The sequence below is a fragment of the Drosophila willistoni genome, unplaced genomic scaffold (assembly GCF_018902025.1).
Source record: "Drosophila willistoni isolate 14030-0811.24 unplaced genomic scaffold, UCI_dwil_1.1 Seg145, whole genome shotgun sequence".
NCBI lineage: Eukaryota > Metazoa > Arthropoda > Insecta > Diptera > Drosophilidae > Drosophila > Drosophila willistoni.
Window position 1 is genome coordinate 1,401 of NW_025814103.1, and position 72,089 is coordinate 73,489.

Genomic DNA, 72,089 nt, shown 5'->3' on the forward strand with positions numbered 1-72,089 from the left:
GTTGGGCGCCAGTTATTTAAGTTGGATATTTAATTATTGTTCTCTTTATTAGCGGCTAACTTGCCGACTCGAAATATATTTAGAAACTAAACTTATAATATCTTATAAAGACCCAAAGAAGCCCACAGCCAACCAAGAATTGCTGAATCAGCGCCTCGTGCCTCGCTGGTGGCCGCGGTCAATGCGCCTCAGCTGGAGGATCATATTTCGGACGACCGTGAGACCGACTAAATAGCTGACACAGCTACTGTGACTATGTTGCAATTGCTTCCGCTCACTATTTTGCTTGGCTCGTCATAACTTATAGGTATATAAAAAAATTAATCCAGAATTCATTGTGCTGCATTAAAAGAATCAAACCAATGTGTCTTCAATGTTCGGAGAGTCCTAGTTGCTCTTTCAAAGATATGAACCGTATTGCTGGCAACGGTTTTGTCAATATGTCGGCCAATTGTTTATCTGTGGAAATATACTTTAGACATATAAATTTCTGTTCAATTTGTTCTCTAGTAAAATGGTACTTAATATCAATGTGCTTTGTTCTCTTGTGGCATGTAGGATTATTAGCAATGCTAATACAACCTTGAATATCTTCATAAATATCAATTGGACCTTTTAATTCTAGTTTGATTTCATGAAGTAACGATTTCAGCGATAATGCTTCTCTAACACCTTCAAATAAGGTCATGTATTCCGCTTCAGTAGATGAAGCAGCAACAGATTTTTGTTTCATTGTATTCCATGAGACTGAACAATTTCCAAACATTTTAAATACAAATCCAGTTGTACTTCTTCTATCTGTCTCATTTCCAGCCCAATCAGAATCAATATACCCCTTTAGAATACTATCAAGATATCTTAGAACACGTTTAAGACATTGACATAATTCCTTGTTGTTGTTATTTGTGTATCGTCTTAAAATGCTTATTGATATACTTAAATCGGGACGCGTACACAGCATGATATACATCAAACATCCAATCAAGTTCCTACAAGGTGCATCATATGATTCCTCCGATTGTAAAGCCTCGTAATTAAGTTTACTTGGCAGAGGCATACTTACTGCATTACAATCTTCCATGTTAAACTTTTTTAACACATCGTTAATGTATGCCGATTGACTCAGATTTAGCAGACAATTTTTCCTGTCAATTTTTATACCAATAAAGAAACGTATTTCTTGTGAGTCAGTCATTTGAAATTTACTCAGTAAGTAGGATTTTAAATAAGACATTGTATGTGATTCATGAGTAGCAATAACTACGTCATCGACATATAGTAATATATAAATATTTTTAGCAATGTCTCCTTTATTCAAAATGTAAATACAACTGTCAACTCCTAAATTCTCAGAAGTTGGATCTTCTTTTAACACATGCTCAATACTTCGAACCAACATCTTGCAGCTTGCTTAAGACCATAAATGGCCTTATTCAGCTTGCATACTTTTTTTCATTTTCATGATTCAAACCTTTCGGAACCGTCATGTAAATTTCCTCTTTTAAAGTTCCATTTAAAAATGCAGTTTTGAAGTCCATGTGATGCACTTGTAAATCAAATTGATTTGAGATGGCTAAGAGGAACCTAAAGCTTGGGATTCGTGCAACTGGTGCAAACGTCTCCTCATAATCGGTCATATATTCTTGAGTAAAGCCTCGTGGTACAAGTCTTGCTTTATATTTTACTAACAATAAGTTACCAAACTCTTCTTGTTTGATACTAAAAACCCATTTACAATCTACAATGTTTTTGTTTTTAGGTTTTAGAACTGTGCACCAGTATTATTTTGAAATGAGATTTCAGCTCCTCTTCTATGGCATTTTCCCATTGAATTCGATCTTCACGAAATTCAATCTCATCAAAGGTATTTGGTATCTTGTTAAAACAAATTTGGGTATTCATGAGACATCTTTCTAAAAATCAGTATGATAGCTTTGGTTTATCTTTAATTCTTTCACTGCGTCTTATTTCTTTTTCAACTGTGTCCCTTTTTAATATATCACCAGTCTCAACTGGATCGGCATTTTCGAGATTTGTGGATTTTTCAAAAGGTCGTTCCTCAGATATTGAAGAAACACCTTGCTCTTCCATTAAGGATCTTCCATCTTCTACAATTGAAGATTCCTTACTTTGATTAACACAATCAAGTTCAATTTAAGAGTCTTTACCATGTACAGTATTACTTTTTTCGAGAGGTTGTTCCTCAGATATTTAAGGAAACCTTCACCTTCCATTAAGGAAGCACCCATCTCTCCATCTTCTACCATTGATTTATTTTGATTTACATCAAGTTCAATTTGAGAGGGTCTATCATGTACATCATTATATTCAAGCAAACTTGCTTCATCCACCACAACATCCCTTGCTATCATAAACTTTCTTGACTCCATATTCCACAATTTATATCCATTTGGCTCATAACCGACCAGTATACCTTTAATTGACTTATCGTCAAATTCTTTCAGTGCTCTACTTGGAGATCTGTTAATCAGATATGTTGCTGTTAAAGCAGCTTCTCCCCAAAACTGTTTACTCAGTTTTGCACAATTTATCATTGAACGAGCCTTTTCGGTGATTGTTCTAATCACCCGTTCTGAAACACCATTCAATTGTGGAGTATGAGGAACTGTTAAGTGATAACTGATGCCTTTTTCGACACAAAACTCACTTATTTCGTTAAAAAGATACTCTCGACCATTGTCGATATACAAATTAACTATTTTAAGGTTGAAATGAGCCTCACTTTTGGCTATAAAATCTTTGAAACAAAAGAATACATCACCCTTGTATGTTATTAAATATGTCACACAGTAATGTGTGAACTGGTCAATAAAAACAACATAATAATTTTTATTATCAATTGTTGTGGGTGTGATCGGACCACAAACATCAGAATGAACCACAAACAGTGGTCTCTGAACTTGTTGTTTATTTTTACATTTTTCAAATTTCAGTCTTGACTGTTTTCCTTTTATACAAGCCTCATAACTCATCGTTTAGTTCAATGCAATTTCAAATATTTATGTCTTCAAATAAACGATTTCGTTTTATTTTTAAAAACTTTCCAGCACTTATATAGCCCAATCTTTCATGCCACAAGCGATACTCTGCACTTTTTAATTTCTTTAAACTGAATAATTTACTTCTCATATTAAATTTTATGATTGGTACATTATACTCACGTTTCCTTCAAATACCATGTTACCATCTTTGGTGACTTTTATGCCTCCAGGATTAAATTCGATTGTCAATCCGGCATCCTGCATCTTCTTCACAGACAGCAAGTGGAATTTCCTTGCTGTACAGCACGTCCTTCAGCGATATTTCATTGCCAGAGCAGCTGAGATGTACTACTCCTTTAGCCGTAGCATGAATACTTTGGTTTTGCGATTTCTATTGAATCCTTTAAACGCAATGTTGATATGGCAATTCTGTGCTGTGTCTGTCAGATGTACATGTGGCAACCCTAGTTAAGCTTATGTTGAATAAAATTGAGCTCACTCTCACCTAAGCAACCAAACGTTGTAGTTCTACACTTTTCACAAACCAACAGGTTATGGGCCTCAGTGTTAAGTGTATTCACTAAAAAATAGTGTGAAAGTATTGAGTGGTCAAGATTCGTGTATTTTTCTCGGCATAACGGACATTGCAAGAAAAATGAGTTCGATGTACAATATTGAAAAGTTGACGATGCTTGTGCGAAGCGTGTTGGTACATCAAGATTTGTGGTCAGTGGTTTCAGGAGAACTTGTGGAACCCAAAACTGATGAAGCGTTTGAAACATGGAAGCGTCAAAACGACAAAGCCATGGCGGTGCTGTTTTTGTCAATAAGTGCGCCGCAATTGAACTTCATAAAAAAGTGCGAAAGAGCTAGCGAGATATGGAAAGAACTAGAAAAGTTCCATCGACCAACAGGTCCAGTGAGAAAAGTGACCCTGTTTAAGCAGTTATTAAACAAAAGAATGGCTAAAGGTGACAGCGTGCAAAAACACATATTGGAATTTTCAAACATTATTGAAAATTTGTCGGCGATCAGTGTAAGTTTGCCAGAAGAGTTTACCGTAATTTTGTTGCTTGCGAGTTTGCCCATGTCTTATGAGAACTTTGTCGTGGCCTTGGAAGCTCGTGATGAGTTGCCGAGTTTCAGTACCATAAAATGCAAGCTAGCCGAAGAAAATGAACGACGAAAGACGAACAATCAAAACGATGTTGTACAAGCATTCACAGCATGCTCTATCGTCGGTGAGAGGGGTAAGCGACGAGACAACAAGTCAGAGGCAGACAGGCGCCGATGCTTTAAATGTGGCCAACCAGGGCATTTCGCGGCAAAATGCGCGATGACAGAAGAGAATGAAAACAACGCCAATGTGAGAGGCGGGAAAAACAGCGGAAGATGCGAATATTGGAAGAATAAAGAGGGGCAACGATCATTTGCCGGCGTTGCCACTAACAATCGGATGGATATCGATGATTGGGTTATCGATAGTGGCGCCACATCACACATGTGTGCGCACCGTGAGTTATTTAATCAACTTGAACTAAATAATGAAATTATTGAGTTGGCAGGAAATTATTCTATGACGTCAAAAGGCAGAGGAATAGGGATTGTAAAGAGCAAACTTGGGTACACAATAACGCTCAGAGACGTTTTATTTGTACCAGGCTTGCAATGCAATTTTATATCGGTGGGAAAAGCGGTTTCAAATGGATGCACCGTACTGTTCAAGTCGGGAACTGCCAGAGTTAATGACGATAAGGGCATCAATATATTAATGGCCAAAAACGTCTGTGGATTGTTTCTGTGTAAAACTAAAAATCAAGAGAGACTGTGTGTTTCTAAAGCCTCCGATGAGCTCGAAAAATGGCATATGCGATATGGTCATTTAAATGTGCAAAGTTTGCGTGAGCTGCAGAACAAAGGAATGGTTCGAGGTTTGACATCAAGCATTACTGGAGAAAATCTAGACTGCATAGATTGCATGAAAAAATGGAGAAAATCTAGACTGCATAGATTGCATGAAAAAATGGAGAAAATCTAGACTGCATAGATTGCATGAAAAACAAGTGTCATGTAAAGCCGTTTGAAAAATCGCAAACTAGAGCTACGAAGTTGCTGGAATTGGTTCATAGTGACGTATGTGGGCCTATGAACAAGGAATCCAATGGTGGGGCCAAATATTTTATGACAATGATCGATGATTTGAGTCGATATATTCATGTCTATCCTATGAAGTATAAGTCAGAGGTGGCCAAAATAATTAAAGAGCACGTTACCATGGTGGAGCGTCAGAGAGGCCGGAAAGTGAAATCCATAAGGAGTGATAATGGAACGGAGTATGTCAATAAAGAGTTAGATGAATATCTGAAGTCCAATGGCATAAAGAGACAGCTCACAGTCCCCTACACTCCACAGCAAAATGGGGTAGCAGAACACTGCAACCGAACACTCGTCGAAATGGCAAGAGTAATGCTGACTAGTGCAGGTTTAAAAGAAAGCTTCTGGGCAGAGGCAATAGTTTGTGCTGCATATCTAAGAAATAGATCGCTAACAAAATCAGTTGAAGGCAAGACGCCGTTTGAAGTGTTTACTGGACACAAGCCTGTGGTTAAGCACTTAAAAGTATTTGGATGCGTCGCAGTTGCACTAGAAAAGGGACCAAGGAAAGAGTTCCAAGAAAAGGGAAGAGAGTATATTATGGTCGGATACTCGGAATCTTCAAAAGCGTATCGTCTATACGATAAGAAAACTGGCGATGTCAAAATAAGCAGAGATGTATATTTCATTGAGAACTGTCAGACAAGGATTAGAGAAAACTCTGAAGTTACAATGGTACTGGATGAAGTAATAGATGAACCCAACAATGTCGTGGAAGGTCATTCAACAGAAGACATTAGTTCTGAGGATACAGGTAATGGTAATCTGACAAATTGTGTAGGCGATGAGGCTGCAGATAATGATGTGGAGGTCTATGGGGAACCCAAAAGGGGACCAGGCAGACCAAAAATAGTCAGAACGGGTCTACGAGGACGACCAACCAAAAAATATAATGTTCTGAATGTAATGTTGGCAACTAACGTAGAAATACCAGAAACAGTGCAACAGGCACTAACGGGTCAACAAGCAGAGAAATGGAAGACAGCAATGCAAGATAAATATTAAGCCTTACTGCGAAACAATACATGGGAAGAAGTTAAATTACCAGCTGGTGTGAAGCCCATTGGAGGCAAATGGATATTTACTCTGAAAGAGAATGCAACTGGAGAAATCGAACGATACAAGGCAAGGCTCGTGGCGAAAGGGTGCAGCCAGAAATATGGAATAGATTATAAAGAGACTTATTCATCGGTGGTGCGCTACGCTACAATACGGATGATCCTTGCAATGGCAGCGGAATATGAACTATACGTTCATCAAATTGATGTATCGACGGCATACCTGAATGGAGATCTTGGAGAAGAGGTCTATATGCAGCAACCGGAGTTTTACGATGACAAATCTGGCGGTGTGCTGAAGCTAAAAAAGTCGTTGTACGGTCTAAAACAAGCTGGCCGAGTCTGGAACACAACGTTGGATGCTGTTCTGAGAAAGTTGGGATATGAGACATGTGAAAGTGAGCCATGCCTATACACAAGATGTGCACTAGATAAGACGATTGACGTAATCGCCGTATATGTTGATGACTTGCTGCTACTAAACGGGCTATCTCTTCTGAATTTCAGGTTGTCGACAAAGGACCGATTACACACTTTCTGGGTCTCGAAATCCAACGTGATGGTGACAAAGGGGCTATACGTCTCAGCCAGAGTATGCATATCAGGAGCCTGATGAAGGAACTGGGCATGGAGATTTGCCGCACGGTATCCACCCCGTTAGAAGCTAATTCCCAGGTTAAGTGCGACAACAAGTCGTGCAAACGTATCGATGCTACGGAGTATCAATCCGTAATAGGCTCTTTGATGTATACTGCGCTATGCTCACGACCAGACATTTTGCACTCGGTGTGCAAATTATCACAGAGGAATAAAGATCCCCATGGCGAGCATCTCGCAGCAGCGAAACAAGTGCTGAGATATCTGAACCAGACGGCAGATATGGCAATAACGTACAAGAAGACCGGCGCTGCGATCACAGGCTATGCAGATGCAGATTGGGCAGGTGACTCAACTGATAAAAAGTCCTACACTGGATACGCATTCATGTGGGGCGGCTCAGCAATCTCATGGACATCAAGGAAACAAAAATCTGTGGCTCTAAGCAGTACCGAGGCAGAATATATGGCGCTTTCCGATGCTGCAAAAGAGGCTATTTATATAAGAAAACTGATAAATGAGATGAAATTGTATTTTAAGCTTGATTATATAACCTTACATGGCGATAATGTTGTGGCGATAATGCTTTAAATCTTGTAAAAAACCCTGTTTATCATGCTAGAAGCAAACATATTGATGTAAAGTACCACCATATAAGAAACTCATTTGAAGAGAATTTGATTAAGCTAGAATACTGTCCAACAACCGAAATGATTGCTGATATTCTTACTAAGAATCTATGTAAAGTTAATCATTTAAAATGTACGGCGTTGCTTGGACTAAATAGGTATTAGAACCCTGAATTGAGGGGAAGTGTTGATATGGCAATTCTGTGCTGTGTCTGTCAGCTGTACATGTGGCAACCCTAGTTAAGCTTATGTTGAATAAAATTGAGCTCACTCTCATCTAAGCAACCAAACGTTGTAGTTCTACACTTTTCACAAACCAACAAGCAAAGACATTTTTGGTGATTTTGAAACGTCTCATTATTATTGGAGAATAGAATTTCAACAACGTAGCTCACCGCACTCGCATGGGATGTATTGGTTAAAAGGAGCTCTAAAAATGGAGAATACTAATGGATCGTTGAACACAGAAGATGTTATTAGATTCATTGATACGTTCATTACTACTAACGGAGATAATGAGGAGCTTCAAGATGTTCTTAGGTATCAATACCATAACCACAGTGCCACATGCAAAAGAGAAATTCGTAGAGAAAGCAAATGTTGGTTTAACATTTCCTATCCGCCAATGCCAGAAACTAGAATTCTTAATCCCTTTGGTGAGGAGGAAACTGTACAAGAACAATATAAACAATACTGGAATCGTATTCAATTGCTCATGGAAGAAAAAAGAAACCTCCCAAATAATGAACAAATAGAGTTAAATAATTTTGAAAATTTTCTTAGTCGTTTGGACCTTGAATATGCGGATTATATTCAAGCCATTCGAACAAGCCTAAAGAAGCCTCAAATATTCCTTCGACGAAAATATTTTTCCAAAAATGTCAGTTTTAAAAAACAAAAAATATAGAAACATATTAAGGCATTAAATTTGCGGTATTATGCTTTTAGAGCCTGAGGATAACAAGGTTTTGCATTGGCATTACTCCGGTCAAAGTAAGAGCGGACCGGTCTATAATAAGCAATTTTGTTGAAATCGGTTGAAATTTATTATTTGTTTACGCAGACTACAGTAGCTATAAAGCTTTAGATATAACATGATGGCGCATGTAATAATAAGGAAACAATCACGTCAAATGTGTTCAACTCTTGGCCAGGATATTACTTTTAGTAATGAAGAAAAGAGATAATTTTAGGCAGTAATAAGGAAACACTCATATAAAATATGTTAGCTACTTGGCCAGGAAAATCTCTTAAGTCGCCGGTTTAAATTAATAACTTCGAAAGAACATTACTTGAATAGTTAAGTTCGGATCTAAAATTTAAAGGAAACAAATTTTAAAAGCCGTATTTAGTAGGTCCTAATGTAATGTAGTGGGCCTCGACCGTTTGTTTAAGCATTAAAGTGTTTAGGAAATGAACAAAAAAGAAGGAAAAATAGGTTTACGGTAGAACGAGTAAAAACGAATGAGGCTTCTTCGCAAAGCGACAGCTATTTATAGGGTTTTGGCTGAACTAGTTCTATGTTCTAGCTCATAATTATGAACCACAATAGTTCACTTTGCTCATTTATGAGTCGCTGGTTCGATACACCAAGAGGTTTACTTCGATAAACTAGTTTTTTCGATAAAAAAGTTAAATATTTACTTAAGCTAACGAGATTTCAATGTTGAAAAGTAAAAAACTCGCCTAAAGCTAGATTTCAGTATTGGCAAACGCTATTTTTTATTTGACGCGTTGTTTGACCGCCCTGGCAGCCAAATATTTTACTCTGAATTATAAAATTAACGAATATTCCGCTGCTCTGGCAGCCGAATATTGTATTCTAAACTATATTCGTTCTGTCAAATCAAGAAATAATGTAAACTCAACAATATTTTCATTTGTTAAGAACAGTGCGAACACAAGTTTTAAAAAGCCCGCGTATTTAAATATCCGAAGTTTGGCATCTGGCAACACTATCTCAAAATTTGTCAGCTTCTTTTAGCCGGAAATTGCTACTTTTAGCTATAATCCCGCTAAAATCATAATTTTTCTTTTGTTAATTACAGAAAAACTACATAATAAATCGCCAAGGCGCACCTGAGATCGTACTTGTGGAATTTTTCTCGTTCGTTTAATACCAAATTTATGTAGTTTAAGGCTGTTTTAGGCTCGAGTAACGTAAGTAAATACTTACCATAAAAAAATTAACAATGAATAGAAGACAAAAAGAAACCAAATTCAAATACATTTTTCAACGGTCAAACATTTTATGTCGATTTGGCTGAAATTTTCCATTTCATCCAACGAAAGACTATATAGTAATATATCCGCCACTCCATTTCGCACTCCAATCACCCACATAACTTGACCCCCCTAAAATTCATAACGTTAAAGTAAACATCCGTTTTTATAAACAATTGTCCCCCTCAAAACCAAAGCGTATGAACGCTAATCCATAAAATTAACATAAACAATTAAACACTTGAAACAATAATTGTCCCCTACCAACCAAAAGCGTGAGAACGCTAACTCAGCAATTAAATTCGGACCAATCAAATCATCCAAATATCAATCACGCCACCAAAGGGCTCCCAAATTTAGCTTATAAATATAACCATAAGACATTTTTATAACCAGTTCTAAGTTTTCATTCAAATAATAAAGTACGTTGCTTTTAACTCACAAAACACATCTTTATACCCTTGCAAAAAGGGTATATTAATTTTGGTCAGAAGTGTGCAACGCATAGAAGGAAGCATCTCCGACCATATAAAGTATATATATTCTTGATCAGCATGACGAGACGAGTTCAAATACCGATGTCCGTCCGTCCGTCCGTCTGGATCAACGCAAACTCCTCCTAGACCGTAAGAGCTACAGAGCTGAAATTTTGCATGTAGGCTTGCATATACTGCAGGCGTTGTATATCTCGGATTCAGCCGGATCGGATCACTATATCATATAGCTCCCATACATATGGCAAAGTGACGAACAGTGACTTTTCTTAATAACTTCGTTATTTTTTGAGCTATTGTCGTGAAATTTAATATTGGTGAGTTAATTACACATATAAACGACTATGCCAAATTTGATCAGGGATCGGGTGACTATATCATATAGCTCCCATAGGAACGATCTTTCGAAAACAGTGACTTTTGTCAATTACTTCGTTACTTTTGAAGCAATTGTCATAAAAATTTATATTTCTAAGTTTAGCATAATGACTGTGCCAAATTTGATTAACCCTTTATATGGCACCCGGTCGGATTTTGATGTAGTTTCTTTCATTAGATAGAAAAATGGAAATAAAAAATACAACTTCTTTCTTTTTTTTGAAATTTTCCTTTTTTTCATATTTATTTAAGGATAAAGGGATTGTTGCATATATGCAACAGATAGGCTTGTGGTGAAAATAATTAAGGGATTTCATAGTGTTTTTCAAAGTTAATTTAAAATTATAAAAATAGTATAAAAAGTCGAGTTACTTTAAAGTAAATGAAAATTTTTGAAACAATTATTTCTTTTGTTAAAGCAGAGTGCTACGCCACATTTTTCGCACATTGTCTGTGAAAAACCAGTGCAGTTTGGATATTTGCATCTTGTTCTGTTGTCAGTCCACGTTGGCCAATGCTCAATCTGATCTTGACGCACCATCTGATTCGGTACATGTTGAGTTGGACCTCTCTGCTTTTTTTTCTGCAATTCATTTTTAACAGAATAACTTCGCTTTCCAGTTTTAGTTTTTGTGTCTACTTTTCTCAAAACTTCAGCGATGTCTAGCCGAAACTCTGATGAGCTTAAACGTTTTTTTGTCGATGCATTTTCTTTATGCACTCGTTTATACAACAACCAAGCGTTGCTGACTGTCAAGTCCAGCAGGTGATAAAAAACACGAACTTGCCAGCGTCTGCTTCTTATCCAAATTTTATACCTTCCAATTATGCTATCTATGAGATCAACGCCACCCATATAGCTATTATATTGTGCTATTGCAAATGGACGGTCAATATGAATATAATCCTTTTGGACTTTGTTGTAACGTCGGGCTGTGTCTTTGGGACTTATTCCAGCGTAATTGGATGCCAAAGTAACAATTTTGTTATCCACCCATGAAGTTAGCGAAATGTCCACTCCAGCGTAGTCGGCAACATGTTCCACTGATGTACTGATGATGTACACATACGACAAACCCAAGACAATTTCTATGACACATAACAACATATAACCATATGTATAAACTCATAACAACATATAATATAACCACAAATACTCTATGTTGCATATATACAACAAAATAAATCCTTCAAAATATAACTTCGAATACTTGTTTGTTGTATATCTGCAACATACCGATTTTTCAAATCTACACACAATACACAACAAGAAACATCAAAACTTGATAGCACATGCATTTCAAATATATTTACCTTTGGTTTTTTCAAGTTTTTTGTATAGAAATATCTATAATTTCAATAAAATTTTGCAGCACAATATTTTTGGGGCACACAACTTGTGCTTCTCGCAAAATTGGTGGGAAAGTGAACATATATTTCACAAAACATCTAGAAGTGTGCCCGAACCAAATTATATATAAAATACGTATGTTTCAGATGTATAACAAATAGCCACATTCGATTTTTTCGATTTGCATTGCGAAATAATACCTTTTAAAGGGTATGTTGCAGATATGCAACACGGCCATATAAAGGGTTAAGATCGGGCGACTATATCATATAGCTCCCATAGGAACAATCGGTGGTGAACAGTGACTTTGATCAATATGTTCGTTATTTCCTAAGCCGTTCTTTCGCAAATATTATACCTTTTACACAAAAAACTTGCAAGGGTATACAAACTTTGACGCGGTCAAAGTTAGCCCCGGCCCTCTGGTTTACTATATGCATTTGTTTTCGCTTTAGACTTTGAGTAAAATTTTTGCTTTTAATAGTTTTTCTTTCCAAATAAAAAAAAAAATTAAATGCCATTTTTCTCATTAGCACGTAACCTGTTGAGCCTGTGAAATAAATACTTCGTAAACGATTGAAATTTTACTCGAAGCATCTCGAGAAGTGGTGTCCGAAAAATCTCTGCGAGTAATATTTTGCCCTTAAAAAGGAAATTTGTCCTATATTATCGCAATAGTTTTTTCATTTTCTCTAATTGTGTACAAATAAGGAATCGGTTAAGTCGGCTGCATTTTTTTTTGCACCCGCAGTAGGGGAATTTAAATTCGCATTCTCATCCTTGGAAAAATTAGTTTACATTTACTACCCATCTACATACAACAAATCTTCTGTCGATTTATAGATGATCAAAAATCTACATTTCTAGCCTCGCGTCAAGTTTTTTTTTAAAATGAAGCCTGGATAAAAAATTCGGATTATAATGATCGAACCATGGAGAAACGCAGCTTTGCACCATGGCAAGCGATTCAACCAAAACACCAAAGGAAAATATTTTGGATAATTTTATTCATCCAAACTCCAAAAAGACACTTGCACCGGACTAAAATAAACGCCTCTTACCGTTCGATACTAAGAAAACAAAAATTGTAAAAAAAAAGAAGAAAAAGAAGAACAAATAGCTTCCAAATACCCCCTTGCAGAGGGTATTATAAAATTGGTCAGATGTTTGTAACGCACAGAAGGAGACGTTTCCGACCCCATAAAGTATATATATTCTTGATCAGCATGAGAAGCTGAGTTGATATAGCCATGTCCGTCTGTCCGTCCGTCTGTGCGTGTGCGTTTTACTTTGCCGTCTTAGGAGCTATCGGGCCGAAATTTTTTTTCGGGGCTTTTTATTACCCGGGAAAAATAAAGTATAAAAACCATCAGGATCGGACCACTATATCATATAGCTCTAGAAGAACTAGAAGAAACATTTTCATAAAAATTGGAGTATCGCTATGAAACTTACATATGTGATAATATTGGATATAAAACATCAGATCCCACAATTTCAATCCAATCGGATAAATATAAGACAAGTTACAGTCAACATAATAATCGGCTCTGCTCCCAGCTCTGCCGGCAGCGCTGCTTGCTGTCTACTACGTCTTTCGTCATCAACAGAGTACATGCATACACACACAGACGCAACGCTACATAAAGTGTATGTGTATGCGTGCGTTGCTTTGCTTTGGGAATGAGGGAAGAAGAAAAACAAATTGTAAAATAGAGAGTAAAATTGTTTTCTTTGTATATTGATGAATTGAGTTGCAGAAAACAAACATGTAAAATTATTATTACCTAGGACTGCGAGGGTATATAAACTTCGGCATAGCCGATGTTAGCTTCTTTGATATTTACTATTACTTTTTGCAATTGTTTACGTGGTCTTTGGCCAGCTTCCAAATTTTCCATTGATTAGCTTCAAATCGAAGCTATTAGTTCTGATGTAATTTAAAGAAAGTCGACTATTAACTTTTGATTCCGCATCCACCAATACACCTTAAGCCCTTACGCTCCGCCTCGCTTTTTTTCGTTGTGCCATTATAATAATTTGCCTTGTTTTTATAACTTTCTTTAAAATTAGCCTTTTTTAAGACACTTTTTCTTTGAGAGTCACTTAGACTTACCGAATTTTAACATCACAGATCTACGAACAATATGGTACAAGACTGACCTTTTAAGTTTCATCAACATATATACATATAAACATGTACATATTTTTTTCTGTTCTCGTCGAGGCAACCATTTGAGTAATTGTCAGAACAATCATTAACTGCGAAAAAGCAATTCTGGAATTTCTGTGTAATTCGTCAGCTAAGCAAATTTCTACGAAAAATTAAGTAAATCGGCCATGAACAGATGCCCCCACTGCTCTGGTACTGGTTACCAGCCTAAACGCCCCAAGAGTGCTGTACGCAAGCGCCCGCAATTTCACCTGAATTCTTATATATATGTGGACCCCAATGATGAAACCAATTCTGTGGAAGCCGAAGCAGATGGCAATAATAAACAGATAGTCCATCCAAATGCCAACAGGCCTGAGTGCATTTGTCATCGTCCAAAGCACGGCTATGTATGCGACCGATGTCATCAATATTTCCATGGACGTTTGGCTGAAATTTGTCCACGTCACAAATCTGTAGGTAGGATAAGGCGAAAACATTTACAGCAAATTTGAAATGTTTTCCGTTTTAGGAAATATATTTAATGGACTTTCAGCGTTGCCCATATTGCGCGGCTCCAAACAGCATGATTCAAATTGCCAAATTTACTTCGAAGGAAATCTGTAAATTTGAAAATGCTGAACTACCCGGCGGAGATGAAGGCTTGTAGAATCCCCCTTGAAATGTAATACCTGTCTGTGCTACACCCAAATTCAGTTTTCTCATTCTGTGATTTATGCAAAATGATGTGAAAAGAAATCGTATATAAATATTATCCTTTTTTGAAGCTTCGATACACTAGAAATGTTTTTTCTAACAATTTAATTTCCTTCTTGATTTATGTACACTTCTTTTGCTTAAAAGACTTGAAAGACTTAACTTTAAAGATGAATATATCAAGTAGATAACCAAATTATTTGTTGGTTGCGAAATGATCTCGTGTAAGCTTAGCATGTAATTTTCTCGTTAACATTGTAAAAAATTAGCAATATCGATGGCCAATAAATTGTTCGCTATAATCTAAGTTCTGAGGATTCTGAACTCAATAAGAGCAACCTCTTAGGTAAATATAGTCCTGGCGCGAATGATTAATAATATATATTCATGTATGCATAGGTATCCGATTGTAAAGGAAGCAAAGCAGTTATCTGGCTAAAATTATTTTTAGGAGTTATTTGATAATATTTCACATAATCATGCTTAAAGTATGTAAAAGTTTAAGTTCAAAATTTAACTACTGTAGCTTTCTCGGATTAGGTGTTTCTCACCAGTGTTGGAAAATTTCAAAATAGTGTGCCACAATGTGCTTTAATGTTTTGTCTATAAATCCGCATAAAAATATTTCAATTTTATACCCTCTTAAAATTGACAAATGTGGTCATAAAAGGGCTGTTCACCCCACAGTGCAGTGATAGGACGAGGGTGAGAAATTTCGCCTGTGTGTGTGCATGTGTGTGTGTGTGTGTCAACGTTCTATGTACCGGAGCTTAATTGGTATTTCCTTGGTTTCGTTGCTATATTTAGTTGAGCTAGTTTTGCACTTACCCCCAAAAATAACTCAAGTACCATTCGCGTGTTTCATGCATTAAAGGTCCTAGTGGGAGCTAGAAACTGTTATTGTAGTTGATAACAGGATCACAAGAGCAGGAGGAATAGAAGCATCAGAACTGAACAGAACAGAACAGAAAACGTAATAGACACAGTCATTCAAGAGCAAGAAGCGAAGCTAGATGAGATGAAAGCACCGAAGCGAATCTCTTGCTCTATTCTCTCCTTATCAGTGCCACAGTAAAAATTTTAAATGGTCTAAATTGTATTTGTCTTTTGCCGAAAACTAAAAAATTGGCCAATATGTTAGTTAAAAACACTATTTATTCTATTTGATTTATCCTTTAATAATATAACCTACATACATATGTACTTACATGTTTTCTTAGAAAATTTCAAATTTAAATATTCCGAAAATAATTAAAAATGTAATATGTTTATGCTTTTCGGGCCATTTTAACTTTTTGTTGATATATTTTTATACCCTTGCAAAAAGGGTATATTAATTTTGGTCAGAAGTGTGCAACGCATAGATGGAAGCACGACGAAACGAGTTCAAATAGCCATGTCCGTCCGTCCGTCCGTCTGGATCAACGCAAACTCCTCCTAGACCGTTAAAGCTACAGAGCTGAAATTTTGCATGTAGGCTTGTATATACTGCAGGGGTTGTATATCTCGGATTCAGCCGGATCGGGCCACTATATCATATAGCTCCCATACATAAGGCAAAGTGACGAACAGTGACTTTTCTTAATAACTTCGTTATTTTCTGAGCTATTGTCAATTTGAAATTTAATATTGGTGAGTTAATTACACATATAAACGACTATGCCAAATTTGATCAAGATCGGGTCTATATCATATAGCTCCCATAGGAACGATCTTTCGAAAACAGTGACTTTTGTCAATAACTTCGTCACTTTTGACGCGATTGCTTTCAAATTAAACATTTGTTAGTATTGTTAGTATATAATATATCTGTTAATGACTGTGCCGACTTTGATAAAGATCGGGTTACTATATCATGTAGCTTCCATAAGAACGATCGGTGGAAAACAGTGACTTTGATCAATATCTTAGTTTTTTCCTATGCAAAATTGTTGGCCATTCTTTCGCAAACATTAGCCTTTTTAGCTTGAACATTTTTTCACTTTGATGGCTATAGGTAAGGAAAGAGTTATCATAAAACTTTGACGCGGTCGAAGTTAGCCCCGGCCCTCTGGTTTTATGTTAAATTTACTTTAAAAAATACAAAACAAATTTTTTTGTATTCTTTGGATTGGCGTTTTGATAATAAACCATTCAGTTATAAAATAAATATAATTTTGCAACGACAGACACAAAAGAAAACAAATTTTTCTCGCAACACTGTATGTTTTTCGCAATTGAAAATATTTCTTCACCTGGTGCATGGTATACCGAAGTCGAACCTTTTTCTAAGTTGGAAACTCATATATTTTGCAAGGCATGAAATTTAAACTTCAATTTTTGGTTAATCTGTCTTTTTTGAGATGGTTTTCTTTGCCAATTTCTAACCGATTAATGTGACATCTTAAGGAGAATGTAGGGTTTTTTTGACGAAGCGTTTTACTTTTGTTCAGATGATCCTGGAACCCAGCATTGTGCTCACCGTAAACATTTTTTCGCATAAAGCCCTGCCACGATCGAAATAAATTTATATTCATATATTTAAATAGAATTCAAAATTTGACCATTGATACTTCGATTGTCAATAAACAAGATGTAATAGAGTTTACCTCAACAATTTAATTTAATCATTTTCTTGCTACTAAATACTAATGTTGTTTTTGAAAAAGTATTCTTCAAATCGTCAAATTGCTGAACTTTTCTCGTGGTAACGTTGAAAACGGTGTTGCAAATTATAAAAAACATGGCACTTTTGAAAATATGCCTCGCCGGAAGCCGACAAAAACAAGCGCAATGGATGATAGCATGAGTGGATCCGTTTTCAAGTTCATTTCAAATCAGGGCTCAAATAGAGCGGAGTAAGTGTGTCTTCTGGTCTAAGAAGACGACGTATGTAGCGACGAATCAAAGTTCAATGTGTTGAATTGATGCAAGGTACACCAAGAAGACGGTAAAACACGGGGACTCTTCCGTTATCGTTTGGGCTGGTTTCACGTCATCTGGAGTTGATCATTTGGTAATAAATACGCCGACAGTTTACCGCTTGCATGGGGTTTCCAGCATGATAATGGATCCGAAGCCAATAGAAAATATGTTGGTGATATTTAAGCCAGCAAACAAAAAAAATTTGTGAGAATTCTTTAAGAATGCTGTAAAATCACTCCAAATTAGCGTAGACGTCTTGTGGCCACAATGCCAAAAAGTTACCTCTCTTGATTTTAAAGTAAGTTCTTAAAAGGAAAGAAAAGTTCCGACGAAATATTGATTTCATTTTATTTCATGTTCTGAATTATGTGAGCAGGACATTTATGAAATACTTAAACATTTCCAGGTTTTTTTTTTTATATTTTATTTTTGTGATTCATTAATGGTAACGGGTTGCTTATGACACTTTAAAAAAAAATTAAACATGAACGATAAAATGAAAATTATTCATAATATGCGTACAAGTACCGCCCCACTTAATTAAATAACAATTTAACATACTTTAAAATGGCATTAAACACTTCCATCTTTGAAGTTTTTGAAAAAATTGACCATACCAATTTCGAACTTAAGATTTTAATGCCGACTGAAAAATACTAACTTGATAATCAAAACATACATTTTTCAAATTGTTTATTAAATTCTGGTCAATTTAGTTTTAATGCGAAGCAAATAAAGCCGAAACATTTTCAAAAACTTTGAAAATTGACCATATACTTTTGGGCTCTTAAGGAAAAATCTAAGGTCTACTGAAACTAATTATAAGACATACTTTGGGATTATTAGAGAGAATAATATAATTAGAAGAAGCATATATAAAGACCAGTCACAGTGGCTCTGCAACGCTCTCAGTAAATATAAGTTAACTCATGACCATCTTTCTGATCGGAAACAGAGTCCGACGATCCCAATTCGAGGTGGCATTCTTTTTTATGTTTATTATTTTATAGAACTATTAAGGACGAAAAACGGTTTGAATGGACTTATGAATAGAGATTTATAAATGAACCTTCAATTAGTGGCCATCACCAGGTAGACACTCAGTTCCTAGCGTCGACGATCTGAACTTATGGAGACAGACTTCAGAGCCAAAGGAAACGTCTTTGGCCGTATTTATATACTCAGTAGATTGTTTACCGTTTTAAAAAAATGTACAATCATTAATTTACGTTTGCTATCGAATTCATCCTGGTAATTACGATTTCTGCAATTGGTTCTAACAACTCTATGTATCCAACGATACTGGTAAGTCCTATGATGCAAAAGAAATGCGTAAAAATTCTCTCATTGGACTGAATCAAAATGGTTTAAGTTATTTGAGGAACCTGAAGCGAAGTCAATTTACTTTGATAGCTAAGGAGGAAAAGTCTACCGAAAAACTCCGACGTAATGGCAGGGTACTCTACGCTGCACTAAACCCAAACTGCAAAATGGCCTATCCGGAAGTGTATTATTATGAAAGTAGGTACATACAGTTACCTCCAGACTCTGAATTTGATGATGATGAGAGTGACAATAATGAGATCATTCAAGCCAAAACCTGGTATCCCTTACAAGGACTATTCTTCCGAAAATCTAGTCCATGAGATTGCCAACAAAACTGAATTCTTGGCTGGAAAAGAAGAATTTAAGATGACTGCAAAGACTGTAATTGTCGACGATCTGAACTTATGGAGACAGACTTCAGAGCCAAAAGAAACGTCTTTGGCAGTATTTATATACTCAGTACATTGTTTACCGTTTTAAAAAAATTTACAATCATTAATTTACGTTTGCCATCGATTTCATCCTGGTAATTACGATTTCTGCAATTGGTTCTAACAACTCTATGTATCCAACGATACTGGTAAGTCCTATGATGCAAAAGAAATGCGTAAAATTCTCTCATTGAACTGAATCAAAATGGTTTAAGTTATTTGAGGAACCTGAAGCGAAGTCAATTTACTTTGATAGCTAAGGAGGAAAAGTCTACCGAAAAACTCCGACGTAATGGCAGGGTACTCTACGCTGCACTAAACCCAAACTGCAAAATGGCCTATCCGGAAGTGTATTATTATGAAAGTAGGTACATACAGTTACCTCCAGACTCTGAAGTTGATGATGATGAAGAGAGTGACAATAATGAGATCATTCAAAAGCCAAAACCTGGTATCCCTTACAGGGACTATTCTCCCGAAAATCTAGTCCATGAGATTGCCAACAAAACTGAATTCTTGGCTGGAAAAGAAGAATTTAAGATGACTGCAAAGATCGATTAATTTTCTGGCAGAAGAGCCATTTTTCGCACGCAAGAGATGCAAATTCTTCATTTACGCAAATATCAAAGGGAAATAGTCTTTAATAATGGTCATTCTAAATTATACGACAACCCAATGTAATAGTCTTCACACAATTCATACATTTCCAAATTGATCTTCGTAATATTTTCAAAAATTCCAACGAAAAGTCTTTTACTATGTGAATCTGTGTGGAATATTTTTTAGTTTACTTTTTTTTCAACTCTGCACAAGTTGAAGAGCTGACGTCAATTAAATGGCAATAAAGCAGATAACCACTAAAAATGTTCAAATGGACTGCCGATGCCGAGACGCTTACAATCTGTAATTGTCGACGATCTGAACTTAAGGAGACAGACTTCAGAGCCAAAGGAAACGTCTTTGGCCGTATTTATATACTCAGTACATTGTTTACCGTTTTAAAAAAAATAACAATCATTAGCACTAATGGAAATGACGAATCTGCAATCATATTACCATTTAACATGGATGCTTGTGAAATAGGTCGTATTTAAAGCGGCTACTTCATTTTATTTTTGTTAGGCGCTTATACCGCAAATAGAAATTAAAATGGTATTTAAAATGAGAGAATATCATCCTATGAGTGCATGGATTAAAAAGAAGAATTATAATAATTTAGCTGTTGCTCCAACAAGAAAATGTTACTAAATGCGGAAACCGATGAGTCGGCCCTGTATTTATACAATTTTCCAGCAAATTTAGTGATGGGTCTTGATAAGAGTTAACATGGATTTGCTATCGATAACAAATACCCGAATACTATCGCACATATGACACAGCGTCATATGAAGCACATCACTTTAAAGTTTAAACTAGCGGCCGGCACACATACAATCACAAATGAGGCTTTTGCATTTGTGTCTGTAGCAACTAGAGATGGGCATGGGCCGTGCCGTGCTTATTTCAAAAAATTACGTGCTGGGCCGTTGGGCCCCTTACGAAAAATTACCGTGTTTTACCGTGCCAAAGTTTAGATGCACGGTAGGTACGCAAAGCACGGTACAGAAAGAACCAATGTCAAGATTTTCAATTGAAATATGCCGTCCACTTGGCTTATTTTTGAATCAAGTGCCGCAACAAGGGAACGATTTTTTATTACGAACTCGCGCGAGCAGCAGCAATTTAGATAAAATATTATTTTTACATAAAAAATATGCGCCCACTTTAATGAGAAATGTTTAAATTTATAAAATACTTAACTTGTTTAAATTTATTGAATACATCAAAAAATTGGGTTACATTTTTATACCCTTGCAGAGGGTATTATAGAATTGGTCAGATGTTTGTAACGCACAGAAGGAGACGTTTCCGACCCCATAAAACATATATATTCTTGATCAGCATGAGAAGCTGAGTTGATATAGCCATGTCCGTCTGTCCGTCCGTGCGTATGCGTTTTACTCAGCCATCTTAAGAGCTATCAGGCTGACATTTTTTCTGTGCTTTTTATTATCTGGAGCAGATCAAGTATGGAAATTATTAAGATCGGACCACTATATCATATAGCTCTAGAGGAAACATTTTCATAAAAATTTATAAAAATTGGAGTATCTCCATGAAATTATGTGACTAATGTGATAGTATTGGATATAAAACATCAGATCCCAAAATTTCAATCCGATCGGATAAATAGAACACAATTTACAGTCAATATAAATCGGTTCAAACGCTGCCGGCAGCGCTGCTTGCTGCCTACAACGGCATCATCAAATCAACAGAGCACATGCATACACACACAGACGCAACGCTACATAAGCTGTATGTATGTGTGGCGTGCTTTGCTTAAAAAATGAGTGTTTTGTTTATGTATTAATGAATTGAGTTGCAGGAAAAGAAATTTCAAAATGTAAAAATATTATTGCCAAGGACTGCAAGGGTATATAAATATATATACCCTATATACCCTTGCTGATATTTTTTATACCCTTGCAAAAAGGGTATATTAATTTTGGTCAGAAGTGTGCAACGCATAGATGGAAGCATCTCCGACCATATAAAGTATATATATTCTTGATCAGCACGACGAGACGAGTTCATGTAGCCATGTCCGTCCGTCCGTCTGTCCGTCCGTCTGGATCAACGCAAACTCCTCCTAGACCGTTAGAGCTACAGAGAAATTTTGCATGTAGGCTTGTATATACTGCAGGGGTTGTATATCTCGGATTCAGCTGGATCGGATCACTATATCATATAGCTCCCATACATATGGCAAAGTCACGAACAGTGACTTTTCTTAATAACTTCGTTATTTTTTGAGCTATTGTCATGAAATTTAATATTGGTGAGTTAATTACACATATAAACGACTATGCCAAATTTGATCAAGATCGGGTGTCCATATCATATAGCTCCCATGGGAACGATCTTTCGAAAACAGTGACTTTTGTCAATAACTTCGTCACTTTTGACGCTATTGCTTTCAAATTAAACATTTGTTAGTATTGTTAGTATATAATATATCTGTTAATGACTGTGCCGACTTTGATAAAGATCGGGTTACTATATCATATAGCTTCCATAAGAACGATCGGTGGAAAACTTTGATCAATATCTTAGTTTTTTCCTATGCAAAAATTGTTGGCCATTCTTTCGCAAACATTAGCCTTTTTAGCTTGAACATTTTTTCACTTTGATGGCTATAGGTAAGAAAGGAGTTACCAAAAAAGTTGCAAGGGTATACAAACTTTGACGCGGTCGAAGTTAACCCCGGCCCTCTGGTTTTTGACTTGGTTTCATATTTGGTAAATTTAAATCTTCTACTTTTATTATCTCAACTTATAATCTCTGAAGTATTCCTTATCGATTGAATGTATCATTTATGCCAAACGCGATCATAAAAAAATTGCTTTTAAAATAATGTATATAAATGTATAAAAAAACACACAACACAACAGACAAGACAACACAAGTTCCGTACAGAAACACATTCCAAACCTTATCATTATTCATTAGCTGATTGTCGATGACAACTTTTTGAGAACCAATTATAGGTCTTATAGATCAAATACTCGAGATCTTCTGGCATAAACTGCTTGCACGTATAGTTGACTGCCAACTGCACTGAGTGGCAAACGCATTTAATGAGTAGTAGATCAGGTGAATGATTTTTGAGCTTCACGTGTACGCTCTTGTGGGTGCCAACCATCCCACTGGCATTGTCGGTTCCTACGCCTATTACATTTTTTGCATCTAGTTCCCATTTATTCAATTCGTTCAGCAAGGCAGGAAATTTTGTTTCTCTGTTCAAAACTCTTACCATTGGAAACATGTTTTGTTGTTGTTCCATGTTTTTGCAAATGACACAGTTTGGCCTTTATCGTGCCCTTGCAATAAAAACAGAACAATTCAGTGAGATCTGTGGTTACTTTTCTCACCCAGTCTTTGAATTCTGACTTCGTAAGCCATGCGTCTCGGCATTTTTGAAATGACCCTTGCAAAAAGATATTTACTTTTTGAGTGATCGCTATCGATATAGATATCGAGGGAATATATCGGCATCTCCGACCATATAAAGTATATATATTCTTGATCAGCACGACGAGACGAGTTCAAATAGCCATGTCCGTCCGTCTGTCCGTCTGGATCAGCGCAAACTCCTCCTAGACCGTAAGAGCTACAGCTCTGCTCTCTGGTCGCTGCAATTAACTTTGTTTATCACTCATACGCAGTGAACTTTGGGATGTACAGACCTTTTGATAAGCATTTAATTATAAAATTCTCTTTTTAGCAATCATTTTTACTATTACTTTTTGCAATTGTTTAAGTGGTCTTTGGCCAGCTTCCAAATTTTCCATTGATTAGCTTCAAATCGAAGCTATTAGTTCTGATGTAATTTAAAGAAAGTCGACTATTAACTTTTGATTCCGCATCCAATACACCTTAAGCCCTTATGCTCCGCCTCTTTTTTTTTATACCATACACCCATAGGGTGAAATGGTATATTAAGGTCGCCGAAATGTATGTAACAGGCAGAAGGAAGCATCTCCGACCCCACAAAGTATTTATATTCTTGATCAGGATCAACAACCGAGTCGATCTAGCCATGTCCGTCTGTCCGTCCGTCCTTCCGTCCGTCCGTATGAACACCTAGATCTAGACGGACTATAAGAGCTAGAGCCACCAAATTTTGTATGTATATTCGCTTAGTAAATGCACATATTTTGTATGTATAAAAATTTTGCCACGCCCTTTTTTGCCCCCTAATTTGAAAAACTTGATTATCTCCCGTATTTTTTTACCTTATGCAATCAAATTTGGCACAATTAAATTTAATACTAATATCTAGCAAAATACCAAATTTGATCAAAATCGGACAAAAAACAGTCGAGTTATGCATATAAACGTCTTTCCATAAGGCCGGAGTTGGCCGTTGGCTGGTGGGGGCGCTAGGGTGCTCGTATGATTGAGTGAGCGAGATACTAAGATATGCTTGTAAGAAGCATGTGAAAATGCATTTGTTTAATAAAGTTGAAATATTTGCTTTACTGGTGCATGGTATACCAAAGTCGGCGAGACGACTACTTACTTCATTTTGTTGTTCCATTATAATAATTTGCCTTGTTTTTATAACTTTCTTTAAACTTAGCCTTTTTTAAGACACTTTTTCTTTGAGAGTCACTTAGACTTACCGAATTTTAACATCACAGATCTACGAACAATATGGTACAAGACTGAGCTATTAAGTTTCATCAACATATATACATATAAACATGTACATATTTTTTTCTGTTCTCGTCGAGGCAACCATTTGAGTAATTGTCAGAACAATCATTAACTGCGAAAAAGCAATTCTGGAATTTCTGTGTAATTCGTCAGCTAAGCAAATTTCTACGAAAAATTAAGTAAATCGGCCATGAACAGATGCCCCCACTGCTCTGGTACTGGTTACCAGCCTAAACGCCCCAAGAGTGCTGTACGCAAGAGCCCGCAATTTCACCTGAATTCTTATATATATGTGGACGCCAATGATGAAACCAATTCTGTGGAAGCCGAAGCAGATGGCAATAATAAACAGATAGTCCATCCAAATGCCAACAGGCCTGAGTGCATTTGTCATCGTCCAAAGCACGGCTATGTATGCGACCGATGTCATCAATATTTCCATGGACGTTTGGCTGAAATTTGTCCACGTCACAAATCTGTAGGTAGGATAAGGCGAAAACATTTACAGTAAATTTGAAATGTTTTCCGTTTTAGGAAATATATTTAATGGACTTTCAGCGTTGCCCATATTGCGCGGCTCCAAACAGCATGATTCAAATTGCCAAATTTACTTCGAAGGAAATCTGTAAATTTGAAAATGCTGAACTACCCGGCGGAGATGAAGGCTTGTAGAATCCCCCCTTGAAATGTAATACCTGTCTGTGCTACACCCAAATTCAGTTTTCTCATTCTGTGATTTATGCAAAATGATGTGAAAAGAAATCGTATATAAATATTATCCTTTTTTGAAGCTTCGATACACTAGAAATGTTTTTTCTAACAATTTAATTTCCTTCTTGATTTATGTACACTTCTTTTGCTTAAAAGACTTGAAAGACTTAACTTTAAAGATGAATATATCAAGTAGATAACCAAATTATTTGTTGGTTGCGAAATGATCTCGTGTAAGCTTAGCATGTAATTTTCTCGTTAACATTGTAAAAAATTAGCAATATCGATGGCCAATAAATTGTTCGCTATAATCTAAGTTCTGAGGATTCTGAACTCAATAAGAGCAACCTCTTAGGTAAATATAGTCCTGGCGCGAATGATTAATAATATATATTCATGTATGCATAGGTATCCGATTGTAAAGGAAGCAAAGCAGTTATCTGGCTAAAATTATTTTTAGGAGTTATTTGATAATATTTCACATAATCATGCTTAAAGTATGTAAAAGTTTAAGTTCAAAATTTAACTACTGTAGCTTTCTCGGATTAGGAAGTGTTTCTCACCAGTGTTGGAAAATTTCAAAATAGTGTGCCACAATGTGCTTTAATGTTTTGTCTATAAATCCGCATTAAAATATTTCAATTTTATACCCTCTTAAAAATGACAAATGTGGTCATAAAAGGGCTGTTCACCCCACAGTGCAGTGATAGGACGAGGGTGAGAAATTTCGCCTGTGTGTGTGCATGTGTGTGTGTGTGTGTCAACGTTCTATGTACCGGAGCTTAATTGGTATTTCCTTGGTTTCGTTGCTATATTTAGTTGAGCTAGTTTTGCACTTACCCCCAAAAATAACTCAAGTACCATTCGCGTGTTTCATGCATTAAAGGTCCTAGTGGGAGCTAGAAACTGTTATTGTAGTTGATAACAGGATCACAAGAGCAGGAGGAATAGAAGCATCAGAACTGAACAGAACAGAACAGAAAACGTAATAGACACAGTCATTCAAGAGCAAGAAGCGAAGCTAGATGAGATGAAAGCACCGAAGCGAATCTCTTGCTCTATTCTCTCCTTATCAGTGCCACAGTAAAAATTTTAAATGGTCTAAATTGTATTTGTCTTTTGCCGAAAACTAAAAAATTGGCCAATATGTTAGTTAAAAACACTATTTATTCTATTTGATTTATCCTTTAATAATATAACCTACATACATATGTACTTACATGTTTTCTTAGAAAATTTCAATATTAAATATTCCGAAAATAATTAAAAATGTAATATGTTTATGCTTTTCGGGCCATTTTAACTTTTTGTTGATATATTTTTATACCCTTGCAAAAAAGGTATATTAATTTTGGTCAGAAGTGTGCAACGCATAGATGGAAGCATCTCCGACCATATAAAGTATATATATTCTTGATCAGCACGACGAGACGAGTTCATGTAGCCATGTCCGTCCGTCCGTCTGTCCGTCCGTCTGGATCAACGCAAACTCCTCCTAGACCGTTAGAGCTACAGAGAAATTTTGCATGTAGGCTTGTATATACTGCAGGGGTTGTATATCTCGGATTCAGCTGGATCGGATCACTATATCATATAGCTCCCATACATATGGCAAAGTCACGAACAGTGACTTTTCTTAATAACTTTGTTATTTTCTTAGCTATTGTCGTGAAATTATTGGTGAATGAAATATTGGTGAGTTAATTGCGCCTATAAGCAACTGCGCCAAATTTGATAAAGATCGGGTGACTATATCATATAGCTCCCATAGTAACAATCGCTCGAAAACAGTGACTTTGATCATTAACTTCGTTATTTCCTATGATAAGATTGTTGGCCGTTCTTTCGCAAACATTAGCCTTTTTAGATAAAACGTTTTTCCACTTTGATGGCTATAGGTAAGGAAAAAGTTACCAAAAAAGTTGCAAGGGTATACAAACTTTGACGCGGTCGAAGTTAGCCCCGGCCCTCTGGTTTTTTTTTTTGTTTTAAATTCATTAAATTGTTCAAATTTTTTTAATTTTACTTTTAAATAATAGTATATACATTTTCATTTTAATTCGCTTTAAAATTGCATTTAAATGAAAAATTTAAGTTTTAATTCAATTCAAAATTGATTCTTTTCTTGATTAATTTCATGTATAGGTATATAAAAAAATTAATCCAGAATTCATTGTGCTGCATTAAAAGAATCAAACCAATGTGTCTTCAATGTTCGGAGAGTCCTAGTTGCTCTCTCAAAGATATGAACCGTATTGCTGGCAACGGTTTTGTCAATATGTCGGCCAATTGTTTATCTGTGGAAATATGCCTTAGACATATAAATTTCTGTTCAATTTGTTCTCTAGTAAAATGGTACTTAATATCAATGTGCTTTGTTCTCTTGTGGCATGTAGGATTATTAGCAATGCTAATACAACCTTGAATATCTTCATAAATATCAATTGGACCTTTTAATTCTAGTTTGATTTCATGAAGTAACGATTTCAGCGATAATGCTTCTCTAACACCTTCAAATAAGGTCATGTATTCCGCTTCAGTAGATGAAGCAGCAACAGATTTTTGTTTCATTGTATTCCATGAGACTGAACAATTTCCAAACATTTTAAATACAAATCCAGTTGTACTTCTTCTATCTGTCTCATTTCCAGCCCAATCAGAATCAATATACCCCTTTAGAATACTATCAAGATATCTTAGAACACGTTTAAGACATTGACATAATTCCTTGTTGTTGTTATTTGTGTATCGTCTTAAAATGCTTATTGATATACTTAAATCGGGACGCGTACACAGCATGATATACATCAAACATCCAATCAAGTTCCTACAAGGTGCATCATATGATTCCTCCGATTGTAAAGCCTCGTAATTAAGTTTACTTGGCAGAGGCATACTTACTGCATTACAATCTTCCATGTTAAACTTTTTTAACACATCGTTAATGTATGCCGATTGACTCAGATTTAGCAGACAATTTTTCCTGTCAATTTTTATACCAATAAAGAAACGTATTTCTTGTGAGTCAGTCATTTGAAATTTACTCAGTAAGTAGGATTTTAAATAAGACATTGTATGTGATTCATGAGTAGCAATAACTACGTCATCGACATATAGTAATATATAAATATTTTTAGCAATGTCTCCTTTATTCAAAATGTAAATACAACTGTCAACTCCTAAATTCTCAGAAGTTGGATCTTCTTTTAACACATGCTCAAATACTTCGAACCAACATCTTGCAGCTTGCTTAAGACCATAAATGGCCTTATTCAGCTTGCATACTTTTTTTCATTTTCATGATTCAAACCTTTCGGAACCGTCATGTAAATTTCCTCTTTTAAAGTTCCATTTAAAAATGCAGTTTTGAAGTCCATGTGATGCACTTGTAAATCAAATTGATTTGAGATGGCTAAGAGGAACCTAAAGCTTGGGATTCGTGCAACTGGTGCAAACGTCTCCTCATAATCGGTCATATATTCTTGAGTAAAGCCTCGTGGTACAAGTCTTGCTTTATATTTTACTAACAATAAGTTACCAAACTCTTCTTGTTTGATACTAAAAACCCATTTACAATCTACAATGTTTTTGTTTTTAGGTTTTAGAACTGTGCACCAGTATTATTTTGAAAATGAGATTTCAGCTCCTCTTCTATGGCATTTTCCCATTGAATTCGATCTTCACGAAATTCAATCTCATCAAAGGTATTTGGTATCTTGTTAAAACAAATTTGGGTATTCATGAGACATCTTTCTAAAAATCAGTATGATAGCTTTGGTTTATCTTTAATTCTTTCACTGCGTCTTATTTCTTTTTCAACTGTGTCCCTTTTTAATATATCACCAGTCTCAACTGGATCGGCATTTTCGAGATTTGTGGATTTTTCAAAAGGTCGTTCCTCAGATATTGAAGAAACACCTTGCTCTTCCATTAAGGATCTTCCATCTTCTACAATTGAAGATTCCTTACTTTGATTAACACAATCAAGTTCAATTTAAGAGTCTTTACCATGTACAGTATTACTTTTTTCGAGAGGTTGTTCCTCAGATATTTAAGGAAAACCTTCACCTTCCATTAAGGAAGCACCCATCTCTCCATCTTCTACCATTGATTTATTTTGATTTACATCAAGTTCAATTTGAGAGGGTCTATCATGTACATCATTATATTCAAGCAAACTTGCTTCATCCACCACAACATCCCTTGCTATCATAAACTTTCTTGACTCCATATTCCACAATTTATATCCATTTGGCTCATAACCGACCAGTATACCTTTAATTGACTTATCGTCAAATTCTTTCAGTGCTCTACTTGGAGATCTGTTAATCAGATATGTTGCTGTTAAAGCAGCTTCTCCCCAAAACTGTTTACTCAGTTTTGCACAATTTATCATTGAACGAGCCTTTTCGGTGATTGTTCTAATCACCCGTTCTGAAACACCATTCAATTGTGGAGTATGAGGAACTGTTAAGTGATAACTGATGCCTTTTTCGACACAAAACTCACTTATTTCGTTAAAAAGATACTCTCGACCATTGTCGATATACAAATTAACTATTTTAAGGTTGAAATGAGCCTCACTTTTGGCTATAAAATCTTTGAAACAAAAGAATACATCACCCTTGTATGTTATTAAATATGTCACACAGTAATGTGTGAACTGGTCAATAAAAACAACATAATAATTTTTATTATCAATTGTTGTGGGTGTGATCGGACCACAAACATCAGAATGAACCACAAACAGTGGTCTCTGAACTTGTTGTTTATTTTTACATTTTTCAAATTTCAGTCTTGACTGTTTTCCTTTTATACAAGCCTCATAACTCATCGTTTAGTTCAATGCAATTTCAAATATTTATGTCTTCAAATAAACGATTTCGTTTTATTTTTAAAAACTTTCCAGCACTTATATGGCCCAATCTTTCATGCCACAAGCGATACTCTGCACTTTTTAATTTCTTTAAACTGAATAATTTACTTCTCATATTAAATTTTATGATTGGTACATTATACTCACGTTTCCTTCAAATACCATGTTACCATCTTTGGTGACTTTTATGCCTCCAGGATTAAATTCGATTGTCAATCCGGCATCCTGCATCTTCTTCACAGACAGCAAGTGGAATTTCCTTGCTGTACAGCACGTCCTTCAGCGATATTTCATTGCCAGAGCAGCTGAGATGTACTACTCCTTTAGCCGTAGCATGAATACTTTGGTTTTGCGATTTCTATTGAATCCTTTAAACGCAATGTTGATATGGCAATTCTGTGCTGTGTCTGTCAGATGTACATGTGGCAACCCTAGTTAAGCTTATGTTGAATAAAATTGAGCTCACTCTCACCTAAGCAACCAAACGTTGTAGTTCTACACTTTTCACAAACCAACAGGTTATGGGCCTCAGTGTTAAGTGTATTCACTAAAAAATAGTGTGAAAGTATTGAGTGGTCAAGATTCGTGTATTTTTCTCGGCATAACGGACATTGCAAGAAAAATGAGTTCGATGTACAATATTGAAAAGTTGACGACGCCACCTACATATGACACGTGGTGCGTGCTTGTGCGAAGCGTGTTGGTACATCAAGATTTGTGGTCAGTGGTTTCAGGAGAACTTGTGGAACCCAAAACTGATGAAGCGTTTGAAACATGGAAGCGTCAAAACGACAAAGCCATGGCGGTGCTGTTTTTGTCAATAAGTGCGCCGCAATTGAACTTCATAAAAAAGTGCGAAAGAGCTAGCGAGATATGGAAAGAACTAGAAAAGTTCCATCGACCAACAGGTCCAGTGAGAAAAGTGACCCTGTTTAAGCAGTTATTAAACAAAAGAATGGCTAAAGGTGACAGCGTGCAAAAACACATATTGGAATTTTCAAACATTATTGAAAATTTGTCGGCGATCGGTGTAAGTTTGCCAGAAGAGTTTACCGTAATTTTGTTGCTTGCGAGTTTGCCCATGTCTTATGAGAACTTTGTCGTGGCCTTGGAAGCTCGTGATGAGTTGCCGAGTTTCAGTACCATAAAATGCAAGCTAGCCGAAGAAAATGAACGACGAAAGACGAACAATCAAAACGATGTTGTACAAGCATTCACAGCATGCTCTATCGTCGGTGAGAGGGGTAAGCGACGAGACAACAAGTCAGAGGCAGACAGGCGCCGATGCTTTAAATGTGGCCAACCAGGGCATTTCGCGGCAAAATGCGCGATGACAGAAGAGAATGAAAACAACGCCAATGTGAGAGGCGGGAAAAACAGCGGAAGATGCGAATATTGGAAGAATAAAGAGGGGCAACGATCATTTGCCGGCGTTGCCACTAACAATCGGATGGATATCGATGATTGGGTTATCGATAGTGGCGCCACATCACACATGTGTGCGCACCGTGAGTTATTTAATCAACTTGAACTAAATAATGAAATTATTGAGTTGGCAGGAAATTATTCTATGACGTCAAAAGGCAGAGGAACAGTGATTGTAAAGAGCAAACTTGGGTACACAATAACGCTCAGAGACGTTTTATTTGTACCAGGCTTGCAATGCAATTTTATATCGGTGGGAAAAGCGGTTTCAAATGGATGCACCGTACTGTTCAAGTCGGGAACTGCCAGAGTTAATGACGATAAGGGCATCAATATATTAATGGCCAAAAACGTCTGTGGATTGTTTCTGTGTAAAACTAAAAATCAAGAGAGACTGTGTGTTTCTAAAGCCTCCGATGAGCTCGAAAAATGGCATATGCGATATGGTCATTTAAATGTGCAAAGTTTGCGTGAGCTGCAGAACAAAGGAATGGTTCGAGGTTTGACATCAAGCATTACTGGAGAAAATCTAGACTGCATAGATTGCATGAAAAAATGGAGAAAATCTAGACTGCATAGATTGCATGAAAAAATGGAGAAAATCTAGACTGCATAGATTGCATGAAAAACAAGTGTCATGTAAAGCCGTTTGAAAATTCGCAAACTAGAGCTACGAAGTTGCTGGAATTGGTTCATAGTGACGTATGTGGGCCTATGAACAAGGAATCCAATGGTGGGGCCAAATATTTTATGACAATGATCGATGATTTGAGTCGATATATTCATGTCTATCCTATGAAGTATAAGTCAGAGGTGGCCAAAATAATTAAAGAGCACGTTACCATGGTGGAGCGTCAGAGAGGCCGGAAAGTGAAATCCATAAGGAGTGATAATGGAACGGAGTATGTCAATAAAGAGTTAGATGAATATCTGAAGTCCAATGGCATAAAGAGACAGCTCACAGTCCCCTACACTCCACAGCAAAATGGGGTAGCAGAACACTGCAACCGAACACTCGTCGAAATGGCAAGAGTAATGCTGACTAGTGCAGGTTTAAAAGAAAGCTTCTGGGCAGAGGCAATAGTTTGTGCTGCATATCTAAGAAATAGATCGCTAACAAAATCAGTTGAAGGCAAGACGCCGTTTGAAGTGTTTACTGGACACAAGCCTGTGGTTAAGCACTTAAAAGTATTTGGATGCGTCGCAGTTGCACTAGAAAAGGGACCAAGGAAAGAGTTCCAAGAAAAGGGAAGAGAGTATATTATGGTCGGATACTCGGAATCTTCAAAAGCGTATCGTCTATACGATAAGAAAACTGGCGATGTCAAAATAAGCAGAGATGTATATTTCATTGAGAACTGTCAGACAAGGATTAGAGAAAACTCTGAAGTTACAATGGTACTGGATGAAGTAATAGATGAACCCAACAATGTCGTGGAAGGTCATTCAACAGAAGACATTAGTTCTGAGGATACAGGTAATGGTAATCTGACAAATTGTGTAGGCGATGAGGCTGCAGATAATGATGTGGAGGTCTATGGGGAACCCAAAAGGGGACCAGGCAGACCAAAAATAGTCAGAACGGGTCTACGAGGACGACCAACCAAAAAATATAATGTTCTGAATGTAATGTTGGCAACTAACGTAGAAATACCAGAAACAGTGCAACAGGCACTAACGGGTCAACAAGCAGAGAAATGGAAGACAGCAATGCAAGATAAATATTAAGCCTTACTGCGAAACAATACATGGGAAGAAGTTAAATTACCAGCTGGTGTGAAGCCCAGAGGCAAATGGATATTTACTCTGAAAGAGAATGCAACTGGAGAAATCGAACGATACAAGGCAAGGCTCGTGGCGAAAGGGTGCAGCCAGAAATATGGAATAGATTATAAAGAGACTTATTCATCGGTGGTGCGCTACGCTACAATACGGATGATCCTTGCAATGGCAGCGGAATATGAACTATACGTTCATCAAATTGATGTATCGACGGCATACCTGAATGGAGATCTTGGAGAAGAGGTCTATATGCAGCAACCGGAGTTTTACGATGACAAATCTGGCGGTGTGCTGAAGCTAAAAAAGTCGTTGTACGGTCTAAAACAAGCTGGCCGAGTCTGGAACACAACGTTGGATGCTGTTCTGAGAAAGTTGGGATATGAGACATGTGAAAGTGAGCCATGCCTATACACAAGATGTGCACTAGATAAGACGATTGACGTAATCGCCGTATATGTTGATGACTTGCTGCTACTAAACGGGCTATCTCTTCTGAATTTCAGGTTGTCGACAAAGGACCGATTACACACTTTCTGGGTCTCGAAATCCAACGTGATGGTGACAAAGGGGCTATACGTCTCAGCCAGAGTATGCATATCAGGAGCCTGATGAAGGAACTGGGCATGGAGATTTGCCGCACGGTATCCACCCCGTTAGAAGCTAATTCCCAGGTTAAGTGCGACAACAAGTCGTGCAAACGTATCGATGCTACGGAGTATCAATCCGTAATAGGCTCTTTGATGTATACTGCGCTATGCTCACGACCAGACATTTTGCACTCGGTGTGCAAATTATCACAGAGGAATAAAGATCCCCATGGCGAGCATCTCGCAGCAGCGAAACAAGTGCTGAGATATCTGAACCAGACGGCAGATATGGCAATAACGTACAAGAAGACCGGCGCTGCGATCACAGGCTATGCAGATGCAGATTGGGCAGGTGACTCAACTGATAAAAAGTCCTACACTGGATACGCATTCATGTGGGGCGGCTCAGCAATCTCATGGACATCAAGGAAACAAAAATCTGTGGCTCTAAGCAGTACCGAGGCAGAATATATGGCGCTTTCCGATGCTGCAAAAGAGGCTATTTATATAAGAAAACTGATAAATGAGATGAAATTGTATTTTAAGCTTGATTATATAACCTTACATGGCGATAATGTTGTGGCGATAATGCTTTAAATCTTGTAAAAAACCCTGTTTATCATGCTAGAAGCAAACATATTGATGTAAAGTACCACCATATAAGAAACTCATTTGAAGAGAATTTGATTAAGCTAGAATACTGTCCAACAACCGAAATGATTGCTGATATTCTTACTAAGAATCTATGTAAAGTTAATCATTTAAAATGTACGGCGTTGCTTGGACTAAATAGGTATTAGAACCCTGAATTGAGGGGAAGTGTTGATATGGCAATTCTGTGCTGTGTCTGTCAGCTGTACATGTGGCAACCCTAGTTAAGCTTATGTTGAATAAAATTGAGCTCACTCTCATCTAAGCAACCAAACGTTGTAGTTCTACACTTTTCACAAACCAACAAGCAAAGACATTTTTGGTGATTTTGAAACGTCTCATTATTATTGGAGAATAGAATTTCAACAACGTAGCTCACCGCACTCGCATGGGATGTATTGGTTAAAACGAGCTCTAAAAATGGAGAATACTAATGGATCGTTGAACACAGAAGATGTTATTAGATTCATTGATACGTTCATTACTACTAACGGAGATAATGAGGAGCTTCAAGATGTTCTTAGGTATCAATACCATAACCACAGTGCCACATGCAAAAGAGAAATTCGTAGAGAAAGCAAATGTTGGTTTAACATTTCCTATCCGCCAATGCCAGAAACTAGAATTCTTAATCCCTTTGGTGAGGAGGAAACTGTACAAGAACAATATAAACAATACTGGAATCGTATTCAATTGCTCATGGAAGAAAAAAGAAACCTCCCAAATAATGAACAAATAGAGTTAAATAATTTTGAAAATTTTCTTAGTCGTTTGGACCTTGAATATGCGGATTATATTCAAGCCATTCGAACAAGCCTAAAGAAGCCTCAAATATTCCTTCGACGAAAATATTTTTCCAAAAATGTCAGTTTTAAAAAACAAAAAATATAGAAACATATTAAGGCATTAAATTTGCGGTATTATGCTTTTAGAGCCTGAGGATAACAAGGTTTTGCATTGGCATTACTCCGGTCAAAGTAAAAGCGGACCGGTCTATAATAAGCAATTTTGTTGAAATCGGTTGAAATTTATTATTTGTTTACGCAGACTACAGTAGCTATAAAGCTTTAGATATAACATGATGGCGCATGTAATAATAAGGAAACAATCACGTCAAATGTGTTCAACTCTTGGCCAGGATATTACTTTTAGTAATGAAGAAAAGAGATAATTTTAGGCAGTAATAAGGAAACACTCATATAAAATATGTTAGCTACTTGGCCAGGAAAATCTCTTAAGTCGCCGGTTTAAATTAATAACTTCGAAAGAACATTACTTGAATAGTTAAGTTCGGATCTAAAATTTAAAGGAAACAAATTTTAAAAGCCGTATTTAGTAGGTCCTAATGTAATGTAGTGGGCCTCGACCGTTTGTTTAAGCATTAAAGTGTTTAGGAAATGAACAAAAAAGAAGGAAAAATAGGTTTACGGTAGAACGAGTAAAAACGAATGTGGCTTCTTCGCAAAGCGACAGCTATTTATAGGGTTTTGGCTGAACTAGTTCTATGTTCTAGCTCATAATTATGAACCACAATAGTTCACTTTGCTCATTTATGAGTCGCTGGTTCGATACACCAAGAGGTTTACTTCGATAAACTAGTTTTTTCGATAAAAAAGTTAAATATTTACTTAAGCTAACGAGATTTCAATGTTGAAAAGTAAAAAACTCGCCTAAAGCTAGATTTCAGTATTGGCAAACGCTATTTTTTATTTGACGCGTTGTTTGACCGCCCTGGCAGCCAAATATTTTACTCTGAATTATAAAATTAACGAATATTCCGCTGCTCTGGCAGCCGAATATTGTATTCTAAACTATATTCGTTCTGTCAAATCAAGAAATAATGTAAACTCAACAATATTTTCATTTGTTAAGAACAGTGCGAACACAAGTTTTAAAAAGCCCGCGTATTTAAATATCCGAAGTTTGGCATCTGGCAACACTATCTCAAAATTTGTCAGCTTCTTTTAGCCGGAAATTGCTACTTTTAGCTATAATCCCGCTAAAATCATAATTTTTCTTTTGTTAATTACAGAAAAACTACATAATAAATCGCCAAGGCGCACCTGAGATCGTACTTGTGGAATTTTTCTCGTTCGTTTAATACCAAATTTATGTAGTTTAAGGCTGTTTTAGGCTCGAGTAACGTAAGTAAATACTTACCATAAAAAAATTAACAATGAATAGAAGACAAAAAGAAACCAAATTCAAATACATTTTTCAACGGTCAAACATTTTATGTCGATTTGGCTGAAATTTTCCATTTCATCCAACGAAAGACTATATAGTAATATATCCGCCACTCCATTTCGCACTCCAATCACCCACATAACTTGACCCCCCTAAAATTCATAACGTTAAAGTAAACATCCGTTTTTATAAACAATTGTCCCCCTCAAAACCAAAGCGTATGAACGCTAATCCATAAAATTAACATAAACAATTAAACACTTGAAACAATAATTGTCCCCCTACCAACCAAAAGCGTGAGAACGCTAACTCAGCAATTAAATTCGGACCAATCAAATCATCCAAATATCAATCACGCCACCAAAGGGCTCCCAAATTTAGCTTATAAATATAACCATAAGACATTTTTATAACCAGTTCTAAGTTTTCATTCAAATAATAAAGTACGTTGCTTTTAACTCACAAAACACATCTTTATACCCTTGCAAAAAGGGTATATTAATTTTGGTCAGAAGTGTGCAACGCATAGAAGGAAGCATCTCCGACCATATAAAGTATATATATTCTTGATCAGCATGACGAGACGAGTTCAAATACCGATGTCCGTCCGTCCGTCCGTCTGGATCAACGCAAACTCCTCCTAGACCGTAAGAGCTACAGAGCTGAAATTTTGCATGTAGGCTTGTATATACTGCAGGCGTTGTATATCTCGGATTCAGCCGGATCGGATCACTATATCATATAGCTCCCATACATATGGCAAAGTGACGAACAGTGACTTTTCTTAATAACTTCGTTATTTTTTGAGCTATTGTCGTGAAATTTAATATTGGTGAGTTAATTACACATATAAACGACTATGCCAAATTTGATCAGGGATCGGGTGACTATATCATATAGCTCCCATAGGAACGATCTTTCGAAAACAGTGACTTTTGTCAATTACTTCGTTACTTTTGAAGCAATTGTCATAAAAATTTATATTTCTAAGTTTAGCATAATGACTGTGCCAAATTTGATTAACCCTTTATATGGCACCCGGTCGGATTTTGATGTAGTTTCTTTCATTAGATAGAAAAATGGAAATAAAAAATACAACTTCTTTCTTTTTTTTGAAATTTTCCTTTTTTTCATATTTATTTAAGGATAAAGGGATTGTTGCATATATGCAACAGATAGGCTTGTGGTGAAAATAATTAAGGGATTTCATAGTGTTTTTCAAAGTTAATTTAAAATTATAAAAATAGTATAAAAAGTCGAGTTACTTTAAAGTAAATGAAAATTTTTGAAACAATTATTTCTTTTGTTAAAGCAGAGTGCTACGCCACATTTTTCGCACATTGTCTGTGAAAAACCAGTGCAGTTTGGATATTTGCATCTTGTTCTGTTGTCAGTCCACGTTGGCCAATGCTCAATCTGATCTTGACGCACCATCTGATTCGGTACATGTTGAGTTGGACCTCTCTGCTTTTTTTTCTGCAATTCATTTTTAACAGAATAACTTCGCTTTCCAGTTTTAGTTTTTGTGTCTACTTTTCTCAAAACTTCAGCGATGTCTAGCCGAAACTCTGATGAGCTTAAACGTTTTTTTGTCGATGCATTTTCTTTATGCACTCGTTTATACAACAACCAAGCGTTGCTGACTGTCAAGTCCAGCAGGTGATAAAAAACACGAACTTGCCAGCGTCTGCTTCTTATCCAAATTTTATACCTTCCAATTATGCTATCTATGAGATCAACGCCACCCATATAGCTATTATATTGTGCTATTGCAAATGGACGGTCAATATGAATATAATCCTTTTGGACTTTGTTGTAACGTCGGGCTGTGTCTTTGGGACTTATTCCAGCGTAATTGGATGCCAAAGTAACAATTTTGTTATCCACCCATGAAGTTAGCGAAATGTCCACTCCAGCGTAGTCGGCAACATGTTCCACTGATGTACTGATGATGTACACATACGACAAACCCAAGACAATTTCTATGACACATAACAACATATAACCATATGTATAAACTCATAACAACATATAATATAACCACAAATACTCTATGTTGCATATATACAACAAAATAAATCCTTCAAAATATAACTTCGAATACTTGTTTGTTGTATATCTGCAACATACCGATTTTTCAAATCTACACACAATACACAACAAGAAACATCAAAACTTGATAGCACATGCATTTCAAATATATTTACCTTTGGTTTTTTCAAGTTTTTTGTATAGAAATATCTATAATTTCAATAAAATTTTGCAGCACAATATTTTTGGGGCACACAACTTGTGCTTCTCGCAAAATTGGTGGGAAAGTGAACATATATTTCACAAAACATCTAGAAGTGTGCCCGAACCAAATTATATATAAAATACGTATGTTTCAGATGTATAACAAATAGCCACATTCGATTTTTTCGATTTGCATTGCGAAATAATACCTTTTAAAGGGTATGTTGCAGATATGCAACACGGCCATATAAAGGGTTAAGATCGGGCGACTATATCATATAGCTCCCATAGGAACAATCGGTGGTGAACAGTGACTTTGATCAATATGTTCGTTATTTCCTAAGCCGTTCTTTCGCAAATATTATACCTTTTACACAAAAAACTTGCAAGGGTATACAAACTTTGACGCGGTCAAAGTTAGCCCCGGCCCTCTGGTTTACTATATGCATTTGTTTTCGCTTTAGACTTTGAGTAAAATTTTTGCTTTTAATAGTTTTTCTTTCCAAATAAAAAAAAAAATTAAATGCCATTTTTCTCATTAGCACGTAACCTGTTGAGCCTGTGAAATAAATACTTCGTAAACGATTGAAATTTTACTCGAAGCATCTCGAGAAGTGGTGTCCGAAAAATCTCTGCGAGTAATATTTTGCCCTTAAAAAGGAAATTTGTCCTATATTATCGCAATAGTTTTTTCATTTTCTCTAATTGTGTACAAATAAGGAATCGGTTAAGTCGGCTGCATTTTTTTTTGCACCCGCAGTAGGGGAATTTAAATTCGCATTCTCATCCTTGGAAAAATTAGTTTACATTTACTACCCATCTACATACAACAAATCTTCTGTCGATTTATAGATGATCAAAAATCTACATTTCTAGCCTCGCGTCAAGTTTTTTTTTAAAATGAAGCCTGGATAAAAAATTCGGATTATAATGATCGAACCATGGAGAAACGCAGCTTTGCACCATGGCAAGCGATTCAACCAAAACACCAAAGGAAAATATTTTGGATAATTTTATTCATCCAAACTCCAAAAAGACACTTGCACCGGACTAAAATAAACGCCTCTTACCGTTCGATACTAAGAAAACAAAAATTGTAAAAAAAAAGAAGAAAAAGAAGAACAAATAGCTTCCAAATACCCCCTTGCAGAGGGTATTATAAAATTGGTCAGATGTTTGTAACGCACAGAAGGAGACGTTTCCGACCCCATAAAGTATATATATTCTTGATCAGCATGAGAAGCTGAGTTGATATAGCCATGTCCGTCTGTCCGTCCGTCTGTGCGTGTGCGTTTTACTTTGCCGTCTTAGGAGCTATCTTTTTTTTTCGGGGCTTTTTATTACCCGGGAAAAATAAAGTATAAAAACCATCAGGATCGGACCACTATATCATATAGCTCTAGAAGAACTAGAAGAAACATTTTCATAAAAATTGGAGTATCGCTATGAAACTTACATATGTGATAATATTGGATATAAAACATCAGATCCCACAATTTCAATCCAATCGGATAAATATAAGACAAGTTACAGTCAACATAATAATCGGCTCTGCTCCCAGCTCTGCCGGCAGCGCTGCTTGCTGTCTACTACGTCTTTCGTCATCAACAGAGTACATGCATACACACACAGACGCAACGCTACATAAAGTGTATGTGTATGCGTGCGTTGCTTTGCTTTGGGAATGAGGGAAGAAGAAAAACAAATTGTAAAATAGAGAGTAAAATTGTTTTCTTTGTATATTGATGAATTGAGTTGCAGAAAACAAACATGTAAAATTATTATTACCTAGGACTGCGAGGGTATATAAACTTCGGCATAGCCGATGTTAGCTTCTTTGATATTTACTATTACTTTTTGCAATTGTTTACGTGGTCTTTGGCCAGCTTCCAAATTTTCCATTGATTAGCTTCAAATCGAAGCTATTAGTTCTGATGTAATTTAAAGAAAGTCGACTATTAACTTTTGATTCCGCATCCACCAATACACCTTAAGCCCTTAAGCTCCGCCTCGCTTTTTTTCGTTATGCCATTATAATAATTTGCCTTGTTTTTATAACTTTCTTTAAAATTAGCCTTTTTTAAGACACTTTTTCTTTGAGAGTCACTTAGACTTACCGAATTTTAACATCACAGATCTACGAACAATATGGTACAAGACTGACCTTTTAAGTTTCATCAACATATATACATATAAACATGTACATATTTTTTTCTGTTCTCGTCGAGGCAACCATTTGAGTAATTGTCAGAACAATCATTAACTGCGAAAAAGCAATTCTGGAATTTCTGTGTAATTCGTCAGCTAAGCAAATTTCTACGAAAAATTAAGTAAATCGGCCATGAACAGATGCCCCCACTGCTCTGGTACTGGTTACCAGCCTAAACGCCCCAAGAGTGCTGTACGCAAGCGCCCGCAATTTCACCTGAATTCTTATATATATGTGGACCCCAATGATGAAACCAATTCTGTGGAAGCCGAAGCAGATGGCAATAATAAACAGATAGTCCATCCAAATGCCAACAGGCCTGAGTGCATTTGTCATCGTCCAAAGCACGGCTATGTATGCGACCGATGTCATCAATATTTCCATGGACGTTTGGCTGAAATTTGTCCACGTCACAAATCTGTAGGTAGGATAAGGCGAAAACATTTACAGCAAATTTGAAATGTTTTCCGTTTTAGGAAATATATTTAATGGACTTTCAGCGTTGCCCATATTGCGCGGCTCCAAACAGCATGATTCAAATTGCCAAATTTACTTCGAAGGAAATCTGTAAATTTGAAAATGCTGAACTACCCGGCGGAGATGAAGGCTTGTAGAATCCCCCCTTGAAATGTAATACCTGTCTGTGCTACACCCAAATTCAGTTTTCTCATTCTGTGATTTATGCAAAATGATGTGAAAAGAAATCGTATATAAATATTATCCTTTTTTGAAGCTTCGATACACTAGAAATGTTTTTTCTAACAATTTAATTTCCTTCTTGATTTATGTACACTTCTTTTGCTTAAAAGACTTGAAAGACTTAACTTTAAAGATGAATATATCAAGTAGATAACCAAATTATTTGTTGGTTGCGAAATGATCTCGTGTAAGCTTAGCATGTAATTTTCTCGTTAACATTGTAAAAAATTAGCAATATCGATGGCCAATAAATTGTTCGCTATAATCTAAGTTCTGAGGATTCTGAACTCAATAAGAGCAACCTCTTAGGTAAATATAGTCCTGGCGCGAATGATTAATAATATATATTCATGTATACATAGGTATCCGATTGTAAAGGAAGCAAAGCAGTTATCTGGCTAAAATTATTTTTAGGAGTTATTTGATAATATTTCACATAATCATGCTTAAAGTATGTAAAAGTTTAAGTTCAAAATTTAACTACTGTAGCTTTCTCGGATTAGGAAGTGTTTCTCACCAGTGTTGGAAAATTTCAAAACAGTGTGCCAAAATGTGCTTTTGTCTATAAATCCGCATAAAAATATTTCAATTTTATACCCTCTTAAAATTGACAAATGTGGTCATAAAAGGGCTGTTCACCCCACAGTGCAGTGATAGGACGAGGGTGAGAAATTTCGCCTGTGTGTGTGCATGTGTGTGTGTGTGTGTCAACGTTCTATGTACCGGAGCTTAATTGGTATTTCCTTGGTTTCGTTGCTATATTTAGTTGAGCTAGTTTTGCACTTACCCCCAAAAATAACTCAAGTACCATTCGCGTGTTTCATGCATTAAAGGTCCTAGTGGGAGCTAGAAACTGTTATTGTAGTTGATAACAGGATCACAAGAGCAGGAGGAATAGAAGCATCAGAACTGAACAGAACAGAACAGAAAACGTAATAGACACAGTCATTCGAGAGCAAGTAGCGAAGCTAGATGAGATGAAAGCACCGAAGCGAATGTCTTACTCTATTCTCTCCTTATCAGTGCCACAGTAAATATTTTAAATGGTCTAAATTGTATTTGTCTTTTGCCGAAAACTAAAAAATTGGCCAATATGTTAGTTAAAAACACTATTTATTCTATTTGATTTATCCTTTAATAATATAACCTACATACATATGTACTTACATGTTTTCTTAGAAAATTTCAAATTTAAATATTCCGAAAATAATTAAAAATGTAATATGTTTATGCTTTTCGGGCCATTTTAACTTTTTGTTGATATATTTTTATACCCTTGCAAAAAAGGTATATTAATTTTGGTCAGAAGTGTGCAACGCATAGATGGAAGCATCTCCGACCATATAAAGTATATATATTCTTGATCAGCACGACGAAACGAGTTTAAATAGCCATGTCCGTCCGTCTGGATCAACGCAAACTCCTCCTAGACCGTTAAAGCTACAGAGCTGAAATTTCGCATGTAGGCTTGTATATACTGCAGGGGTTGTATATCTCAGATTCAGCCGGATCGGACCACTATATCATATAGCTCCCATACAAACGGCAAAGTCACGAACAGTGACTTTTCTCAATAACTTTATTTTCTTAGCTATTGTCGTGAAATTATTGGTGAATGAAATATTGGTGAGTTAATTGCGCCTATAAGCAACTGCGCCAAATTTGATAAAGATCGTGTGACTATATCATATAGCTCCCATAGTAACAATCGCTCGAAAACAGTGACTTTGATCATTAACTTCGTTATTTTCTATGATAAGATTGTTGGCCGTTCTTTCGCAAACATTAGCCTTTTTAGATAAAACGTTTTTCCACTTTGATGGCTATAGGTAAGGAAAAAGTTACCAAAAAAGTTGCAAGGGTATACAAACTTTGACGCGGTCGAAGTTAGCCCCGGCCCTCTGGTTTTATTTCTTACAATTATTATTGGATTTAAGCTACATTGAACTGTTTACAGGAGCAAAACAAAATCGCCGAGGGTTTTGCCCGGAGAATTTAATTCAGAGGAATTACTTATGAAAGAATTTGGATGGGAGATATTTTTTTAAATTTTAATTTAATTTTACCAGGTTAATATTCTTTATATGCAATTTTTCACTTACAAGGCACGCAAAAAAAGGAATATTTTTTCAATCTATTGCACACATTCCCTTATTTCCTAGCTCTAGATCCGTCAATGAAAAATATGCTAAAATCCCGTTAAAAGTTGAAAAAGATCTGGTCCGATCTATGTGTTCAACGGAGAATTACAAGACTGAAGAGAACCTCAAGCAAATCAGAGTTTGCACGAAGCCGCATCCTGAAATTGAGGCCTTAGGAGCTGCCTTTACCATGAAACTACTAAAAACCCACGAGGATCTGTGCATGCGTCGTGAGAATATTAAAGCTCCCCGAGATTCCTTTAATCGCTGGCTAATGGAACGCAAGGTCATCGATACGGGATGTGATCCGTTGTTGCCCAGCCATTGCCTGCCCGAAATCTCTAGCACGATGTTCAGGGAGATCATGGCGGATATACCCATTAAGATTGTCTGATCAGCTTTAACAGCCGAGATGATCTAGCCATGTCTGTTCGTATGAACCCAGATCTCGGAGACTATAAGAGCTAGAGCCAACAAATTTGGTATGTAGTCTCGTGTAGTATGTACAGTTATCGAGTTTGTTTCCAATTTTTGACACGCCCCTTACCGCCCCGCAAATTAAATAAAACCGATTTTCTCAAGCATAATATTAACTAGATACACCAAACTTGGTATGTATATTTGCTTAGTAAATTCGCACATTTTGTATGTGTAAAGATTTTGGCACGCCCCTTTCCGCCTCCGTTAATTGAAAAACTCGACTATCTCCCGTAATTTTCTATCTTGTGCAATTAAATTTGGATCGCGTTTTGCAAAATAATATATTCAATCGATAAGGAATACATTAGAGATTATGAATCCAAAAATTTTCATTTTTTGAAATCGGTTAAGATTTATTGGCGCCCAAAGTTGAGACATATTTCTTTCCCTGCAACTCAATTCATCAATGAACAAACAAAACATTATTACTCTTTTTACAACAATTTTTTCTTCTTGTTCCATCATTCCCTAAGCAATGCACGGCACGCATACACATACAGTTCATGTAGCGTTGCGTCTGGGTGTGTATGCCTGTGCTCTGTTGATTTGATGATGACGTAGTAGGCAGTAAGCAGCGCTTGAACCGATTTATATCGGCTGTAACTTGTGTTCTATTTATCCGATCGGAAATTGAAATTGTGGGATCTGATGTTTTATATCCAATATTATCACATATGTAAATTTCATAGCGATACTCAAATTTGTATGAAAATGTTTCTTCTAGAGCTATATTATATAGTGGTCCCATCCAGACAGTTTTCATACTTTATCTTACCCGGGTCATAAGTAGCTCAAATACTAAGTTTCATCCCAATAGCTCTTAAGATGGCTGAGTAAAACGCATACGCACAGACAAATGGACAGACGGACATGGCTATATCAACTCGGCTTCTCATGCTGATCAAGAATATATATACTTTATGGGGTCGGAAACGTTTCCTTTGTGCGTTACAAACATCGGAACAATTTTATAATACCCTCTGTAAGGGTATAAAAACGTAAATGTATTTGTTATTATAAATTTCAATTATTTGTTATTTGGTGTATGGCATACCCAACAAATGATATTTTATATCAATATACTTTGCTTTTTTATGACATGAGGGATTATTCGCAATGCTAATACAGCCTTGGTTGTATTTTAATAGGGTTTTCAAATTTTATGTTTACACTATTTAGAAGAGCTTCAAATAGAGTCATATATTCAGCTTTAGTTGATGAAGTTGCCACTTGGTTTTATTTTTTTTTTTGTACTCCATTATTCGATTAGAATCAAACATTTTACACGAATATCCCGATGTACTTTTCCTATCAATCATTGCTACCCCTATTAGAATCTACATATCCAACTAAAATATTATCAAATAATGTATTCTTTTTAAAAATAAGTCTCATTTTAACAGTTCCCTTAAAATATCTAATACCCCTTTTTAAAGATTGCCATAACTCAGCATTGATCTTGCTACTATATCTACTCAGGATATTTATGACAGTAGCTAGATCTGGACGTGTACATGGCATTATGTACATTAAACAGCCAATAAGATTACGACAAGAAGCGTTGCGATCCTTATCTGAGTTAAGCAGCTTATAATTAAGTTTATTAATTGGAAGAGTACTGACAGAATTGCAATTATCCATGTTAAATTTATTTAAAATTCTTTTCGCATATGCTGCTGGGCTTAAATATATTTTGTCTTCATTCATTTCTATTCTGAAACCAATGAAATGTCGTATTTCATCTAAGTCAGTCATTCTAAACCTCTCGCTTAAATATTTTTTGAAACTATTCATTTTATTTATATCTCCTGACGCTATTACTAAGTCATCAACTTATAATAACACATATATGTTTTTCTTAATGTCACCTGTGTCAAGAATATACATACAGCAATCAACCGGAGAGTTTACAAATTCGAATTCTATTATTGCTAGCTCAAATACTTGAAACCAGCACCTAGCTGCCTGTTTAAGCCCATATATGGCCTTGTTTAGTTTGCATTCATGTCCAGCATTGCATAGTGCGCCTTGTGGAGCTTTCATATATATTTCCTCCTTTAATGTACCATTGAGGAAAGCTGTCTTAACATGCATCTGATGGACTTTCAAATTAAATTGAACTGCTAATGATAGTAAGAATCTAAAATTCGCAATTCTAGCAACTGGAACAAAGGTTTCCTCGTAATCAACTTGGTACTTCCGATCAGTCTTGTTCTATATTTGATTGGGATGCTCAGTTCGTTATATTTAATTGAAAATACCCAGATGTTTTCTTGCTTCTTTATTACTCTCTGGGTGTTATTAAATTCATGGGCATTAAACTCTGTCTTTATTGCTTCCTCAAATCAGATTTTTCATTTCTATTTCAAAGAGACTTTCTTTACTTTACTTTCATTTGGGAAATTGAGCTGATCCTTTTTCACACTTTCATTCGGAAAACTAAGCTGATCACATTCCGTATTATTATTTGCTTCAAATTTCACTGCTCTAGAGTAAATCATATTAGTATCGTCTACAACAACATCCCTTGCAACAATAAGGAAAATAAAGTTAATGTTTTGGGGTCGCCGTGTCAGTTCCCGGACTTAAACCTAATAGAACACCTTAAGGGAATATTAACCAGAGGGCAGGGGCTAACTTCGACCGCGTCAAAGTTTGTATACCCTTGCAACTTTTTTGGTAACTTTTTCCTTACCTATAGCCATCAAAGTGGAAAAACGTTTTATCTAGAAAAGCTGTTTCCGAAAGAACGGCCTACAATCTTAGCATAGCAAATAACGACGATATTGATCAAAGTCACTGTTTTCCACCGATCGTTCCTATGGGAGCTATATGATATAGTCACCCGATCTTTATCAAATTCGGCACAGTCATTAACAGATATATTAAACTAACAAATGTTTAATTTGAAAGCAATCGCGTCAAAAGTAACGAAGTTATTGACAAAAGTCACTGTTTTCGAAAGATCGTTCCTATGGGAGCTATATGATATAGTCACCCGATCTTTATCAAATTTGGCCTAGTCGTTTATATGTGTAATTAACTCACCAATATTAAATTTCACGACAATAGCTCAGAAAATAATGAAGTTATTGAGAAAAGTCACTGTTCGTGACTTTGCCAGACGGACGGACAGACGGACGGACGGACGGACGGACATGGCTACTTTAACTCGTCTCGTCGTGCTGATCAAGAATATATATACTTTATATGGTCGGAGATGCTTCCTTCTATGCGTTGCACACTTCTGACCAAAATTAATATACCCTTTTTGCAAGGGTATAAAAAAGAGATTTGCTGCATATAAACTGTTGATTATTTGGGTTTATTATCGTATCTAATAATTTGGCAACAATATGTACTTGTAGTCTGGCCACACTAATTTTTCAGTTCAGTTAGTTGTTCTCTTTCATCGTACCATTCGGTTCACCATATAATAGTCTCAATAAATATATATATGTATAAGTTAAGCACTTCTATCACAACTCATACCATAACATAGAAGCCATAAACCCAAGTCCGTTAACACATGCCCATTAACCGCATGCCCATTGGCCGACCCTATTTCATCATCACATGCAATACCCATTGGTCAACCCCACTCAATCGTCACATGCCCATTTGTCGCATGATCGCCAATCTCAAGTAACAGTCCGATCGCTAGGATAAACAATAAGCCTGCACCCCATTTTCCCAGGCCCTAGAAGAATGGTGTCGGGTTCGGTGCATACGCAGAATCACGCCACAAATTTCGGCAATAAACAAAGAATGGTCCTGAACACTTGTGTAAACAAAGAATGGTCCCACGCACTTAACGTGGACTATTGGACTCAGCCAACGCCGCCGCCTGCGACGACGTCGATTACCCAAGCCTTCATCCAACATAATTGAACCATAGCAAATCAGTCTTGAGCCTAAGTACAAACCAACCGGTAACTTCGCTTAAACTCCGCCGAATTCGCTCACCAAAGTCAGCATCTTTCAGTTATAATATTAACATATTGTATTGTAATAAAAGTGACTTTATAAATAAAAATTCATTTTTTTAACCCGTGAGTGAAGGAAGTGTTTAATTGGCGCCCGAGCAGGGACCCTGCTAAATACAACGTGATCGTGAGTTAGTGAAAGATACCAGTGATTCGTGACCAAAAAACGCGTTAAAGGCCTTTAGAGTCAGTGAAACAAAAACACTATATCGAACTATACCACGAATCAGACAGGGTCATTTTAATCGCTGCGAATTCCTCTAAGACTAGTTCGGAGGAAAACTGAAAACCCAAAAGTGTTTGCCCAGGAGCGTTAGTACCTTCGACGTTGGAAAAGCGAGACCTCCTACAAACCGATCAGTAAAAAGCACCGAGGATGATAGCATTAACGTAAGTTAAGTAAAATAAACTTAAGCAAAAGAAAACCGAAATAAAATTTTTATTGTGAAAACACAGTGGGTGAAAAAAATTTTGTGAATCAATATCAAGAAACTAAAAAAATTTTTTTTATATAAAATCCTTAATTAAATTTTTTCCCCACTCGAAAAAGAAAAAGAAAATAATGAAAAATTAAGAAAGAAAATAATAATAAGTAATATTCAAAAAAGAAAAAGAAAATAATGAAAAGTTAAGAAAAAATTAATAAGTAATATAAAAAAAAAAAATTAGAGAAAATAATTTTGAAATTTTGGAAAAAATATTTTTATAAAAGATAACCACATAATATTGAAAATTTTGTATAATACCACAAACCATTTCCATCCAAGATTAGCGGACATACCGCTATATTTCTATCAATCCAAGATTAGCGGACATACCGCTATATTTTTATCAAGATAAGCAAAAAATTTAATTTTCGCGGACTATATTTTTCGTATTCGCGATACCGTAACACCTTGAATTAATTTTTATCAATATAAACAAAAAATTTAATTTTCGCGGATTATATTTTTCGTATTCGCGATACCGTAACACCTTGAATTAACCCTAATTAAAAAAACAATCCATTTCCAAAATGACTAAAGACAACCGGGTTAGCCGCGCGCCAGAATGGAACCTTTAAAATCGTCCATGTCATCGAACAAGAAAAATATCAAATGTCCATATCCGTTTTAAAAGAAGTCGTCAAAAATTCGACAAACCTAAGTCCGTATCAGCCTTTTTTGGCCTATGAGATAACGCGGAAACAGAATGAACTGAGGAGGCTTCAGCCGATGCAGTTTAGAAACAAAAGATCGCTTGATATACTTGGCACGGCGTGGAAATGGTTAGCGGGCACACCTGATCACGAAGATCATATGATTGTGGTAAATAAGATCAATGAACAATTGGTAAACAATAATCGGCAGGTCGTAATTAATAATCTAATAGAAAATAAGATAAATGATTTAATTAAAATAACTAATACCATATTAATTAGAGGTAAACCCGAATCTAACAATAAGTCAAAAGAAATTGAAATAACCAAATTTAAATTGAGTCTCCTAAGAGAAGAAATAACAAATATTATCTATGCAATCGATTGGGCCAAGGCCAATACAGTAAATTCACTAATATTATCCTCTACCGAAATAGATTTCATCGAAACAATTAAAGAAGAAAGTTTAACATTTGTAAACATTGAAGAATTAATAGAGTTTGCTGAGGTCAGTGTAGCCTCAAATGGTAAATCACTGCTTTATATTGTTAGCCTTCCCAGAGTAATTAATGAAATTTGTAAACAAATCCTAGCAATACCAATTAAATATCAAAAATTTATAGAAGAAATAGACTATGAAAACATCATGAAATGTAACAAGAAATACTTCGGGTTAACCAATAAGAGTAATTGTAAAATTCATAATGGTAAGACAATTTGTAAACTGGAAGATCTGACTAATTTAGAAAACAGTAAATGTATAGGAGCCTACTTGCAAAGAAGGAATCCCCAATGTAAGGTCATCAACAATCAGCACGTAAAATCTCATTCGGAAATAATGCCCGGTACCTTGCTGCTGAACCAATTCCAAGGAGACATCAGCATCAATGGAGAAAACATCACCCTAGAAGGCACCTTCATAATCCAAGCGGAAAACGCGACAGTCATTATAGAAGACTCCTGGTATATTGTGAAGACACGCTTTGAAGCCGAGGTTCAACCACCGCTGTTACAGTTACTATCAAATAAGCAGCAGAGAGGTGAAAAGCTATCGCTGGAAATGATCAAGGAGTTACACATCAATAATACTAATAATCTGGAGCGTATCCAAAGAAACAACTTGATTATGTCTTCGTCAAACTGGATTATTCTAACTCTTCTAGCAGCTGCGATGATAACATATTGCATCATTAAAAAATACTGCAGCCACGGAACAGGCAACCATGGTCCACCAATGGAAGTCTCAATCGGGCCTGTCCAATATGTTGTTGCGACCGAGGACGTCCGCACTTAAAGGGGAGGAGTTAAGCACTTCTATCACAACTCATACCATAACATAGAAGCCATAAACCCAAGTCCGTTAACACATGCCCATTAACCGCATGCCCATTGGCCGACCCTATTTCATCATCACATGCAATACCCATTGGTCAACCCCACTCAATCGTCACATGCCCATTTGTCGCATGATCGCCAATCTCAAGTAACAGTCCGATCGCTAGGATAAACAATAAGCCTGCACCCCATTTTCCCAGGCCCTAGAAGAATGGTGTCGGGTTCGGTGCATACGCAGAATCACGCCACAAATTTCGGCAATAAACAAAGAATGGTCCTGAACACTTGTGTAAACAAAGAATGGTCCCACGCACTTAACGTGGACTATTGGACTCAGCCAACGCCGCCGCCTGCGACGACGTCGATTACCCAAGCCTTCATCCAACATAATTGAACCATAGCAAATCAGTCTTGAGCCTAAGTACAAACCAACCGGTAACTTCGCTTAAACTCCGCCGAATTCGCTCACCAAAGTCAGCATCTTTCAGTTATAATATTAACATATTGTATTGTAATAAAAGTGACTTTATAAATAAAAATTCATTTTTTTAACCCGTGAGTGAAGGAAGTGTTTAATTTATATACTCTACTGTGAAACTTTGTTCTAGAATTATTTGGAGTGGGTCATTTCTCATTGCTTTATAATTTTAATATCGATATATCGATAATCCCTCACAATATATTTTGTATGTTACTTTTGCTTATTTTCGACACGCCACCTCAAAAGTTAAATTCACAAATATCAAAAACATTAATGATGCATATTCTGATTGACGAGTTTGCGCTTATCTTTTCTTTATTACTTCTGGTGATCCAGCATTCGCTCTAGGAAAAAAGATATGTTTTGTGAGTTAAAAGCAACGTACTTTATTATTTAAATTAAAACTTATTGTTAGAACTGAGTTACAAAAATGTCTTATGGTTATATTTATAAGCTAAATTTGGGAGCCCTTTGGTGGCGTGATTGATATTTGAATGGTTTGATTGGCCCGAACTTAATTGCTGAGTTAGCGTTCGCACGCTTTTGGTTGTTAGGGGGACAATTATTATTTCAAGTGTTTAATTGTTTATGTTAATTTTATGAGTTAGCTTTCATACGCTTTGGTTTTGAGGGGGACAATTGTATATAAAAACGCATGTTTACTTTAACGTTATGGAGTTTAGGGGGCGAAATATTTATATGTTATTGGGTATTGGAATTGGATATATGACTATATATATGTACATTTTCATTTTTCATTCATTATGGATAGATTTCAATTCTAATTCAACTTAAATTCATTATTTTCACATATTTCTATATACATACATAGATTTATTTTTTTTTTATACCCTTGCAAAAAGGGTATATTAATTTTGGTCAGAAGTGTGCAACGCATAGAAGGAAGCATCTCCGACCATATAAAGTATATATATTCTTGATCAGCATGACGAGACGAGTTCATGTAGCCATGTCCGTCCGTCCGTCTGTCCGTCCGTCTGGATCAACGCAAACTCCTCCTAGACCGTTAGAGCTACAGAGTTGAAATTTTGCATGTATTACTGCAGGGGTTGTATAGCTCGGATTCAGCTGGATCGGATCACTATATCATATAGCTCCCATACAAACGGCAAAGTCACGAACAATGACTTTTCTCAATAACTTCGTTATTTTCTGAGCTATTGTCGTGAAATTTAATAGAGGTCAGTTTATTATACATATAAATGACTCTGCCAAATTTGATAAAGATCAGGTGACTATATCATATAGCTCCCATAGGAACGATCGGTCGAAAACAGTGACTTTTGTAAATAACTTCGTTACTTTTAACGCGATTGCTTTCAAATTAACCATTTGTTAGTTTAATATATCTGTTAATGGCTGTGCCGAATTTGATAATTATGGGGTTACTATATCATATAGCTCCCATAGGAAAACAGTGACTTTAATCAATGTCGTCGTTATTTGCTATGCTAAGATTGTAGGTCCTTCTTTCGCAAACATTAGCCTTTTTAGATAAAACGTTTTTCCACTTTGATGGCTATAGGTAAGGAAAAAATTACCAAAAAAGTTGCAAGGGTATACAAACTTTGACGCGGTCGAAGTTAGCCCCGGCCCTCTGGTTTTTTTTTGTTTTAAATTCATTAAATTGTTCAATTTTTTTAAATTTTACTTTTAAATAATCAAACCAATGTGTCTTCAATGTTCGGAGAGTCCTAGTTGCTCTTTCAAAGATATGAACCGTATTGCTGGCAACGGTTTTGTCAATATGTCGGCCAATTGTTTATCTGTGGAAATATACTTTAGACATATAAATTTCTGTTCAATTTGTTCTCTAGTAAAATGGTACTTAATATCAATGTGCTTTGTTCTCTTGTGGCATGTAGGATTATTAGCAATGCTAACACAACCTTGAATATCTTCATAAATATCAATTGGACCTTTTAATTCTAGTTTGATTTCATGAAATAACGATTTCAGCGATAATGCTTCTCTAACACCTTCAAATAAGGTCATGTATTCCGCTTCAGTAGATGAAGCAGCAACAGATTTTTGTTTCATTGTATTCCATGAGACTGAACAATTTCCAAACATTTTAAATACAAATCCAGTTGTACTTCTTCTATCTGTCTCATTTCCAGCCCAATCAGAAACAACATACCCCTTTAAATTACTATCAACGTTTATAGTTTTCTTAAATGTCAATTTAAAATTTACTGGGCTTTTAAGATATCTTAGAACACATTTAAGACATTGCCATAATTCCTTGTTGTTGTTATTTGTGTATCGTCTTAAAATGCTTATTGATGTACTTAAGTCGGGACGCGTACACAGCATGATATTCATCAAACATCCAATCAAGTTCCTACAAGGTGCATCATATGATTCCTCCGATTGTAAAGCCTCGTAACAAAGTTTACTTGGCAGAGGCATACTTACTGCATTACAATCTTCCATGTTAAACTTTTTTAACACATCGTTAATGTATGCCGATTGACTCAGATTTAGCAGATCATTTTTCCTGTCAATTTTTATACCAATAAAGAAACGTATTTCTTGTAAGTCAGTCATTTGAAATTTACTCAGTAAGTAGGATTTTAAATAAGACATTGTATCTGATTCATGAGTAGCAATAACTACGTCATCGACATATAGTAATATATAAATATTTTTAGCAATGTCTCCTTTATTCAAAATGTAAATACAACTGTCAACTCCTAAATTCTCAGAAGTTGGATCTTCTTTTAACACATGCTCAAATACTTCGAACCAACATCTTGCAGCTTGCTTAAGACCATAAATGGCCTTATTCAGCTTGCATACTTTTTTTCATTTTCATGATTCAAACCTTTCGGAACCGTCATGTAAATTTCCTCTTTTAAAGTTCCATTTAAAAATGCAGTTTTGAAGTCCATGTGATGCACTTGTAAATCAAATTGATTTGAGATGGCTAAGAGGAACCTAAAGCTTGGGATTCGTGCAACTGGTGCAAACGTCTCCTCATAATCGGTCATATATTCTTGAGTAAAGGCTCGTGGTACAAGTCTTGCTTTATATTTTACTAACAATAAGTTACCAAACTCTTCTTGTTTGATACTAAAAACCCATTTACAATCTACAATGTTTTTGGTTTTGTTTTTAGGTTTTAGAACTGTGCACCAGTATTATTTTGAAAATGAGATTTCAGCTCCTCTTCTATGGCATTTTCCCATTGAATTCGATCTTCACGAAATTCAATCTCATCAAAGGTATTTGGTATCTTGTTAAAACAAATTTGAGTATTCATGAGACATCTTTCTAAAAATCAGTATGATAGCTTTGGTTTATCTTTAATTCTTTCACTGCGTCTTATTTCTTTTTCAACTGTGTCCCTTTTTAATATATCACCAGTCTCAACTGGATCGGCATTCTCGAGATTTGTGGATTTTTCAAAAGGTCGTTCCTCAGATATTGAAGAAACACCTTGCTCTTCCATTAAGGATCTTCCATCTTCTACAATTGAAGATTCCTTACTTTGATTAACACAATCAAGTTCAATTTAAGAGTCTTTACCATGTACAGTATTACTTTTTTCGAGAGGTTGTTCCTCAGATATTTAAGGAAAACCTTCACCTTCCATTAAGGAAGCACCCATCTCTCCATCTTCTACAATTGATTTATTTTGATGTACATCAAGTTCAATTTGAGAGGGTCTATCATGTACATCATTATATTCAAGCAAACTTGCTTCATCCACCACAACATCCCTTGCTATCATAAACTCCCTTGACTCAATATTCCACAATTTATATCCATTTGGCTCATAACCGACCAGTATACCTTTAATTGACTTATCGTCAAATTCTTTCAGTGCCCTACTTGGAGATCTGTTATTCAGATATGTTGCTGTTAAAACAGCTTCTCCCCAAAACTGTTTACTCAGTTTTGCACAATTTATCATTGAACGAGCCTTTTCGGTGATTGTTCTAATCACCCGTTCTGAAACACCATTCAATTGTGGAGTACGAGGAACTGTTAAATGATAACTGTTGATTCATAAATTAACTTTGCTGGTTCGTTTTGTATTATAAAATAAGGTTTTGCTTTATTCCCTGTGTTGGTTTCTGTTGGCCAATAAGCAATTAACTAACTCATCATACATTTCTCGTTTTCACCACACGCTTGCTATTGCATCAGCCAAAACGGTGTGACCATGCAACTTAAAGTTAACCAGAGGGCCGGGGCTAACTTCGACCGCGTCAAAGTTTTATGATAACTCTTTCCTTACCTATAGCCATCAAAGTGAAAAAATGTTTAAGCTAAAAAGGCTAATGTTTGCGAAAGAATGGCCAACAATTTTTGCATAGGAAAAAACTAAGATATTGATCAAAGTCACTGTTTTCCACCGATCGTTCCCATGGAAGCTATATGATATAGTAACCCGATCTTTATCAAAGTCGGCACAGTCATTAACAGATATATTATATACTAACAATACTAACAAATGTTTAATTTGAAAGCAATCGCGTCAAAAGTGACGAAGTTATTGACAAAAGTCACCGTTTTCGAAAGATCGTTCCTATGGGAGCTATATGATATAGACCCGATCTTGATCAAATTTGGCACAGTCATTAATAGTTATGCTAAACTGAGAAATATAAATTTTTATGACAATTGCTTCAAAAGTAACGAAGTAATTGACAAAAGTCACTGTTTTCGAAAGATCGTTCCCATGGGAGCTATATGATATAGACACCCGATCTCGATCAAATTTGGCACAGTCGTTTATATGCGTAATTAACTCACCAATATTAAATTATTATTATGACAATAGCTCAGAAAATAACAAAGTTATTAAGAAAAGCACTGTTCGTCACTTTGCCATATGTATGGGAGCTATATGATATAGTGATCCGATCCGGCTGAATCCGAGATATGCAACGCCTGCAGTATATACAAGCCTACATGTAAAATTTCAGCTCTGTAGCTCCAACGGTCTAGGAGGAGTTTGCGTTGATCCAGACGGACGGACAGACGTACGGACGGACGGACATGGCTATTTGAACTCGTCTCGTCGTGCTGATCAAGAATATATATACTTTATATGGTCGGAAATGCTTCCTTCTATGCGTTGCACACTTCTGACCAAAATTAATATACCCTTTTTGCAAGGGTATGAAAATAATAAAATACAAAGATCGTTTACATTCAAATAAATTTAAGTTTAAGAATTCAGCAACCGTTCCTCAACATACCGCCGGGCCCTGAAACAATGTTTCTGAAACTGGCAGGGGAGCCACCTTGGTTATGGGACGGGTCATCTCTCCTGTAGCTGTTTTTAACTTAAGGGCTCGTAGTAGACCGTCTGGGCCAGGAATCGTCTCGATAATGCGGGCCAGGATCCATGAAGCCGGAGGAGTATGAGAATCCTTTACTAGTACGAGATCATCAGGCTTCGGGTTTGCCGATTTCATTAACCATTTTGGCCTTTGCTGCAACGACGTACGGTACTCAAGATGCCACCTTTTCCAAATGCCTTGCAACATGGCCTGAGATTGCTGCCAGTAATCCAATCGGTTTGCCGGCACTTGGTCCAAATCTCCATCTGGCACTGTGGTGTAAGGACGACCGATCAGCATGTGAGCGGGCGAAAGATATCCAACGTCTGTATCGGAAGTGGCACAAAGAGGCCTTGAATTGATCACCGCTTCCACCTGTGTTAACAACGTATGCATTTGTTCGAATGTAAGAACGGCGTGGCCGATTACTCGGTGTAAATGAAGCTTCACAGAGCGCACAGCCGATTCCCATTTGCCTCCCCAGTGAGGCGCATGTGGCGGTATGAACTTCCAGTTGATGCCTTCGATCGATAACGCCTCTGCTATCTTGTTATTGTGCAGCTGGGATTGAACTAATTGTTCCATTTCGTTAAGACTTCTTTTGGCTCCCACGAAATTTCGTCCATTGTCGCTGAACATCGTCACACATTTGCCTTGCCGTGAAATGAAACGTCTAAGAGCAGCCAAAAATGTATCAGTGCTACGAAGAGACATATGTATCCCTTTTTCTTTCGAGCGGTCCTTCCTTTATGTGTCTTCATCATGATTGGGCCAGCATAATCACAGCCTGTATTTTCGAACGGAAATGCTTGCCGAACTCTCACTGCCGGTAGTGCGGCCATTAGTTGGTTGCTGGTATGTGCTCGCTGTCTGAAGCACTTTATACAGTTGTGAGTAACTTTACGAATCAGATTTCTGGCTCCCATTATCCAGAAACGTTGACGAACTATGACAAAGAGGGCCGAAACTCCTGGGTGTAGATTATGTTGATGCTCGTGTTCCAAAATCAGGTGAGATATGCGATGCTTCCTCGGCAAGATGAGCGGATGCTTGGCTGAATATGATAACTCTGAATTATTGAGGTCGCCTCACGTAGAAGCCCACTGTCATCTAGAATCGGCGTCAGGGTACACAGCTTCGAGACTTTTGGTACGCATCCTTCATTTTGTAGCGCTTTTCGTTCTTTATGCCATTCGTCTTGAGCTTGCTGTAAACATAAATTCCTGGCTGCCTTGTACTCGTCATAGGTTACGGCGAAAGTGTCTGACTTTTCTTGGGGGTTTTTCATGTGTCGGATGAATCGTAAAATGTATGCCACAATGCGCACAAGTCTAGGCCAGGAAGAAACACGACCAATGAGTTCGTCGAGGGGAGATGACTCGTTCATGGGTTCCGCGAGAGTAACTAATACTGTAGCCTTTAACTCTTTTCGGTACTCGTCATCTGAAATTAAGTTAGAGATTTGTATATCATCTTCGTTACCTAAGTTAAGATGTGTCCCTTGGTATTACTTCCAATATTTCTGCAGTACGATTGCCAATGAACGTCTTCAAACCAGCTGGCAAGTGGTTCAGCCATGCCAACACAACTGTCGAATCACACCAAGCGTATACGGTGCTGTCTAGATCCTTCCAAGCTAATTTGATTGATGCGATCAGCCGACTTAGTAGAAGTGTGCCACATAATTCCAAACGAGGGAGCGATTGCTGCTTAAGTGGAGCGACCCGTGTTTTCGCCGCAATTAGTGAAACCTCTATGCTGCCATCCTGGTTCACGATCCGAGAGTATACGACTGCTGCGTATGCTTTTATTGAGGCGTCTGAGAAGGCGTGTATCTCTATTCGTTTGCCGACATACCCAATATGACGCCGTATCTTTAACTGCCTTATGTTGATAATGTCTTCGCGATACTTACGCCATCGGTCTGCCAGCTTAGTTGGAAGCGGTGAATCCCAATCTAGATTGAGAAGCCCTCTGGCTCTTGGAAAAGGATCTTAAATTGAACAATGACCGACGCCAGTAGACCAAGCGGGTCAAATATGCGTGATACGTCTGATAATACTTGTCTTTTTGAACTTTCTGTGCATTCGCTCAACCTTATACCATATGTGAAGATGTAAGACTTTGGTTCCCAATGTATTCCTAATATGCTTAGCGCTGGTTTCCGGTAGATCAGCCAGTTCTAACCCATCGAAAACTTTCAAAACGGCCGGGTCGACTTCATCCTTTGGCAATAGAGTGGTTAACTTACCTAAGACATGAGCTGTAATATCTAGTGTATGCTTCGAGAACCTTGATTTCAAATGTACTGCGCTGACCCCTCTTGTAGTATCGGCCTTGATTGACGAAATTCCTGAGACAAGTATTCGAGATGGTGAGCGTAAGAGGCCCAGTGATCGTATGCAATGCTCCGATATGTATGATAGTTCTGATCCACTATCAAAGAGAACACGACAAGTGGTGTACGATCCCTTTGAATTTAATGCCAAAACTAGAGCTGTGGGCAATACACTCCTTGGTTTTCCTCGCGGCTGTAGATTTACAGCAGAACGTGCTAAATAACTTTTACTGGGTTAACCAATTTTCCGAGTTTCTTTGAATGCAGTTGTGCATTTAAGTACTTCATCTCATAGTCTCCGTAGTCACCCATGGGGTCGACGTACCCTTGCGATTCTTGAAAATCAAACATATCATCAGTGGACCGATCAAACTCCTTCCACACGTTGTCGAGTCTGGTCATCATAGTATCCACCACATCCGCTGTGCAGTTCTCAGGCGGATTCTCCGAAAGTGTAAGCAGCCGTGTAAGGCTGGACTTTAACTTGGTGCGTGTTGCCTTTAGTTTTTCCATCTTAACTTGAGTAGAATTGCTTATCCCAACAGAATCCAAATCCGGCTCGAAGGACCAAATTTATGTTGATTCATAAATTAACTTTGCTGGTTCGTTTTGTATTATAAAATAAGGTTTTGCTTTATTCCCTGTGTTGGTTTCTGTTGGCCAATAAGCAATTAACTAACTCAACATACATTTCTCGTTTTCACCACACGCTTGCTATTCCATTGTGGAAACGAAAGAGCGTTCTAGAATAAAGCGTGTGCCAAAACTTTTTTGATGAAAATTTTTATTTACATTTTTGTATTTTGCAAATGAACCAAAGCTGAAATATAATTTTTTTTGTTCAAGATTAAATATAATATATGAATTTAAGAAATGTAATTTTTCATTTACATATAGCTGTGTTAACAAAAAAGTTACAGCTCTTAGAAGTTGGATTTTTCAAGTGTGCCAATACTTTTTTGACTCACTGTACATTTCTCGTTTTCACCACACGCTTGCTATTACATCACCCAAAACGGTATGACCATGCAACTTAAAGTTAAAAATAATACAATACAAAGATCGTTTACATTCAAAGAAATTTAAGTTTAAGAATTCAGCAACCGTTCCTCAACATTAACTGATGCCTTTTTGGACACAAAACTCACTCATATCGTTGAAAAGAAACTCTCGTTCATTGTCGATATACAAATTAACTATTTTGAGGTTGAAATGAGCCTCACTTTTGGCTATAAAATCTTTGAAACAAAAGAATACATCACCCTTGTATGTTATTAAATATGTCACACAGTAATGTGTGAACTGGTCAATAAAAACAACATAATAATTTTTATTATCTATTGTTGTGGGTGTGATCGGACCACAAACATCAGAATGAACCACAAACAGTGGTCTCTGAACTTGTTGTTTATTTTTACATTTTTCAAATTTCAGTCTTGACTGTTTTCCTTTTATACAAGCCTCATAACTCATCGTTTAGTTCAATGCAATTTCAAATATTTATGTCTTCAAATAAACGATTTCGTTTTATTTTTAAAAACTTTCCAGCACTTATATGGCCCAATCTTTCATGCCACAAGCGATACTCTGCACTTTTTAATTTCTTTAAACTGAATAATTTACTTCTCATATTAAATTTTATGATTGGTACATTATACTCACGTTTCCTTCAAATACCATGTTACCATCTTTGGTGACTTTTATGCCTCCAGGATTAAATTCGATTGTCAATCCGGCATCCTGCATCTTCTTCACAGACAACAAGTGGAATTTCCTTGCTGTACAGCACGTCCTTCAGCGATATTTCATTGCCAGAGCATCTGAGATGTAGTTCTACACTTTTCACAAACAAACACGCAAGTATTCGAATTCCGCAAACAGTCCAATGTCTTTAATTAGGTGCTCTGAAGCGCCGGAGTCAATTATAAATTCTACCTCATATGAATTTGTGCTATGACATTGACTTCTAATCATAAAGGCAAAACCAAGATCGGGCTGTGCTGTTATAGCTATTTGAGCCTGTTTTTCTTTTCCACTATTCTCACTAACGTTTTGATTGCCTGTCTGCTTCTTTAAAATATAACAATCCTTTTTCAAATGTCCCAATTTTCCACAATGAAAACATTTAACATTTCGCAGTAATAGCTGCGACGCTATGCTTTTGCGCTGATAGATTGCATCTAAATTAGCGAAAATCTGTTTTGCCGAATTCCCAGAGTTCGCAAAATCTAAAAACGAATCACTCAAATGTTCTATAATAATGTTTTTCGCATTTCTTTCTGCTTTATTAGTTTCATCTGTGCTCTGTAATTGTGGCTCATCTATCACTTGTAATCTTCTAATAAAGCCCTAACTCGAATTTTCCTAATAGAGTATTTGTCTCCAGTGAATGGTTTAATGTTACGTTTTCCTTTATCCATTTTCTGTTTCTTTCATCACCTCATCTTAGCATAGGAAAAAACTAAGATATTGATCAAAGTCACTGTTTTCCACCGATCGTTCCTATGAAAGCTATGTGATATAGTTACCCAATCTTTATCAAATTTGGCACAGCATTAACGGATATATTAAACTAACAAATGTTTAATTTGAAAGCAATCGCGTTAAAAGTAACGAAGTTATTGACAAAAGTCACTGTTTTCGACCGATCGTTCCCATGAGAACTATATGATATAGTCACCCGATCGTAATCAAATTTGGCATAGTCGTTTATATGTGTAATAAACTCACCAATATTAAATTTCAATATCAATAACTCAGAAAATAACGAAGTCACTGTTCGTGACTTTGCCGTTTGTATGGGAGCTATATGATATAGTGATCCGATTTGGCTTGTTTTGGTTTGGTTGTTTCTTCCCCTATATTTGGCCATTCTTCCAATAAGGAAGGTCGTTCGGCTTTTGTCCTTATAGCCCGCTATCTAATGCGCCTATCCAATTCTTCCCACAAATGTTCAATTGGATTGAGGTCCGGGAACTGTGGTGGGTGTGGCAGAACATCGGCGGTATTGGAGGCAAGCCACATTTTGACTATGTGGGCTGAATGCTTGGGGTCGTTATCTTGCTGAAATGTGAATGAATTTGGTAAACTTAGATTTTCGGCACTTTTTTTTAAGTTATCCTTTAAAATATTAAAATAAATATTTTTGTCCATTATGCCGTCCATGAATACCAATTCACCCACACCTGCAGCAGACATGCAACCCCACACTATAACACTTCCACCACCGTGCTTAACAGTTGGAGTTATATTTTGATGTTCAAATTGGGTGAACTTCTATCCCCATATCTTTTTTAAGCTCAACTGCGATCTGTGTGAAGGATATTGTGGGGTATACTTTTACTCTGCGAATGATTTGGCTGCATTCGCGGAGGTTTAACACTTTTGGGCGACCTGTGTGTTTTGAACTCTCTAAATTTGAGGCTCCCTTAAAGCGCTGAACGATGCTCCTGATTGTATAGCGGCTTCTTTCCATGATTTCGCCTATTTCTGCATACGATTTACCTTGATTATGCAAATGCAGGATCATTTTTCTCTGCGCTACGGTGGTTTCCTTTTGTTTCGATATATTGGCAGCAAACAACAAAACAATCCCAATTTAAATGCAACATTATATTTCCAAATTCTAATTTGCCAAATTTTAAATAACGGGATAACCAGGCTGCCACATTTCCAAAAAAAAGAGTTGCCCAATCGGTCATAATACTAAAAATTTAATATAGAAAGCCTAGTGTGCCAATTATTTTGTTCATCGAAATATGCCTTATTTTTTAGTTTTTTAGTAATACTATGTTTAAGTTTTTGAAATAAGTTCTTTGTTTATGTATAATAAATACTTTAATCTCCTTGTCTAATATACTATTTGCGACTCATTTTCATTCCAAGGGTCACACGGTGGCCAGAAAGTTAAAAAAGCTTGCTGTGCCAAAAATTTAGTTCGTCACTGTACTTTAGTTTTAAATCGACTGAACCGTCTGAACGTCTCAATTCTGGAAACGTGCGCGTGGTCTCCAGAATTGAATAAGAACAGAATAAACGATGATAATCATCGTCTGTGTATACATATATGTGGCAACATTCAATTATCGATATATCGATAATCCCATACAATATATTTTGTATGTAACTTTTGCTTATTTTCAACATTTACTTTGAAAGCCTTTTGATTCTATTACATTTTCCAAGGAAATGAAAATAAATGCCATCGGTTTTATATTAAACTTATGCCGTTTCTATTATTTCTTCCAACACTGTATATGGATACATAAACAGCCGTCAAAGAAAAATGTTTTATGTGAAAAATCTAATCTTTGTATGCTTTTCGCCAATATCTCCGCATTTTCCCAAGCATCATCTATTTTGCCAGGCATTGTGTTATCAATTACTTTAATAAACTTTTAACTCGGTCTCAATTTCCATGTAGAATACTTTTTACCACAGAAAAGCTTAATATTGATATTATAATTCAAATCAATTTCCATTTCTTAACTATTTTTTTTATATTAAAATAAAAATTAAAACTAAAATAAACGCCTCTTACCGTTCGATACTAAGAAAACAAAAATTGTAAAAAAAAAGAAGAAAAAGAAGAACAAATAGCTTCCAAATACCCCCTTGCAGAGGGTATTATAAAATTGGTCAGATGTTTGTAACGCACAGAAGGAGACGTTTCCGACCCCATAAAGTATATATATTCTTGATCAGCATGAGAAGCTGAGTTGATATAGCCATGTCCGTCTGTCCGTCAGTCTGTGCATATGCGTTTTACTCAGCCGTCTTAAGAACTATCGGGGTTTTTTATTACCCGGGAAAAATAAAGTATGAAAACCATCAGGATCGGACCACTATATCATATAGCTCTAGAAGAACTAGAAGAAACAAATTCATAAAAATTGGAGTATTGAAATTTACATATCACATATGTATATAAAACCCCAGATCCCAAAATTTGAATGTGATCGGATAAATATAACACAAGTTACAGTCAATATAATCAATATAATCGGCTCTGCTCCCAGCTCTGCCGGCAGCGCTGCTTGCTGTCTACTACGTCTTTCGTCATCAACAGAGTACATGCATACACACACAGACGCAACGCTACATAAAGTGTATGTGTATGCGTGCGTTGCTTTGCTTTGGGAATGAGGGAAGAAGAAGAACAAATTGTAAAATAGAGAGTAAAATTGTTTTGTTTGTATATTGATGAATTGAGTTGCCGAAAACAAATTTTGAACATGTAAAATTATTATTACCAAGGACTGCAAGGGTATATAAACTTCGGCATAGCCCATGTTAGCATCTTTGATATTTTTTTATTATTGTTTTTTTTAGGTTCTTTAAATTGGCATGGAATAACCTATTGAATTGATGAAAGCCAGTCCTCAGATGAAGAGAGGGAAATTATTAATAAACTAAGAAACTCTAGTCGTTTAATTGCAGACATTGCAAATTAATGAATTGCTCAAAAATAAATGGGTTTTCCGCTTTTCATTTTGAATATACATAAGCAAGACATAAAAAACATATAGTGTTCGAAAAGTGGGGAAGAAAAGTAAAAAACATAAAATAGATCAATTGATTAAATACTAATTATTGATTTGACTTTATATGATTTTCTGGCTTTTAATCCATTTTTTTTTTTATAAAGTTTTATTAAGATCTGTTGTGAGACAATCATTAATTTGTTTTGCAGTTCATGATTGACATACAATATTTAATTCAGTTCAAGTTCAAAATTCGAGTATTTGTGATGGGCCGACAGTCCTGTGGAGGTAAGAATTGAAGATCCAGCGGGTGCCTTCTCTTCAGTCTTCTTGTGTGAGTATGTATTCTCGTGATGTTCTAACCTCAGGATGTATCGCTCGCTCAGCCTGCGGATTTCTTCCTTTAGGATAAAACTATTTTTATGTCTATTTGCACAATTTAGTGATGACAGTGGTCATCATTTGCACTTGGTCTAGTTGACCAGCTGTTTGGTTTTCAATGATTGGGGCTGGGAAAGCGGGTTCAATTGATTAAAAATTTTTATTTTTCAAGTTTTAAGAAAAAACTTCTAATGATTACAGTCCCTGAAAAAAATCACTCCTTATGATCCAAAAAACCCTTTAAAGACCGTTTGGCATTGAGGTGGTAACAATATGTTTTGGGGATACTTTTCTTCTTTACGTGTCGGTCCGTTATTTTGGATAAAGGATAAAATGTGCGCCATCGACAAAGTAAATATCATTAGCAACACTATGCTTCTTTATGCCGAAGGAGAATTGCCTTTCAAGTGGGAATATCAGCAGGAAAACGATCCCAAATTCTCGTCCGAACTGGCGAAAACATGGTTCAAGGAAAATAAAGTTTACTAAATGACCAAAAAAATATCAAAGAAGCTAGCTGTGGCTATGCTAAAGTTGTGAAACTGCCGATATCTGCTAAAATATATGAACTTAGGACAGAGCTTAAAAGTCTGCTCAAAATACACCCGGGAACAGTGAGGAGAGCACCTCGTCTGATGGTGGAAGATTGCGACATCAAAACAGAATGTGAAAAAGAAATGGAACCGAAAGATATAAATGGACAGCGACCCTCTTACGTGCACATTCGACGATTTACCTGGCGCTGTGGTAACGGAAAACAATAAACGGCTGTTCCATGCAGCAGCCAATGAGGACACCATGAAATGGGTGTAACCAAACATTTGTTCCATGGCACCATATGAGGCCGTTGAAATTGCGTCGCCAAAGATCGAGTGGAGTTTGCATCGAACTCATGCTTTGAATTACAGTCGTCTGACGGTAGCCAGTCATCTGGCATATCATCTCTCCTCTCGTACAAGCAGTGAGTTGCTGGATAACTGATTGCCTAAAATCAACGCATAGGAATTTTCAAAAATTGATGGTAAGTCCCATAATTGGAACACCAGAAAATTGGGAGTTGCGGATGGGTTTTTAAAACAACGCATCATGCAAAATTGGAAAGAAAAAATAAACAAGATCATCCAGAATTGCAACAAAGGCCTAAAATCAACGCACATATGTACATACTCGACAATTGAAAAAATTGAAATTGACAATTGAAAATATGTAGTCCCAATCACTATGAAGAATCATAGTTCTAGTATCAATGCACCAGAATGGATCAGGTTAGTGAATATGGCGAAACTGTCAGCGAAACTGTCAAAACTGGCCTTACATTCCTTATACAATTACTTTGTGAAAGCACACAATTTCAAAATTCATTCACCTGTTGTATTGTCGGGTTGTGAGTTCTGTCTTTATTCCGGAAAGAAGTCCACATTCAGCACATTGATCAATCCAGGAAAATTAAGCTTAGGTCAAGCATTCGCGGCCATTCAATATTCATCAATATTTAAAGCCAATTTTTTTTTTTTTTTCCATTTATTGGTTCCATTATCATCAGGTGCTACCGATTCAACATTGTATCAGTATTAGGCATTAACATTTAGAACAGAACTTTACATAGCATTAGCATATAGAAATCGCGCATTGATTTTGTAGAAGTGTTATATACAATTTCTTTGGAAAATAAAAGAAAATAGTATTAAAATTAATTTCTTAGCAAACAATCCTCTTCAGACCATATATATATCCGATATGGTTTTGATTTCGTAAAGTAAAGTAAAATTTAAAAAAATATTAGTAGGACTAAAATAGAATTTTTATTTGTTTATTTTTGCAATCGTCTCACGCTTTTATCACAGAGGAGACAAATTTCTTTGTCCCAAAAAATTACCACTTTTCCAAATGCATCACCTTTTTTTAAGGAATTAATTTAGTTTCTTTAAGACTGAGAAAACTTGTGTGCGGTCCGCCAATGCATGTGTACATGGAGTAGCAGTCTGCTTAAATGGCAAAAAAAAAAAAAACACATTCGAATGCACAATGTTCAAAATGAGTTGAATGTGTTCGAGTGCACGGCCGAACATGTTGGGATGAGTAAATGCTCTAGCATAGGACCGAGTCGAGCAACGTTGAAATGCGAATGAAGAAATTTATTGAGCTCAAATATTCTAGTGACAAAGTAGTTTTTTTTATTGTAGAATAGAATATGTAGGAAGAAAATAAAAAAACCAATTAAAATTAAATTCTATTTGTTTGTTTATATTGATTTCCAGTATTCTTCAGCCATAGGAATAAAATGAATGTACAAAATGTGTCAGCTATAACTCGAGTTAATTTTCAAATTTTTCACTCCGTTTTATGTTTCATTTATTCTAACTGCTTTTGTTGGACTTTAGCGCCCGAACGATTGTCGTCATCGCCACACATTCGGCTACCTAAAAAACTTAACACTCGTTTAAAAAAAGTAGCCATGAATTGAACCAGCGGGCCGGAGCTAACTTCGACCACGCCGAAGTTTGTATTTCCTTGGAAATTTTTTTATTACCTATGTACACTGCCGATCAACTGAATAGGTTCACATAATTATGCTTGCATTTTCATGATTTTTTCATCACCTATTGATCGAACGCATGTTTTTTGAAATCAAGTGCATCTCTATATTTGTATCAATCAGTGTGCGCTAGTAAAGAACCGTTCGCTAAGTACCGTTACTTTACATATTCTGTTTTATTATTTCTTTCGCTAATTAATGTGCAATTTTTTGGCTCAACTGAATATGTTCAGCTGAAAGATTTTTAGTTTGCGGTATAACTTGTAGGTGTGGCGACCTATTTTTGAGGCAAATTTTTAATTTAATATATTTTCTTTAACTTTAATGAAAAATGGGACGCGGGGATCAATTATCCGAGGCCAAATCGAAGCCTATCACAAAAAAGGACTTAGCCAACGCAAAATCGGTCAAAAAATTGGACGGAGTCAAAATGTTGTGGGTCATTTTTTAAGAAACATGTCCGAATACGGCAAAAACATGAAGGGCGGAGTCAAACACGCCACCTCTGCGGCAGACAGGAGGCATATTGTGCGAGCTGCGTCCAATTCCCATCTATCAGCACCCAAAATTAAAGAAATTTGCGGTGTTACAGCCAGTGTATCTACTGTTAGACGTGTGATATCGTCGGCTGAACATTTAAAACGAATGAAATTAAAAAAAAAACCACCGTTAAATGATGCACGTAAAGCTTTACGACTGCACTTTGCGCGCAAGCACATGAGCTGGACAAGCGAATGGCACAGAGTGGTTTTTTCGGACGAAAAAAAATTTAATTTGGACGGCCCTGATGGGTACAATTATTATTACCACGATCTTCGAAAGGAAGAGCATTTCCTGAGCCGTCGCCATAGCTGTGAGGGAGGTGTAATGGTGTGGGGGTCGGTGTCAATTTTTGCCACTTGCGAACTTCAGTTTGTTACCTCCAAAATGAACGCGGAAACCTACAAATCTATCATTCAGACTGCTTTTCCGCATTATTCCAATATTTTTCACACTTTGCAATGGACTTACCAGCACGATAACGCTCCCATTCATACAGCCAGGGTGGTAAAAGAGTGGATAAAGGCTCGGAAGGTGGACTTACTCGAATGGCCTCCATATTCACCTGACTTAAATATAATGGAAAACGTATGGGGGTTGTTATCGCGCAAAGTATATGAAGGAGGCAGGCAATTTGATTCCAAAAAAACTTTAGTTGCGGCAATTAAAGCGGCCTGGACAACCATTTCGCTGCAAATACTTCAAAATTTGTACACCTCACTACCCAATCGTGTATTTGAAGTTATTTCTAACAGCGGAGGATTCACGCATTATTAAACTTATTTAAAATTACTTTAAAAATGTTCTAAATATAAGCTAAGAGCCAAAAAAATGAAAATAATCTTAAGTTTGTTTCATAATTTTTATTTTTATAGGTTGAACCTATTCAGTTGAACGAAAAAAAATCACTAATTTTGATACTCTCTCAGAAGATAAAATAAATATATAATAAATCAAATGTTTTTGAAAATCGTACTTCAGCGTATTACTCTAATATGATTTAAGAATTAAAGAAAAAAAAATTATGTAAATCGGAATACTGGTTTAGGAATTATGGACAAATTCCTACCTCTGAGATCATGAACCTATTCAGTTTATCGGCAGTGTATGTACAGTATTGCATTGGAAAAGAGGACTTAATTTTCCAACAAGATAACGACCCAAAACATACTGCCTGGAAGGTAAAAATGTGGTTGTTGTACAATGTTAAACAGCTAAATACGCCCCCACAGAGTCCAGATGTCAACCCGATCGAAAATTTATGGGCCCACCTTAAGCTGAAAGTCCAGGAGCACAAGGTTTCCTCAAAAAAGGAACTAAAGGCAGTTTTGCTTGAGGAATGGTCAAAAATTCCAGAGGAGAGATGCCGCAACCTGAAGGCCATTATAGATAATAAGGGCCTGCATACTAAATATTAGAATTAGTTTTAGTATCTAGATTTAGGAGAAAATCTTAAAGAGACGAATACTTTTGTGGAATTTAATTTTGTTCATTTTTTGTTTTGTTTTGAAAAAAATTTGAAGTATTGTTTTTTTTTAATAAAGTTAAGTTAAATTGAGTTAGATAAATATTTTATTTACCCAATCCTGTGAAAAAACGATTGAATTTATTATTGAATATCCTGCAAAAACGTGCATAAATACAGGGGAATCTAGAGACGAATACTTTTGTGACTGACTGTATGTACAGTATTGCAAGAAATAATAGAAACGGCAATCTTTTTATACCCTTGCAGAGGGTATAAAATTGGTCAGATGTTTGTAACGCACAGAAGGAGACGTTCCCGACCCCATTAAGCATATATATATTTTACCAGCATGAGAAGCTGAGTCGATATAGCCATGTCCGTCGGTGCGTATGCGTTTTACTCAGCCATCTTAAGAGCTATAGGGCTGAAATTTTTTGTGCTGTTTATTATCTGGGGCAGATGAAGTATGAAAATCTTTAGGATCGGATACTACATATATCACTATATCATATAGTTGTATACGAAAAGTAGGTGAAGCAGTTGGATTATCGCTGTGTATTGGATATAAAACATCAGATCCCATAATTTTAATCTGATCGCATAAATAGAACACAAGTTACAGCCTTTAAAAATCGGTGCCGGCAGCGCTGCTTGCTGCCGACCTACCACGCCATTGGTCGAAGTGAACAAAGCAGCAGACCACACACACACACACACACACACACACACACACACACACACACACACACACACACACACACACACACACACACACACACACACACACACACACACACACACACACACATACACACACACACACACACACACACACACACACACACACTAAAACAATAAGTGTAAAGTGGTGCGGTCCTATACTCGCGGGCGCTCCCTTTCAAGATCGTTTTCTGTGTATCCAGAGGGCCTGAAATTTAAACTTCGACGGGTCAAGGAGGGCCTCCATAGGACTGTTTACGTACCTCGTTGCGGGGACTCCTCTGCCGCCTGTGTGCTGGCCCCGAAGCTTGTTTGCCAACCTCCACTTGGCTGGACCATTGGAGCCGGTAGGGGTGAGGGGGAGGCTGCAGATAGCCTCTCTTTGCTTTTTTCCCGCCTCTCTCATCGTTTGCTCCTGTCTTTGCTGGTGTGGGTGAGAAATATCCACTTTTATCCACCTTTCTCCACTTTCTTTTGTTGTTGCTCGACGTGTTCTTCGTCTTCACACCGCTACGTATCAGCTGATCGTACCAGTGTTGGAAAACGAGGAAAGACATAGGGGAGCCCCTAGCCATAAATCGGCAGGTGGCGCCTCTGGGCCAACCGTTTCGAAGCTTCTTCTTCCTCCGGATTTGAATTCAAATTCAAATTTAAATTCAAATTCACAAACTGCAACCGATACTCTCCAGCTATCCAGTAATGGCAGATGTGCAGAATACCAACTGGGAAGAGTCTGCTTTCGGCAGTCGTCCACGGCTCTTGCGGTCACCGCCCCTGAGCACAGACACGCCAGTAAATGTAAATGGTGCTAAAAACCCAGATGCACGAGCTACACAGGTGCAAGCATTAAATAACTTTGATGCTCCAATGGTAACTTCACAAATAGAAGAGCTAAACGAACTGGGAAATCTGATCTGGCAGCTCGACAGTATGTTCAACAGAGCTGATGATGGGAGGAAGCCAGTTCGCCACGTAAATCTGAGTACTAAGAACTCAATAGTGCGTATGATGGAGCTGCATAAAACACTGTGCCGAAAAATGACCGATAGCCACCCCGCAAAAATGGTCCAAAAGGGCGTCATCGCCACGCAAACAACACCGGTGATGAATAACCATCTGGGTTTTCCCATAAGTCTGAGCCAGCCAGCTAAAACAGCTACGCCCAAACGCCAGAAAGAGGATGCCGCCATTCAGCGGAGAACCCCACCAAAACGTGGGAAAACGACACAGGGTCCTCGACCAGAACAACCGGAAACCAAATTGGCGAATGCAAACACATCGTGGGCCAATTCAGTCAATGCAGCCGAAGCGGATGCAGAATGGCAGACGGTGTCTCGAAAGCGGCCTAACAAGCAACCAGCTCGAAGGGACAAGCCTGCGGCCATCGTGATCCAGGCCCAAGATGGCTTCTCTTACGCCCAAATTCTTGGGCAAAACTCGATGGTGTCAAAAGCAACGTAAAGCGCACAAGAAAGACAGCCAAGGGCGAGCTGCTTCTAGAACTCAAGCGAGACGGCGATCCTGACTGCCAAAAACTTAGGAACGAGCTTAGCCAAGTTCTAGGCCAGCAAGCGTCGGTAAGGGCAGTAGGAACTGAAGCTTGGATCGAGATACGCAAACTCGATACCCTGGTATCAGCAGATCATATTATAGAAGCTTTGACGAAAATTATTGGCGATGCCACCGCAAACGTGCGAGTCCGAA

At 36.7% G+C, this 72,089-nt stretch overlaps 4 protein-coding genes across 4 annotated transcripts; 3 read left to right on the forward strand and 1 right to left on the reverse strand.

The window, feature by feature from the left end:
• The first annotated feature begins 14,127 nt into the window (after positions 1 to 14,127).
• LOC124460856 (uncharacterized protein CG13380-like) lies at positions 14,128 to 14,843 on the forward strand. The gene is made up of 2 exons (XM_047012461.1): positions 14,128 to 14,514; positions 14,571 to 14,843. Exons 1-2 carry the CDS (start codon positions 14,227 to 14,229, stop codon positions 14,706 to 14,708), a joined length of 426 nt encoding a protein of 141 aa, XP_046868417.1. The 5' UTR covers positions 14,128 to 14,226; the 3' UTR covers positions 14,709 to 14,843.
• A 9,926-nt stretch (positions 14,844 to 24,769) lies between these two features.
• LOC111518516 (uncharacterized protein CG13380-like) lies at positions 24,770 to 25,486 on the forward strand. Its single transcript, XM_023175486.2, has 2 exons — positions 24,770 to 25,156; positions 25,213 to 25,486. The coding sequence occupies exons 1-2, from the start codon at positions 24,869 to 24,871 to the stop codon at positions 25,348 to 25,350; spliced, it is 426 nt and encodes a 141-aa protein (XP_023031254.2). The 5' UTR covers positions 24,770 to 24,868; the 3' UTR covers positions 25,351 to 25,486.
• Positions 25,487 to 41,375: 15,889 nt separating this feature from the next.
• Positions 41,376 to 42,091, forward strand: LOC124460854 (uncharacterized protein CG13380-like). The gene is made up of 2 exons (XM_047012460.1): positions 41,376 to 41,761; positions 41,818 to 42,091. Exons 1-2 carry the CDS (start codon positions 41,474 to 41,476, stop codon positions 41,953 to 41,955), a joined length of 426 nt encoding a protein of 141 aa, XP_046868416.1. The 5' UTR covers positions 41,376 to 41,473; the 3' UTR covers positions 41,956 to 42,091.
• A 14,735-nt stretch (positions 42,092 to 56,826) lies between these two features.
• Positions 56,827 to 57,558, reverse strand: LOC124460860. Its single transcript, XM_047012465.1, has one exon. It carries the CDS (start codon positions 57,556 to 57,558, stop codon positions 56,827 to 56,829), a length of 732 nt encoding a protein of 243 aa, XP_046868421.1.
• Between the last annotated feature and the right edge of the window lie 14,531 nt (positions 57,559 to 72,089).

Excerpts from the sequence above, each read along its gene's own strand:
- LOC124460860 (XM_047012465.1), bottom strand. The coding sequence starts at position 57,558 with ATGTTCAGCGACAATGGACGAAATTTCGTGGGAGCCAAAAGAAGTCTT.
- LOC124460854 (XM_047012460.1), top strand. The coding sequence starts at position 41,474 with ATGAACAGATGCCCCCACTGCTCTGGTACTGGTTACCAGCCTAAACGC. Across the intron at positions 41,762-41,817 it reads TTTGTCCACGTCACAAATCT|GAAATATATTTAATGGACTT; the intron begins GTAGGTAGGATA and ends TTTCCGTTTTAG.
- LOC111518516 (XM_023175486.2), top strand. The coding sequence starts at position 24,869 with ATGAACAGATGCCCCCACTGCTCTGGTACTGGTTACCAGCCTAAACGC. Across the intron at positions 25,157-25,212 it reads TTTGTCCACGTCACAAATCT|GAAATATATTTAATGGACTT; the intron begins GTAGGTAGGATA and ends TTTCCGTTTTAG.
- LOC124460856 (XM_047012461.1), top strand. The coding sequence starts at position 14,227 with ATGAACAGATGCCCCCACTGCTCTGGTACTGGTTACCAGCCTAAACGC. Across the intron at positions 14,515-14,570 it reads TTTGTCCACGTCACAAATCT|GAAATATATTTAATGGACTT; the intron begins GTAGGTAGGATA and ends TTTCCGTTTTAG.